The sequence below is a fragment of the Cupressus sempervirens genome, chromosome 7 (assembly GCF_028749045.1).
Source record: "Cupressus sempervirens isolate cs-2001-9-10 chromosome 7, ASM2874904v1, whole genome shotgun sequence".
In the NCBI taxonomy this organism is placed as follows: domain Eukaryota; kingdom Viridiplantae; phylum Streptophyta; class Pinopsida; order Cupressales; family Cupressaceae; genus Cupressus; species Cupressus sempervirens.
In genome coordinates this window covers 49595626-49667714 of record NC_143124.1, presented here as the reverse complement: position 1 = coordinate 49667714, position 72089 = coordinate 49595626, and the positions used below count along the sequence as shown (strand labels likewise).

The following is a 72089-nucleotide window of genomic DNA, read 5'->3' as shown; positions in this document are numbered from 1 at the left end:
ATTTTATGATGGATGGTTATCTTTTACAATGGTTGTTATATCTTTTATGATGGATAGATGTATCATGTATGGTGGATGGTTTCATTTACTTTATTGCACTTGTATCATGGATCCGAAGAGGATGATGTATTCTATGTTTACATATTCATATTCTTTTAAGCCTTTCATACCCTGTGACATGTACAGTTGATGATTGAGCATTTTGAATTTAATTTGCCAAGAGGCATTCAGAACAAATGTATATTATTTTAGGAACATTGGACTTTTCATTATTCTTTCATGTGGATGTGGTATTTGATGGACTTAGTTTTAATTAAATTTAAATGTGATTCAACGTCATGAGATCCTTAAGGAATGTAACCTGTTATGTATGCTTTTAGTTGATTGTATGTTATTGCTTCCGCTACTATGTGTTTGATGTGAATGGTTTATCTTTCATATTTCAAAAAAAATATGCTACCAAACTTAGTAAAACTTTAGGTTATTTCTTTTGGATCCATTGGCGGGGCGTTACAATTTGATTGGAATGTCTTCAAAACTCTTGAGCAATCTACCCCAAACATACTGTGAGCAAATGTTCTGATGAGTATCATAATTAAGATTCTTGGAAGACCCATTGTTCATTCACAATCATGTAGTGACATGAGTGTTTAATTAAGTAATGGGCTCAACTCATCTCTAACAACAATTTGGAACACATGATAGATATAATGTATAATGTGTGTGACAAAATGTTTCAAGGCGAGCGGCTGGCACACTCGAACCATTGACTAATGGTGGTTAGGAGTAGGTTGAGCCACTCTTAACCAATACCATGAGACCAATGAATAAATGTGGCCCCAAGCTATTGGCTAAGAGTGGTTGAGCCCACTCCTAGCCACTATTAGTCAATAGTTCTAGTGTGTCGATTAAGCCTTAAGTGTTTCAAGGCACTCACATGAGAAAGAACATAATAATAGTGCAATATCGGGTGGAGTTTATGAAGAAATTTTCATCCAAACGCAATTGGCTGTGATTGTGCCAAACTCTTCCATCTTGGCATCGAGTGTACAACAGGAAAAGTCAGCCGAAGCTCATTGGTGTTTTCTGAAACTCGTGGGAGTTCTTGAAGCAAAGCGAGGAGCACATCATCTTCTTTTGAAGCCGGCTAAGATGCCATCGCCACTCTTCCTGCCTCATCAGACTGTATATAAGATCGCCATCACACTGCAAAGACAATGAATGTGCGGTGCATGAAAACCCACGAACTGTTCGACAGAATGCTTCTTGATGCGCTATCATTGGAGTCGATATTCATGGTGCGAGTGTGGAAGAATAGATGGAGAAGTCCAAATGTCTTATAGAAAATGCGTTGCCAGGCCCATAGCAAAATCCAAGCCGGTGAGACAGAGAAAATATATATGTTTTGACAAAAGGGTTTGCTTCGATAGCTTCTACAATGAAAGATATAGTCATATGGAAGTGCCAAGCCAATGCACGCAGCCACATTGCTGGATTGCTCGAGCAAATGTCTTAATGGGAAATCGTGTGAACTTTATAAATTCAAGTTCTCACAAATTCCATGTGTGAAGAAGTGGTTTGAAGAGTTCATGGACAGTAGATTTGTCTCGTGTTTCATCAAATGTTGCTACTATTCGCCTTCACCTTCTATGTTTTCGTGTACGCCAAGAACCTTAAATGTGAATTGTAGATATGAGGGAACTTCAAATCAGTAGAGAATACACGGCATAAACTATGTCTTCCTTCAGGCCACGTGCAAGAAAAATCTATGAAGTTTGGAATTGTTTCCATGGTCCAAGCCACCTCAAGATATAGCATCTTGGAGAAGAAAACTCGCGACATGTGAATGATTGGTCTTGTTGGTAAACAGATTTGTCATAGTAGAATTTGCCCAACGGAGTGTATGTGCCAAATCGTTCACAACAGTTGGATAGGCCCTTGATATCCGGCCTTCCTCTGCGTTTAGAGGGGCAGCTCCCTCGTAAGATGAAATTTTAGATTTTTCAATAAAGATAAGAAGAACTTAGAAAATGAGAAAGAAAACTATTGACAGTGAATGCACCACACGCCTCCAACGTTTTCATAAAAATGATGTAAACTATTAATGAGAGCTATCAAGGACTACGCTTAAGAACTTTCACCAACACAATGCTAATTCAACCATCCACAAATACTCACATCATACCATGAAAGTAATCATAGATGAATCAACACTTTAACAATCCAGATTTCTTGGAGAGAGAATGCTAAATGTACTTCCTTTTATTTCTTGCACCAAGAAATAAAGAAATAACTGATTACACAAAAACAACAATTGTACACACTTTTCAAAAATTGCTTTATGACCAGAGCATTAGTGTTCCCTGTATCCAAGTCCAAAAAGTCCCTTATTACATTGATTTTCAAAAATTTATAGCCAATCCAGAATAACCAACTTTTCGGGTTCGTAACTACTCAAAAAGTTAGAGCTTGGAAGTTAGTAATGCTTTTTCAAAACTAACTCTAACTTTTTACAAATTTCAACTTTAAAACCTAACCTTAACCAAAGAAAAGTTAAGATTCTAACCAAAACCCAAACTAGTCCTAGAGTTGACACTTCAATTACAAGGAATAACTTAAGTCACTTTGCGATAAAAATATTTGAGGTTCATATCATCAAAATGAGAACAAGACTTCGCTGTCACTGATGCGATCTCTACACTCCTTTCTTGATCTACAAGTCATCTTTTCACAAGCACTGAACCTCTAAAATAATGCCTTATACTTTTCCCAAGTGTTTACAAAATCTCATCTCGTCCACTTTAGTCAACTCTAATTGTTCTTTGCAATGACATGTCTACATACCAATGAAACTCCTTGTGAATTCTTTTAACTTTCTCCAACATGTCTGAAATTGATTCTTCTAATGACTTGTTATTACCATCATCTAACTCTTTCCTCATTCTATTGAATCATGGTACTCAATAACACTTTATTGTGTTAGTAAACATCAGTGAACTCAACATTTTTCTCTCAGAGCATGATATATGATAAGTAGTGTATTCCTCTGTTTGTGACTTGTCTATGCTTCTATTAAATGTCGTGGCTAGAGGAATGAGAGAAAGAAGTTTTGTTGATAGTCCATGTGTTCCAATAAATATCTTTCCTCTGCTCCAAATCTTCCATACTTGTGACTTTCGATCAAATAGTTCTCTTGTCTTATGTGGATTCCTTGATTTTCTCACTGGAAGACAAAGACTTCTGGAGTTCATCTCTATTGGTGAATCTACCTCTTTTTGCTCAGTGACCATGTTCAAAGTGATCTACATGAAGGTTTGCAGAAAAGAAATTCCTTGGAATCATAGCTGTGAATGGATACCTTCTGGTGCGGCTCTAGCTACATGTCTAAATGCAAAAGAGTAGCCCATCTCTATGGCATTAATTCCTTCCCAACTTGCAAGCAGTTCAGATTGGTTTTCATAATTCCTCTTTCTCGGTTTGATTCTCTCACCCACCGTAAAGGAGAGGCCACAATTCTCAAATTTAAAACTAGGTTGGGGAAACTTAGAATTATTCCTGTTATTCAAACACAGAAATCTCATCCCTGCATAATTGCAGTGAGGACAAACTATTCTGTAATGTGCAAAGAGAGAAGTGATTGAATTCTTATCCTCCTTTGATAGCTTTCTAAATTCAACTTGCGAATTCACTTTGAGAGAATGTAATAAGCTAAAAGGATCCATTTGTTTCAGCTCATACACAACCTCCATCTACATACCATGAATGCATGAAAATTTGAAATGACTTGCTGGAGAAATTGATTTGGCGCAGGCTACGTAGGACTGAATTTCAATGGGATAGCGCACTATTTGACTATGCTTTGTTTTATTGTAGATACATGAGGGGAACCTTTAATCCAACAGTTCATATGCCTTTCTTCTCCCCAATGCTTTCAATGCATTGTTGCAAACGCTTAGCTATACTCTCCACCTGCGGCTTATTAACGTGCCTTGTTTTGTGCATTATGGAGTATCAATCAAACTTAATTCTCTGCCTGCTAATGCATCAACGTATTATGTCAAACCCTTGAAATACATAATCTTTTCCAAATTGTCTTCAAATGGTCTGCTCACGTGTTGGTCCAAGGCTTGTATTGGTGGCTTAGGAATAGCTGACTTAAGACAGGAATTTAATCAAACAATTGAATGGCAATGTCCATATTATTCTATGCTTCCATGAGCATATCGTTGTAGGGGGAACAAATCGTATTCCCAAACAAGCTACACACCTTGTGAATGGTCAGATTTCCCACATTTCTTTGCTTGTTATTACTTCACATAATCCCCATGTTCTCAATAGCTATGGTGAGTGGAGAAGTGGAAAGACAATTTGTCAAACAAATCATCTACTGGCTGACTACATCATCTCACAACCTTCCTTAATCAGGTTGTAATAATGCTTGACCATCTTTGCATGTGAGACTCTAAATAATGCATTATTCACCGCTGGAATGGAGCTGGGAGTATTATGGCCTTGGGTAATTGCGTATGATGGCTAGGGAAATGGAAAGGCAATTCCTAAACAATTCACGTGCTTTAGTCAATAACCAACCATCATTTTTGCTGCTGCATTTTGTCTAAAACCAGCTTTGAATGGAATGCACACCTGTATGAGTATGATATTAATTCAAACAACTCGCTTGCTTAGTCAACATTTTTGAAGCCGTCTACTTTTTCTTGCATGGGATAGATGAAAAATGTGCATTCCAAACAGCACGCCCATTATTGTATAAAAACTCCCATGTTTCTCACATTTACCATTTCTTCAAGCAACTCATGATGCTATTGGAGGAGTGGATATAGAGCAAAACATAGATAGAAAAATGATAAACTGAGCATGAAAGCAGATTCCAATAAAATCTATGAACTGTGAGCAGGCAATGTCACACTATGCAATAAAAATGGAGAAAATAGCTGGTACTTTGAGGAATTCTATCAAAAATTGGTGCCTTTGAAAACACAGTCTTCACTTTTAAATTCACCATGGCTGACTTGCGAGTGCCTTCTCTACAAATGAAACCAATCTTTCAAATTTTGTCAATGAATTTTTATTTATTTTTTTAGCTGGCAGTTGCTTTCAAGTTGAAGTTTGGGTTGGGAGGTTCGGGTTAGGATTAGGTTAAAAAGTTGGAGTACGGAGAGAGAGAGTATGGCTAGTACGTGGAGAGAGAAAAGTTGAGTGTGAAAACTCAAACCATGTACTTCTCTCTAAAAGGTTCTAGTACGTGGAGAGAGAAAAGTTGAGTGTGAAAACTCAAACCATGTACTTCTCTCTAAAAGGTTCTAGTACGTGGAGAGAGAAAAGTTGAGTGTGAAAACTCAAACCATGTACTTCTCTCTAAAAGGTTCTAGTACATGGAGAGAGAAAAGTATGTGGAGAGAGAAAAGTATGGGGAGAGAGAAAGTTTGATTTTTCAATAGGACTAATCTCTCTCTCTCTCTTACTGAATAATTAATATAATTAAACTGTCTGTAAAATGTTTGGGTAACAGGTCCATAACATTTTTTAAAGTTCCATAAGTGGATCAATGGTCGTGGGTTATGTGTGGAATCTGGATTGCCCAAAGGGGACTAAAATAATGCCATCTCTATATTGCGTGCACACTTATTGGTCTATGTTAATACAGGCATTGAATGTGTTAATCTCAAACAGTTGAGGGCATTCTAGTAGACTTGCTTGTAAAATGTGGAAACATAGACAAGGTGCGGCAATTGTTTGACAAAATTCTTTAAAGACATCTGAAGGATGGATTTCTTTAAATAAGTTTTTTTTTAAAACATTGAAGAAAATGCAATTGGCTAGTGAACACTTGATTGGGAATCTCACCGTCACCGTGCTTCATATATGGGCATCTCTCAAGGCACAATGAACATGGATTTTGTTGAAGAAAATAGCTCATAGTGATAGTAAAGAAAGGTAGGTGAAATGTTTAACAAAATGCTTCAAAGTAACGTGGTCTCATTATATGCAACATATAGAAACATTGATGTGGGCTTGATGAGAGAAGTGAATTCCAATACGTGGGTTGATACCTGCAAAAGGCTTAATGAAATCAAGTTAATGATCTATCACATATGCAATGAAGAAGCATAGAAAACTTAAGATTGGTTTGTCAAGATACTCCAAAGACATGTCAATCTCATGGTGTACACAATTTTACGAGAATAGGATTTTAGCGAGTGATTGTTTATAGATGTCAATATTCAAGATGTTAAACTACGGGGGGATCACTAGAAGACTCAGGTTCAAATGGTTTACCAAAATCAATGATTCAACCTTCTAAAGACAACTTCCAAGTCGCAGATTGGAAATCATGACGTCTATCATTTTGGGTTAATTTTGAGGAGGTTACTTAACCTCACTAGAAATACATAATTGGGAGGTAGTTATTAACCACAAAGGAGTAGTTTGTAACCTTGAGTCTATTTAAGGGATCATTTTGGCTTTGTAAGGGACTTTTTTGACTTTGGGGGAATTAGAGAAAACTTATTTTGAGTCTTGGTAGCAAGGCAATTTTTGGAAAGTGTATACAGATCTTGTCCCTATAATCATATTTTTCTCTTATGTTCTTGGTATAAGGAAATGAAAGGAAACACATTTTCGGTTCTCTTTCTACAAATCTGAATTGTTGAAGTGCTAATTCCTTTTGTAATGGGTGTTTTCATGGTATTATGCAAATGTCCAGTTATTTTTGAATTAGCATCGTGTTAATGATAGCCTTCAAGCATAACTCTTGATTGTTCTTATTAGTGGTTTAAGTTAATGTAGGAAAGCTTTGATGTTGTTTGGTGCATTCATCATCAGTAGCTTTCTATTTATCTTTTAAAGTTTGAATAGATCTTTATGTTGAAAAATCAAATAGACCCATCATACGAGGGAGCTGCCCCTCTCAAGCGCAGAGGAAGGTTATAATCTGATAGTGGTCAGTTGTAATGTCTCCAACTTTTGGCATATTTGTCAGTGTTCATAGGGCAAACAATGTCATTTCTAAAGGTAAATTTACAGTGGCAAATCTGTTTACCAAAAAAGTGGAAACATTAGTCTTTGCTTATATAGGTGGGGACTAATAACGTTATGAATCAAAAGCATGTAAGAGCATGCCACTTGTAATCTTGTTATTGTACTTGTCATAGGCTAGTATTATTGTATTCACTCTCAAAGATTAGTTACTTAGTTCAACATCTATCAACCAATTATAGTGAATTATTTTTTGGTTAATCAAATATTTATATATATTTTATATTAATTTATTAATCTAAATTACTATTTAAATTATTTATCTTAATGATTATTAGTTCATTTGATTTAGTGTTATAAGACCTCTTTTTTTAGAAGCTTCGTCATATTGATTTATTCTCAACTATATTTTTGGCTAACTATAATTTTTTATTAGTATTTCATACTTCTACACTTTTGATGAAATTATTTATAGATTTACTAATGATTACTTTTATTTTGTACAATTACTTTTATTTTGTACTATATAATTAACTACTTTCATATTAAAAATAGATTAGTTGATTCACTTAGTTAACAAGTTAGTAAAAACATATATCTACTAGTACATGCAACTTTGAAGGGTGGAAGTGTTACATCAATAATCTTGTATAATTTTGATAATTTGTTTGGATAATTTTTATTTTATTGCTAGTGCTAATTTAATTTTTTTATTTGAGCAAGATGACCCATAAAAAAATGTTGTTTGTATTGTTTTTCGCACTTAGAATAGTGATATTTTGTTTGAAGAGTCATATAATCTAGGGCCTCTTCCTTTTTCTATATAATTGTATATGGATTACTTTTCGTTTTGGAGTACCTTTCAAATGTGAAAGAAAGTCGAATGTAAAGCCCATCTATTAATTTTACTCTAGATCTAGTAGTGAAAGTAAGTCATTGTCTCTTAACTGCATTGATATCCATTGTTGCTTTTAGTAGTGCGAGCCCTTGATATTTTTGTATAGTGATAACCCTCGATATGGTGATTGGAAGTTGTTTTCAACTACCTAAAGTGACAAACACTATTGACACACATTTGAGATCCTCATGGTTCCATGGTGGTCCATTATAATTCTCAAAGGGTTTTACTAATAGTTTTATATATACTAAATGATGTCATTGTGTTGTTAAAGTTGAAACATTGGTCATAATCTCTATCTCTCTCCAATTTGTTAAATTTTTATAATGTTTTGAATAACATGAGAATAAAGGTTCTATGTAAAATAAAATATTTAAAAACAATATTAGGTCCAGTTGTATTACTTTAGTAAAGATGTTTGACATTAAAAACTTGATAGTGATAGAGGAAACCCCTCCTTTCATAGGGAGGAACTTTGAATGAATACTTTTTGGCTACGATTTATGGCTCAGACAAATATAACTCCTTTTATAAATGAGAAAAAGAATCTCACCTTAATTTTTTTCTTGAAGTGCAAAGTTGCAATTAAAATTGTGAAAGAAAGAAGATTGAACATGTCAATTTTGGAAAATTATAATGTGATGATCACTATTTATTTATCTTAACAAACTGCACATGGATTAACTATTGCCGGCATTAATTTGACAACCCCAATGATCATTGTTTAAATAGTTAGACATTGCTTTTGTGTTTACTCCCAACTTTTGAACTGAACCAAAAAAAGAACCAATTTAAATGTTAATCTGGCATCGCTAGTTACCTCATTTTTAACTCAGGTAACATTACATTGTGTCACTCTTAATTCATTGTTTACTTGTAAAATTGGGATTTGTCCAGTTTTGTCATTACTTTGGTTAATATGAAAATTAAATTACTTTATTTAGCAATGAAAATTTAAATTTAAATATTTCTTTTAATTCTAGCCATTTTCTTCAAAATAGCATATAATACATTATCATTTAAAATTAATTAATTAATTAATCTTCAATTAAATAATACTTAACATATTATATATTATATTTTCACACACACACACACACACACACACACACACACACACACACACACACACACACACACACACACACACACACACACACATTTAGCTGATAGGCTATTATAGGTGAGCATTTCATATAAACCTGCTCGACACATAAAACAACTAGTTGTTTTGTTTTTGAGTGGTTTGGATTTTTCATTAATGTTTTTTACTATTGTGATCTTATGCAACAAAGATCTTTTATCGTAGATCTTGCATTTAATGAGTGCGTTATAAAAGTGAGTGTTCAAAGTATATAAAGTCATAATTGTTAGAATGGTCCTCCTCGTATTTGATGTTAGCCTTGTATTTGGAGGCTGAATGTAATATATATATTTTTTACGTGAAGAATTTAATAATATTCTCCTTTAAAATGTTATGTATTTTGAAATTTTCCTTTTCTGATTTTATATGATATTTCAAGCCTCTAATCAGATCTTTAAGATCAAACAACAAATATTTCAAAGATCCACCAATTTCTCAATAAACCCCAAATCAGGTATGCCTGAAATAGTGCCAAAAACTTCACAGCTTCACATATTATTAATAAATCTGAAAGTGGACATTTTTATATAAATTTCAGCAGCATAACAGCCTACAAAATGACATTTTCAGATCTGTATAACATTTACACAACAGCTCCCAAACGGAGGATAAAAACAATGCTCATCGGGCTCCCAAAAATAACATAGAATAGCCCAAAAACACCACAAAAACACTAATAATCTATCACAGAAGTATAATCATGACCAAATACATATATTCAGCTCTATTTTAACATCTAAAAGTCTGAAATATGGCAGCAACCCAAACTGATATGAAATACTCAATCGGAAACACCAAACTCTTACAAAAAACACACCCGAAAAACCACAAATCTGCCCTGTTCAACACAAAGGCAAACTCTGTATGAGCATGCACATGGAATGGCTTCAAACTCCCATCCTTAGCCTTCTTGGAAACCTACAAACTCTCGTTCTTGGGTCTCCTTCTTCACAGGTTTGGCAGCCTCTGAAGAATAACAAAGAAATGAGCAAAAATCAAGTTTTGGAATCAGCCCAAAATGCCTCCAAACTCCTTAAAAGAGGGCATAACCCTAACTCACATCCAAGAGGGGTTAATAAAACATATTTTAATGATAATTTTCATTTATTAGTCCACTAGCTTCCAAAGATTATCCCCTTTTCCCGAAACTTCACCTTTTTGGGCCTGTTTGCCTTAGAAAAGATTATTATTTTTAATTATTTGAAAAGGGGACATGACAAGTCCTCCCCTTCCAAATATTTCTTGTCCTCAAGCAATGGCTGAACAATAAACCAATCAATCCACCTAGATCCCAAATGTAGTCATGAACTATACTATTGTCAATTAACACAGGCTCCTGCAATATCCTCTGCAATATAACCAAGAGGAATCCATAATCAAACTGACAATTACTGCTCAACCAAACTCCAAAGTCACAACTTCCACAGTCAGAAACCCATGAGACACAAACTCTTAGAACATCAAAACCCAAGTAAAGTGGACAAATCAAACTACCAACATAGTAAATACCATCAACGCATTCCACTAGCCTATACGGAATGTATAATCCAACTCTGCAACAATGGTGAATGCTCCCGAATGAAACTGAACCAAGTATGGAGAATCCACACACTGTAAAACTCCTACAGTCAACACAACTCTATAGATCACTGACCACTGTCTCATAACCATAACTCCCATGCACCCCTGATGGTGAAAAGCCATCACAAGATAAACAACAAGAATTGGAACCCAAACCAAATTTGCCTTCCATCAACTCCTCAACAAAAGGATCAAATGCTAACTGATGTACATACCTTGCAATATAATGTTGATAAAAAAAACTAACCTCAGTCAACAGCTCACCATGAACAAGTGATACAACCCACTGTGACTGATCACAAGCTAAGTCAGGAGATGTCATAGCCAAAGGAGTAGAATCAATAACAACACTCGCTGAAGCATCACTCCAAAACTCTTGCTCTAAGTCATGTATTATCAAGTTGTCACCTGTAGAACCTATTGCCATGTCATACCCATCACAACTCTCATCCCGAGGCATTAAACTATCCCATAACTGATGATAAGCACTAGGAACCAAAGTACATCTTTGTATCATCATCTCATCAACATGGTCATCAAAGGTAAATTGATGAGCATACCTCACAATGTAATGCTAATAGAATGCGCCAATCTTAGTCAGTGGCTCAGACTGCAATCTAGATGTAACTAACTGCAATCGATCACTAACCAAGTTGAAACTGACTACTAGCTCTAAAGACATCGCCAAGGGAGTAGTATTACTAGTAGGAACCATGCCAACTATTGGCTCACCAACATCACACATGGTCTTTGATACAACATCTCTAATTTTCTTGCCATTAGTACTAGAGGTCACCACCATGTCAGGCATACCACAACAATCTACTGCAACACCCAACTCAACTGAACCTGACTTTAGTGGGGATGAACCTGATATGCCAATGTTAGTATCAAGGATGGATGCATCCCCATCTCCATTGTCTTTGACAATCTCGCCATGGACATCCTCAAATCACCAGACACCACAGCTTGTGATTGTACAGAATCTGGTAAAGATTGTAGTTTTCTCTAACTCCATGGTCACCTTAGCCAAATGAAACTGTGACTCCTTGAAAGCCAACTGTGTACTCTCAAGAATCTCAGAAGTCACCTCAAGCTGCTCAGTAAGCTCACTCACCTCATCTTCCTTGGCCAATAATGCATCATATGATATACTGCCCCACTCCATAAGATAATCTCTATCGGCTACCAACTGCATATAATCCTATCTCAAAATTTGGATAGCCTCCCATAAAGAGTGGAACTCTATCAAGGAAAGATAACTGCCTCCTTGCTCATCACTAGTAGGAGAACCCCATCCATAAACTGCTAACAACTGACGAGCATCATCAAAATGCTGGCAAGCAATAGCAATGTCTTGCTCACTAACTCTCAATTGATTAGACACATGGTGGCACTGGCTAGACTGTCTCCTACAAACCTCCTCTGATGCACTGTCTAAAGGAGTATCCTCAAAGTTACTAGTCTCTAGAGTATTACCATCCATATCCTGTGAATCAACTCCAAAGCTCATATCAACATATGGAGTATCAAAAACTATAGCAGTAATGTCTAACTCCTCTGTACCAAAAGAAACTACCAAGGAAACTAAGTCTTCAAAACTACCCACTACATCCTCCTGGATGTTATCAATGCCAATATGATCCTGGGACTCATCTGTACACACTGCCAAATATGAAAGATCATCAACACATTCCAGCAAGTATGGTCGACTGGATATATGAACAAAGCCCAACACTGGTGTATAAAAACTAATACCAGCATTGGACAAGCTGTTGGCACAAGAAAAGACAACACCATGCAATCTGCTAATCAAATCCATGATAGCACCCAAATAAACACTGCTACCAAAAAGTGTTAAAGATCTCCAGTCAACTAAATCCCAAATGCCAATATAACAATCTCGAGTCCATATCTGTAAACTAGAATCAGCTGGTAACTCAAGAAAACTCCTCACCTGAGTAATATGACCAATACCAGCTAACTCCACATACCTGTCATGATGAGATAATGAAGTCACAATACTGTCTTTGTTCACTTTCAGCCAACTAGACAAATCATGTGAAGTACTACCAGCCTCAACCTCATGTGTCGAAGCATCTAATTGTGCCTGGTACTCTTTCTCAGCAAAGTCATGAATGCTCAATGTTTGCTCATCTCTACCAGGTATCTCATCATCATGCACAACAAAATCCTCATAATCATCATCTGAACCCACTACACTGTAGTCACTACCTGTTGTAACTATACCATCCTGAATACCTATGACATCACCCTTTGACGACCTGTATACAATTGTCTCAATTTGAGTATCAAGTTGACCATTACTATCAATCTATGTAATATCCTTTCTCACTACCTCCTGTGGCAAAGTAGAATCTGAGACCTTAGCCTGGCTATAAGCTAGTTTCTCAAACTCCTCATGCAAGTTCTTGGTAATTGTGTCATTTGCCCTGTGAGAAAATCTACCAAATAGAAATCCAGTCAACTTATCCACCTTAGCTGGGTCGGACAACATGTCATTCATTATACGGTGGTGCTCAACCAACTGTTCAGACATGTCATGGCTTATTTTCCTAAGTTTATCTCGAATGTCTAAATAACCATCCTTTCTACTGTTCTGACTCTGGATATCAATTGTCCAAGATCGTGTCCTCTGAGACTCTGTACTATACCTGTCCATTTTGGATAAAGTAGAGTGTAACCCCAATAGGTTATAACTTCTTCAAACACCAAGAACTAACATGCAATTGATTAGAAGTAACATGCAACCATAGATTTTGACATGCAGCTGATTAGAAGCAACATGCAACCACCAAATTCACCACGAACTAACATGAAAATGATTAGAAGTAGCATGCAACCATAGATTTTGACTTGCAGCTGATTAGAAGCAACATGCAACCATCAAATTCACCAAGAACTAACATGCAAATGATTAGAAGTAGCATGCAACCATAAATTTTGACATGCAAGATTTGGGTAGTTGTTAAAACTAACATGCAAACTTTTACAAACCCTTAGGCTGGCAAGATCATGGCTCTGATACCACTGAAATGTCCCTTTTCTGATTTTATATGATATTTCAAGCCTCTAATCAGATCTTTAAGATCAAACAACAAATCTCTCAAAGATCCACCAATTTCTCAATAAACCCCAAATCGGGTATGCTGAAAATAGTGCCAAAAACTTCACAGCTTCACATATTATTAATAAATCTGAAAGTAGACATTTTTATAGAAATTTCAACAGCATAACAGCCTACAAAATGACATTTTCAGATCTGTATAACATTTACACAACAGCTCCCAAACGGAGGATAAAAACAATGCTCATCGGGCTCCCGAAAAATAACATAGAATAGCACGAAAACACCACAAAAACACTAATAATCTATCACAGAAGTATAATCATGACCAAATACATATATTCAGCTCTATTTTAACATCTAAAAGTCTGAAATACAACAGCAACCCAAACTGATATGAAATACTCAACCGGAAACACCAAACTCTTAAAAAAACACACTCGAAAAACCACAAATCTGCATTGTTCAACACAAAGGCAAACTTTGTATGAGCATGCACATGGAATGGCTTCAAACTCCCATCCTTAGCCTTCCTGGAAACTTGCAAACTCCCATTCTTGGGTCTCCTTCTCCACAAGTTTGGCAGCCTTTAAAGAATAACAAAGAAATGAGCAAAAATCAAGTTCTGGAATCAGCCCAAAATGCCTCCAAACTCCTTAAAAGAGGGCATAACCCTAACTCACATCCAAGAGGGGTTAATAAAACATATTTTAATGATAACTTTCATTTATTAGTCCATTAGCTTCCAAAGATTATCCTCTTTTCCCAATGCCTTAGAAAAGATTATTATTTTTAATTATTTGAAAAGGGGACATGACATATTTATTTGATTGTTAAAGCATAAAATATCTTTATGGTTTAAAAATTAATAAAAACAATTCATATATATATATATATATATATATATATATATATATATATATATATATATATATATATATATATATATATATATATATATATATATATATATATATATGCAAGGAATTTAAGAAAATAATAATAATAAAACATATTAAAATGTGAAAATAAGCATGTCTTTTTAGATTTTAAGTGAGAAAAAACATTTTTATAATTGGGTGTTAGTCCACGAGTTAATAATATTCTCCTTATTTGGATGAAGAATTTAGGATATAAATTTTTTGACTAATTTATATAAATAAATAATAAGAAGTAAATTCAAAGATATATTTTTCATTTTGTAGATTTTTTTTGGATTTTTAGAAGTTTAAAATGTTATGTATTTATTTGATTATTAAAGATTAAAAAATAGAAAAAAGTATAAAATATCTTTATTTTTTTTAAATTAATAAAAATTATTCATATATATGTGTATGTGTGTGTGCGTGTGCGCGCGCATGCAAGGAATTCAAGAAATTAATTTAAAAAAAAACATATTAAAATGTGAAAATAAGCACATCTTTTTGGATTTTAAGTGAAAAAAAAAACATTTTTTTTAATTGGGTGTCAGTCCACAAGTTAATAATATTCTCCTTATTTAGGTGAAAAGTTTAGGATATAATTTTTTTAAGACTAATTTATATAAATAAAAAATATGAAGTAAATTCAAAGATATATTTTTCACTTTGTAGAATCTTTTTCTATTTTTTAAAATTTTAAAATTTCATGTATTTATTTGATTATTAAAGATTAAAAACTAGGAAAAGTATAAAATATCTTTCTTGTTTAAAAAAATTAATAAAAACAATTCATATATATGCAAGGAATTTAAGAAATTAATTTTAAAAAAAACATATTAAAATGTTAAACTAAGCATATCTTTTTAGATTTTAAGTGAGGAAAAATATTTCTTTAATTAGGTGTCAGTCCACAAGCTCATTCCAATTTAAATTATCTTTTGATATGATCCCCTACCATAAGTGCCCATATTGTTATAAATGTATTTTGTTTCCATCCCCAAAAACTACTCAATAATCCAACACATTATTGTGAACTAATAAACTACCAACAAATTAGTTCCAAACATAAATGACTTACAAAATTATTTTTACATGCCCAATTTAAGGCTAAATTTTACTGGTAATGTAAATCTTTCTTTAAGTATGTTTTATGTGATCATTACAAATTTAACTAGACGACAATATAAATAAACCATTAATGAATATTGTATTATTCATACATACATAAAGAAAATGAAAATTAATGACATCAAAGTAGATGTAAAAGTTATATAGTCAAAGACAATAACAAATCTTTATTCTTCAATACTAAAGCCATCCTTGACTTTTTATGAATTTGAAAAAATAGAAAAAAGCAAGTGAAACCATTTGAGAGTGAGATCCATGATCCTTCCCATGAAAAAGATAGTCATTTCATATGACACACCCAAGCAAACTTACAAGTACTAAATTTAAGAGCCTTCCATTTTATTGTATGTAATGGGCACACTGGAAATGCCCAAAAAATCGAATCAACTGCTGAAAGCAATTTTAATGTCTTTGCATAGGTTTCAATCCACACAACATGAGCAAGAAGGAATTTATGCAAATTGAAGGCTGCACCGCTACTGAAATAATATTAGTTCTCACAATGATAAAATCAAATACATAGTAATGTATTCCAAAGGCCAAACCCAAAGGGAATGATGTCTAGAATGTTACAAGAGAGGATGAATGTTCTCTAATGCCAAGACCAAATCTCTAACTCACACCTCCAAGCTTTTATCAAATGCAATTCACAATCATCCGATGCTCAACAATGACTCTCCCACCTCCATTTATACTTTTCCTACACCCTTCTAGAAAGAAATAAAATATTAATTAATTGCAAGTGCTAGAAGCTTCCCCCTTCCAATAATTAGTGCACTCTCTAGAAACTCCTCCCTTACAATACAATAATTAATTGTGCTTCGAGAAAATTAAATTACTAGAGGCTTCCTCCTTTCCAATAATTATTAGACACTCTAGAAGCTTCTCCCTTGTAATACAATAATTAATTAAATGTAAAGTCACCTTTTAATTTTTAATTTATTTAATGACTTTATAAGAAAATAATTTAATTGCTAAAGTGGGGACATTACAGTCCGCCCTCCTTGAAATTGCTTGTCCTTAAGCAATCCAACAACACAATGAACTTCAACCTCTACTTGGATCCCAATTGAAGTAGTATTTGACATCCCTATGGACATTAAACCAATTGTAAACAAGCATCATTAGGACCAACCACATGTCATGCAGCCTAGCACCCAAACTTGTGCTGATGATGTAGAAGTCAGAATGTTACCAGAAGGTGGCTCTATAGAAGATCTATGAAACCTCTTCTTCCTAATTTCTACAACACAAAACTGAATCTTTATAGATGGTGAAAACTGAGCCCAACTCCACTCAAGTGAGTGATCAACATCAACCTCAGACATCATATTGTCATAAGACAATGTTGCATCCATGTTGAACATAGTACTATCCCAGAAGTGAACATCAACACTTTGTTGATCGATAGTATAATATGACTTTGTCACTATATCACTCACCTCATTAGTAATAACAAGTGTAATATCATCAGAGCACACATCTACAATCGTATGCATACTGCTAAACTCCTCGTTGGATGGTTCAACTGACATAGAAGTGGTTGTTGATATGAAAATTCCCTTGCATTCTCCTAATCCCACTATTGTTACATCACCATCCCCTGATAAAGCCTTATATGTGGACTCCTGACTCTGCACACATGACTCAATGCTAGATTGCAAATCAATAATACTAGAGTGTAGACCCACATTGACAAACTCCATTGAAACACCCACATCACCAACATCATAGCTGGGTGGCTCTATACATGTCTCGATCCCACTTGAGGAATCAACTACCTCTTGCACTGGAGCAATATACAAATCTTCAATATTAATGCCCATCTTTCTAGCCATTAGCTGTAACATCATGTCCATTCACCTATTCTGCTCCTAAAATGTATCTAGTAACCTCAACATTACATTTTCTTGATTTGGATCGGTATTCCTATCATCTCAATCACCCGTATTGCTGTCTTGTTCAAAGAATATCTCCTCTGTATTTGTATGACTGGATTGTATGTCCCTCTGCATGGATGAACTACCCTGCTCATTCTGCAAGTTTGAACTCCTACTTTGTCTTGCTTTGGTATTATGAAAATTATAAAGCCTTTGTCGCATGCTCAAACATAGATGTTGAAGATCTTCACAAGATGGCAAGACTTATAGCTTTGATACCACTGAATGGGTACACTGGAAATGCCCAAAAAATTGAACTAACTACTGAAAGCGATTTTAATGTCTTTGCATAGGTTTCAATCCACACAACATGAGCAAGAAGGAATTTATGCAAATTGAAGATTGAACCATTGCTAAAATAATATTAGTTCTCACAATGATAAAATCAAATACATAGTAATGTATTCCAAAGGCAAAACCCCAAGGGAATGATGTCTAGAATGTTACAAGAGAGGATGAATGTCCTTTAATGCCAAGACCAAATCTCTAACTTGCACCTCCAAGCTTTTATTAAATGCAATTCACAATCATTTGATGCTCAAAAATGACTCTCCCACCTCTATTTATACTTTTTCTACACCCTTCTAGAAAGAAATAAAATATTAATTAATTGCAAGTACTAGAAGCTTCCCCCTTCCAATAATAAGCCTATCATTAAAAAAAAAGAAGGAAATAGTGTGATCCAAAATTTAGCATTCTTAGTGAAACCCCTTTCAATGTTACTTCTAATAAGAACTTTCCAAGGATCATCCCCATCTAAAGAGTGAAAGATCCATTTGGAGGCAAGAGCTAAGCCCCCAGTTTTAAGGTCCTTCAGCCCTAAACCCCCAAGGAGCTTGTCAATGTGACACCACTCCCATTTAACATCATGGAGCTTCTTGTTATCTTTTCCATCCGACCAGAGATAGTTCTTGATGGGCTTTTGAATTTCAAGGATTTGGTAGTTATTAAACATCAAGGCAGAGGCATAATATATTTTGTAAGAGGAGAGGATTTTTTTGCAAACTTGAACTCTACCAACCATGGATAAAGGTTTGTTGTACCATTTATTTAACTTTTTGGTGATTTTTTCCTTAACCCAAAGCCATGTATCTTTAAGAGAAGGTTCAATAGAGAAAGGGATACCAAAATATCTAACAATATTGTGAGGACCTCCTCATTGAAAATTATATTTTTTAAACTAGTCAAGCGGTCGATCCTCCCATCTAAGACATATGGATTTGGAGACGAGCCCCAGAGAAACTTGTACAACCTTGTGAAACTTGATGAACCAAGCCAAAACTTCCTAAAAAACTTAATTGAGGAAACTAAAAGGAATGTCAGTATGAAAGGTGTAAATTTTAGGCGATCTCTATGCAGTGACCACCATTCATTAGGATTTTTAATTAATATATTAAAAATAAATAAATTATTAAAATAAATCTAGTGAACATGCAAAGTTTCAATAAGCAATAAATGTTTTTCTTCTACATTTCTTATATGAATTTAAGAATATGAATGTGACTATCACGGATTTGATTGTTATTCATATCAAATTAAAAAAAAATAATTAATTTTTTGTTGTTTACATTCCTTTCATGTCATATTAGATATTGGCAAAAATATACATGAACAACTATCTTATATAGACTTCCACCTTTTGCCACTATCGACGTACCCCTTGCTCCTTTGGGTGCAAGTGCCAATTTTATTTAATATTTTTTTTTATTACAATAAACTCTAAGCCAAGCACATGCCACTAAGTAGCACTTGTTACATACAAATATCTAATCAAAAGAAGTTCAAATATATAATCTAAGTTATTCTAATGATATCAAATTATAAAACAGAATAGACTAGCAGTTACATGCTTTTGTACATGCAACGAGTGCGCCAATAGGAGATGAGATTTAAGAGAAAAATGTAGAATGAACATTAAATAATGTAAATATAAGATTTTTTAAAATAAATAAATAAATAAATAAATAAATAAATAAATAAGTTGAAGATTAAAACATAGATATAAAATTTATAATATTTAAAAAATTTAAATATTGCTTAAGAAATGTTTTCAACAATTTCAAGATTTTACAATTAAATACAATTTATCAAATATGAAAAAAAGTCATTTAAAAAAAAAACCCATGAAAAAATTTATGACAAAAAATTAATAAGAGAAATACAAAAAAAGAAAAGAAAAATAGTGACATCTCTAACAAATATTCTATTGAGTAAATAAATTATAGAAATGAAAAAATAATATTTAAAGAAAAAATAAACTAATTAATTATTTTTAATCTGTGTGCTGGATAAGGCGTGCTCTAGATGACAAAGATGATGTTCCTCAACAAAGTAAAGTAATTTAGAAACTAAAGCCTAAATCAATTTAAAAAATTAAAAGTTTAATAAATAAAGATCACAACATAATCTAATGTAGAGATCACAAGTAATTATTTTTTAAATAAGTAAGAAAAGAAAAACAATAGTTAAAAATGAATATTTAAAATATAATTTTATATGAACAAATTAGATTATTAATAATTTTAAATTTAAATAACATAATATTTACTAAAATCTTTTAAATAAATTAATAAATATTATTTATTTAAATTAAATTTATCAAATCTGAAAAAAATAATCATTTAAAAAAATCCATCCAAAAATCTAATATGAAAAATTAATAAGAGAAATACAAAAAATTAATATGTCTAACAAATATTTTATTGACTAAATAAATTAAAAAACACTAAAAAAATAATATTAAAAAAAAAAAAAACTAATTAAAAAAAGTAAAAAAATTTAAAAATTAAAATCTAAATCAATTTTAAAAATTAAAAGTTAAATGAATTGAGCTAATGTGGAGATACAACTAATAATAAATATAAAAACAAGAGTTAAAAGTAGAAGGAAAAAAAAATTTGCCGGTAAATAATTAAGATTTTCAATTTTTCAATTTTTCAATTTTTCATCAAACTGACAACTTTTACGCCCTACTTACAAATTTTCACTAAGAGTCAACAATTTAATTTCCAGAAACAAAATCCCACAAATAACTTATCGGCTAAATAGGGAACATATTGTGTAACATAAGATAAAATAAATTAATGGACACAGGTGTGCCATTTCTACCACTACAGCGACCCTCGTCCGAATAGCGTCCATTTCTTGCAGTGCTTTCAGAAGAATAGAAAGCTTCGGATTCTGCGCGGAGAGGGAAGTAATTAACAAGGCGCCGTCTTTGACTAAAATTTTGCTATCCATGTAAACTACGATTTTCTTATAAGATGCTACCTTCCAAAAGCATTTTCTCCCCCTTTCTTTCGGGTCTGAACCGTGACCTCAACCAGAAAATAGTCTGTAAAAGCTATGCTAATGGTGATCTTGTACTCTTGAATAAAGGGTTCCAAAAGAAAATAAATTACTGTTACAATTGTAGAGATTATATAATTCGTTTAATGTTTCCTCTGCTATGTGATGCCTTTGAAACTGAGACAAAATTCTGTTGCGGAAATTCAGATGGATTTACAAATTCAAAATGTTATCGTGTTAGTTGTTATCTGTCTGGCCTCTGCGGTAAAGTCTCAAGTCGTGTTAGGCTTCGTTGATTTAACGCCTACTTCTCTAATGACTGATGATATTGATGAGCCCTACAATGGGTTTGAAAAAGCAGAAAAGATTGGTCTGGGGCTGTTGCCAAGTCCAGAAGATTTAGCTTTTGACAGAGAAAAAAGGTCATTTTTTACTGGGTGTGGGGATGGCTGGATTAAGAGGGTTTGGATTGACGGGAGGGATGCAGAAGAACAGGTGGAGAACTGGACTTTTGTTGGGGGTCGACCTCTTGGGGTGGCTTTTGGTCCCAATCAGGAGGTTATTGTGTGTGAACTTACTAAAGTAAGTTATGTTTTGTGTAGTCATTCACATTGTATTCACCATTAGTTGGGTATTGATAGATAATTTTGAAGTTAGGTTTAGGTTTGTAAATGTGATGTTTTTCAATGATTATTTGTGTTCTCTGATTTACATCTTTCAAAGATTCTGGAATGAATTTATTCGGGGGATTCATTTGATTAGTTTTTACATTGATCATGTTTGACCATAAAATGGTTCACAAGAACCTCTCGAATCTCTCTTTCTGCAAATTACTTCACCTTTGTAATTTAATGTTCAATACAGAAAGCACACTTAATAAAAAGTGAACTTAATTTTCTTCATTATAAGAATTATGTTCATGTTAGGGCCTACTGAATGTGACGAAAGGCAAAGTGGAGGTCCTGTGCAGTGGTGCAGACAGGTTCAAATTTAGGTATGTAAATTAATTCAGTACCTTATTCTCTTTTCTCCTTTTTATGTGAAATTTCCATAAGATGTGGAGAATACTTTCATTTTAACTAGTGCAACTGAGAAAGATGTAATGATTCTGAGTTCATTTGGTCATGTTTTACTACTGGAAATTGTTTCTATAGAATAATTATATTTTTATTGAAGGTTCAATGTACAGTACTGAAACTTGTGAGTATAGGAATCGTGAGTGCTTGCTGGTATATTTATTTATGGTTATTTATTCATATTTATAAAGGTTGAAATATTATATACTAGCACTTGCAGTCATAGGAGGTGCAAGGGAAAATGCGATAGGCAAGTAGGGGTTAGCCATATTTGTGGTTGATTGCCTTTTTTAAATCAAACACCATTATATTTTTTAGCATGTCAAATATTAATCAGTTATTCAATATCAATGCATTTGATCTGGTCATTGGAAAATTGAAGCAAACATAATGATTTATAATCCTGAAAATATATTTGTTAATCCAATATTTTCTAGGTTGATGTAAGGCATAGCATTGAAAGTTATTGTCCACTATAAAGGAGCAAGTTGAAATAGTATGACTTGTAGATAGTATGAATTGAATTTGTTGTATTTGTTTTTGGGAATCCTGATAATTTCTTTACAATGGACTCTTTTAGCCAAAGGCTGAATGAGTTGAATTTTTCGAACCAGCTGACTATGGAAATCAACAAGAGTATTTCCTATGAACATGCAAAACCCCATCTATGGAGAGGAGTTTTTTCATTACGTTGTTTAGACGTTCGTTCCAAAAAAGGCGGGGCCTTTAAACACCTTATTTTTCCCCAAACTTAGTACCAAATCCTAAGTGTAATCTACAAGAGGGGGTTGTAAGACTTTAAGAAACATTAAAAATCTTAAGGATTGCTTTGAGAGCCAGACGAATGATGCACCAGTTTCAAATCATTCTAAGAGAGCCACTTTCCACTAAGGAACACATAAGAGAACTCTTATAATTCATTTAGATCATATGAAATTCTTACTGGTAATTACTGAAATAAATCCTGTATGCTTGCAAATCTGAAATATTGGTCCAGCATTACATATTTATTGCATACCACAAACGAGCATTTAATACAACATTCAATTTAATTGGCAGCTCAAATGATGGACAGGTGATCCTAACAAAACTATGGAAGTCCCAACTTAAACAAGGGTCCAAGTTTTTCAAGACAACGGTATGACAGGCATTGGGTATCTTGGTTTAAATTTGAAGAGGGGACATTACATGATTTATTGATATAAGACAAGCTCCTCCCTCAATATCTTAAGACTTCAGATCAACTGCAAACCAAGAGAATATGTCTTTCCCTACTGCAAAGTGCTTGGCAATCTCCAAATATTTCATGATCAACATTAGACAACAAAAATTGCAGGATCAATGCAACAGTAAATAAACAACAGATCAATAGGAAGAAATACCTTCAGTCATGTCTAATAAGAACAACCCAGAGTTTGTTACCCATAAATGATCTTACAATCCATTTAATTGCCAATGGCATCCCCTGAAATCTAATGCATTTGAGTCCAAAACCTTCCACTTTTCTAGGTTTGCAGCAAACTTTGCATTTAACGAAACTAACATACCTTTTTATATTTCCTTTAGCATCAAGATGCAAAAACATGTCTTTAATAGCATAATACTATGAATATTATTGCATATACAAACTCCTTTTGAAAAACCATGCTTCAAGTACATATGCAAAAATTATGGCTGCTGAAAGATTGGAGAACACACTTTCAAGAGGTGGTGTCACAAATATCTGTGGTGGGGGGTTTGAAATTGCCTAAGTACCTCTTGTGGAAAGTGACAGTTTTGCTCATGCTCAGAAATGTCTCATGACTTACAGTTTTGCCGTCTCTTCATTTCCATCAGTCATTACTGCTTATTTCTTTGCAGGTCATAATAAGCCCATCGTAACAAGATATCTTCATGCTCAAGCATTTTGGGAGCATCTCAACTAGCAAATTGTAATTATTTGAAGATCCTAACCGACAATTGCAAGTTCACTGATAAGGCAGTGGGTTGTGAGAGATCTTAGGGGTCGTTGGAGTTGAAACCAGAGTTGGTTCATGCTTGTATATGGAGCCCAAGAAGCTTTGACCATTGTAATTGGCAATTGCCCATTTGGATTATTTGTAAGTGAGATTATGCCCATATATGCTAGAATATTTACCCACAACTGGGTTTCTCCAGGGTTTGTTGGTGTTTTCTGTTGTGGTGATCTTGTTCTCTTCTTTCTGTTCGCTTTCAATTCAAGTTACATTTCTTGTTTGGTCCAAATTTGTCAATTGTGTTCTCTAAACTATTCTGTTTAGATGTGTATTCCTCTGCAGCAACATGAATATAATACGGGCTATGAAAGAAAACTTTATGACAGTCTTTAAATTACCCTTTCAAGGAAAGTGACTGTTGTTGCCATTAAGTGACTTCTGTTAATTTTCTCAAAGATTGAACTGCCAAATAGTTTTAGAGGAAGGCTTTAATGAAAAAGGAATATGAGCAATATGTAAGTTTTCTAAGTTCGTAGGTGACTGTTGCAAGTTCAGTATCTATTAGTGAGATGTCTTTGGGGTTGCATAAGGTGAAACCAGATTGGTTCAGGCCCAATATCTAGCCCAAGAGGCTTAGACTATTATAATTGCCATTCGGAGTATTTGTAAGTGGATTGTGCTCACTTTTGCTGGAGTTTTCACCCACAAGTGGATTTCTATAGGGCTAGTGTTTTCCACAATATAAGGCATGACTGAACAATTTGAAAAATGTAAAATAACTCTTTCCTTCGTCTGTCTTTGACATCTAGTTGTGTCAGCCAATGGTTCTATTTTTACAGTGCATTGCCTTTCATATGTTTTTATTTCAACCTTGGATTCTATATTGGATGGCAGTTTTGATTCTGCGCCCATTAATAGCTTCTTTTATATGGATTATGAATTATTTCGTATAATGTTTTGTAGCTTTGTTCTGATAAACTCTAGTGAAGATATATATATATATATATTATTTATCTATTAGAGAAAGAGATAATGTATAATTTGTATATATAATTATAATGCTTAATATTATGAAGATATCCTGAAGAGACATGTCTATTCTTAACTCTTTCTCTATATAAATATATTGATAGCTGCATTTGAAAAACACATACCAAATACAATGGCAGTACAATTACATTTGTAGCGGTCCTCAGGAATTTAACATGGTATTAGAGCAAGTTCGCTATCAGGCCTGTGAGACTTGAAAAATAGCATAAAATAAATTCTATAGATTGTATGAAAGTGGATGTGCACAGAATAAAAGAGTAAATAGAGAAGGTCATCGTTAAACATGGTGGACATGATATTTGTAGACTTCTACGATAATAATTGCCATATCAAATATGAGGCAAACATTTAGAGCTTGCATGGAATGGGCTCAAGGGAAATTTGATAGGGACAAATCTTTGATCCCAAGATAGGTCAGATGTGGGAGGAAAAAGCTTAGAAGATGTTTTTTGCACCAGAAATTGCATGTCTGTAGTTTTGTACGCACAAAAATAAAAATAAAACATCAACTCTTATCGATAATAAGGATTAGGTATATGATATTAAACACCCAATCGTTAACAGGGGTATCCTAACAGCACACTTTCATTGAAGATTGGACTATTTGAATAGTCATCGAGGATGCATTATACACGTCAAACAAACACAAATGTTACTTGAAAGGGATTGATGAATGGAAAGATGGTGTGGTCTCTGAAAAGGAGGCAAACAAACAAATACACCGCCAATATGCTGCTGTGCATATCTCCAAGCATATGAGATCACGCATTGAGAGAAGCTCTCCAACATGAAGTCTTAACTAAGAACTTACACAAAGTGATATTGGCTTAGATACGACTGATGAGAACACCATATAAGTGAAAAAAAAGACACGCCATTGTGGAGAGTTTTGTAGACATTGAAGGATTGAAGATATAAACCAAACCCAAAGTAAAAGGTCAAGTTCCGTGGATGCTTATAATTTATACTTTGACTTGGATTGGTTCATGAGAATCAAGAAAGGTGACCATCCTATCGGCTCAATCGTAGGAGTAGAGGATATCGTGAGCCCAAAGAAAAAAATAAAATGATAGACCACGTAGGCGGAGGATTGTAGTGATGCACGTAGTCTAATAAGGGGAGATTGCACACCATATTGGTGGAGGTTAAGAACCCAATAGAGCTTAAAGGCACACTCAACACCAAAACTTGTTAAACATGTCATATGTCTGGAATATTGAACTTTGTGTGGAGGGAATAAAGATTCTGGAGGAGTTGATAAAATCCAACTCCATAGCTTGCCAAGATCACCTGCATGCAAATAGCTTGCCGAAGAGAAATCGAAGGAGCAAGAGCTTGAGAGAGACTGCTTATAAATATTTCACAATGCAAGAGAAAATATTTCACAATAGGAAAATAAAATTGCTATGTGAACAGATGAATTTACAATGAGAGAGAGACCGCTTATAAAGGCCTTAAGGAAGCTTGTAGAACAAGCTGGAAGGGGGCAGAAGATAAGGTTGACAACTAAGCATCCACAAAAAGGTGGAACATGCTAGAAGGGAACAAACTCTCGTGTTGTCAACAACTCATCACTACAAGTATTAACTACTAAATATTAAATAAATGCATTAACCTAAGTAAGCTTAAGTAATAGGATAAATAATTAATTTTTTACTCTAACACCCCCCCTTAAGTGCAACTTAGGGGAATACCTTAAGCTCACAAAACTAAAAGAAAATGCAGGATGGATCCCGACAACAAGGCCATGTTAGGTACACATGTACAATGTAAAGAAATGCAACCTCTGAAAACGGAGAAAGAGGGAAAACATCATGGGAAAAACCCTCCCCCAAAAAGAGGTAAAAAACATGCTGAAAAAATGAAGGAAGGCCTCAACAAGACCCCCCAAGGACAACTTCCACCGGAAATGTTTCAAGAGGCTCTCTCAAAACCATAAATACAACTAGGCCCCCCACCCCATGAGAATAGACACCAAAGCCCCCCCCCCCCCCCCCCCCCCCACCAAAAAAAAAATGATGGAGCTTCTGTAGAAATGATCGAACCAATGAAACTCCAATGCGGAAGGAACAAGGGCACATAATAAGGGAACCCCTGAATGAGAGGGGAATTTGGAAGACCTAGCTGATGCCCAAAGGAAAAAGTATGAGGATCTAGAAATGGAATCCCCAAGGCAGGTGTGATGACACTGTCATGAATGTCCGCTGTAGTATCTGCAACAAGTGCTCCTGGAGTCTCAATGAATGAAGCTGGAGGATCAAGTAGAGCGGAAGAAGAATCTTGCAGAGGAGAAAAGACCTCAATTGGATGTGGTGTGGCAGTCAAAATAGGGATCTCAGGAACAATACAAAGGTTCAAGTATCATGACTGCACCACATGATGCTCCTGCAAAAGAGAAGTAGTGTGCTCCAACAACGGAGGTGGTGGACCAAAGTGCGAGAAGGTGTAGAGACGAGTGGAAGGATCAACTGCCCTTGTAGCAATAAGACCTCCTTTTACACGATCTCGAATGAAGACTGAATCAGCAATGAACTCAACTGTCTTCCTTGATCCACTGCGTGTAATCTGAGAAATCGAGAGAAAGCTGGTAGACAAAGATGGAACATACAATACATCATTGAATATACCATCCTGGATGTGAACTAGACCTTTCCCGCAAACTGGTAGGGCAGTGTTATTCCCCATGAGAATATGAGGAATAGGAGAAGCATCAAGAGTAGAGAAGACACCTTGAGAAGATGTCATATGGTGAGAAGTACCTGAATCCAGTATCCAAGGAACCTGTGAAGGAGATGCAATGGAAGCCTGTAATGCATGACCCTTTCCAAGATCCGATGTAGATGGTGAAGATGTGGAAGAAGATTGACAGGCAGACCCCTGTGAGGTAGAAGAGGATGGAGAAGAAACAATGTTCTTCTGAAGAAGAGCTTGCAAATCTGCAATTTGTTTCTCATAGCCATCAAATCTCTTTTGAAAACAATGTGCCTCATCATGAGATCCTTTCCGACGATAGAAATAGGTAGGAGTCTCAGTCTTCTTTTTCTACTTCTTAGAAGATGATGAACCAGTAGAAGAGGGATCTAATATCTGCTTCGACTTCTGCTCTTGTGTATCCTTGACAAGCAATGCCTGCGACTGTGAACCTAAAAGTGAATCCATTTGATTGGTCTTGGATTGTTCACGAGTTAACCAATCACAAAATATCTCAAATGAAGGCATCCTGTGTCTGTCACCCAAGGCATCCATAGTGGAGTAGAAAGTAGAAGAGAAGATCTGATACTGTCCTCTTAACTTTGAGAGTATAAAAAAGATACACTCATCATCTGTCTTGGTTTTCTCACATCCCTGCAAAAGTGTACACAAAGATTTGAATTTCATTAAGAAGTCCTCAATGGTGGGAAAGCTGTCAGGTGTCAAAGAAGTCAACTCTGCATCAAGTTGAAGTGCCTGGAACTTATTCATTGTGCCAAACAAAGTTTGAAATTTGAGCCAATAGGCCCGTGGAGTGGTCAAATCATCCAAGTGAAATAGTAGACTGTCAGAAATATTCAGTGCAATCAATCCCATGGCCTCATCCATTTTGTTCCCATGCCGGAGAACCTCAAAAGGGCGTGTATGAACAGGTTGATTCTCATCCAGACATGACCATAAACCCATTGACATGAGAAGCCTAGTCATTTGTGCCTTTCAGGTGTGATAGTTGTGTGGCGTGAGACAGGTCACAGATGGATCTGCCATTGAGAGAGAAGAAGACGGAAGTAGAAGGATCTTATTCTGAATTAAATTACAGAAAAGAAAATCCCCCCCCAACAACTGATAATGAAATCCCTTAAATACCACAAAAACAACTATGGAAAGCAATAAAAACTGAAAAAGAACCTGGATTTCGGATGCAGAGGAGGAGGAAACAAAAGCCTCTACTTTGACGCCAAAAAGGGGAGCTCAAATGAACTCAGAATGTGATGAAATTAGCATCATTGTCTCCGTCTCTGAGTCAACTTTTTAGCGCTTCTTTCGATCCGGAAAAATACCTCCACATGCCCAAATTATGGCCAAAAAACCAACTGTTGCTACAAAAGACCACCTTGATGGAAAATTATAGTCACTGCATTTAAATTGACGCTTGTACGATTGTCACTTGTCTGTCGCCGGAAAAATATTCTGGTCACTGAAAAATGACGTCACTTGGTAGAGGTGGCTAGGCGGGTTCTACTCGGCAGCGATGGCCGAACAGGACGACGCTACTGAGTCGCAGAGTGAAAAATAGGTTGTGCAGGCGCAGTACAGTGATAGAGGCTGCTGGGGCAGCGAAAGTTGTTGTTGGAGAGGCCATGGCAACAATATGGTGCCATCTGATGGCGTCTGTGAAAAATCAGAAAAAATTTTGGGGCCAAAATTGGTGCCATTCTAGAAAACAGGCAGGTAAATTTACACTTTTTTGGAATTTTGTTTTTGTTAAAAACATACATATGAAAAAATATATATTTTTACAAGATTTTCACAAAAAAAGTGTAAATACAAAACTTTTTTTTGATTTTGAAAAAATTTCCCTGAAAAAGTGCACTTCCTCCCGATTGAAGAAAAAAACACAAACAAACTATGGTTTGTGTCTTCGAATCGTGGCTTCAAAAATCCTTCAGCCAAGAAGCAGCAGGGAGGCTATGATACCATGTAGAAGTTGATAAAATCCAACTCCATAGCTCGCCAAGATCACCTGCATGCAAATAGCTTGCTGAAGAGAAACCGAAGAAGCAAGAGCTTGAGAGAGAGATCGCTTATAAATATTTCACAATGCAAGAGAAAATATTTCACAATACGAAAATGAAATTGCTATGTGAATGGATGAATTAACAATGAGAGAGAGACCGCTTATAAAGGCCTCAAGGAAGCTTGTAGAACAAGTTGGAAGGAGGTAGAAGATAAGGTTGACAACTAAGCATCCACAAAAAGGTGGAACATGCTAGAAGGGAACAAACTCCCGTGTTGTCAACAACTCATCACTACAACTACTAACTACTAAATATTAAATAAATGCATTAACCTAAGTAAGCTTAAGCAATAGAATAAATAATTAATAAATAAATAATTAATTATTTACTCTAACAGATTCCACCAAACAAAGTAAAGCTTGTCAGTGCCAAAGTTTAATAGGAGGAAGATCCATTAGAGACATGGGTCCCCAATTCCATCAAGGTAAGTTGGTGGTAATTTCTCCTTGATATATGTTTTATGTTGGGTTCCTCTATATTATTATTGTATTGAATATTGAGAATATATGTGACAAGTATATGATTGTTAGGATACCCTCGTTAAGCATTTGATGACATTGAATAAATTGATATAATGCTTGTAAGATCTAATATAGGAGTATGAAAGATTATGTGTTCTTAGTAATAGACACAAGTCAATTTACTAATAGCCTAATTAACATTCTTATTTGATTTAAGATTATATTTAATTTGATTATGTTAATGAAATATAAAGAGATTCATTATGTGAGTATATTATATTTCAATCAAACATTTATCTATATTATTCTTATTTTGTTTGTTTATAAGAGCTACGTACCTTGATCTTTTCCTCCGATAATGTTATTGTAGGAAAAAGAGGGAGACTAATATTTCATTAGAGGCAACCTTGAAAAAGAGGGAACAAATAGAGAATATGATTCAGTCAACCTTCAGTGATCATGATCATATTGATTCAGAGGGAGTAAACCATGTTGTGATGGATTCTCGAGTGATCAATTAATTATATCAGTCAAGAGGACTATGATTCATGAATATACCTCGTGATAATGTGATTTTAATGGGTCTACCTCCTGTGTGCATCATGAGGAAGTGATGTCTTCCAAATCATGTCACTTGTATTTGCAAGAGTTACATTAAGGTGATGATCTTACAATAACTTGTATTATGATGAATGTCTTGCATCTCAACATTTTGGGAGGCTATTACTCAGAGAGTATTTAGTGAATATCATTGATATTCTAGGAGGCCACTACTCTTGATACCAGATGTGATATCAAAACCTTTTTGAGTAATTGGTGAATATCATTAATATTTTGGGAGGCCAATACTCTTGATATCAGATGTGATATCAAAACCTTTTGAGTACTTGGTGATTATCATTGATTTTCTGGGAGGCCAATACTCTTGATATCAGATTTGATATCAAACCTTATTTGAGTACTTGGTGAATATCATGTGTTGATATTCTGGAAGACCAATACTAGCGATATCGAATGCAATATCAAATGATGGAAATCTTTTGAGATATCAAATGAGATATCCTTAAAATTTGTCATTCCTAATATTACCAATGGTGTAATTGTTAGAAAGGTCAGGGTTGTCGTTGCACCAAAAGATTGACCTATCAATGCTTGATACAACCAATCGTCTTATAGAAGCACAGGAGGCAGTTAAGCCATGTCGCTAATCCTGCGAGGGATGTTGACCCACTACCAACAATAATATCTATCTTGTGTTTATCCTCCCTAGCTAAGAGGGAGTGTTATTGGTCTGTAGCTTCGTCTTGATAAACTCTAGTGAAAAAAAAAAAAAAAATATAAAAAAAAAAATATATATATATATATATATATATGGTGTACATAAATATAAATATATATACATATATATTTTATTATTATTTATCTATTAGAGAAAGATATAATATTCAATTTGTATATATAATTATAATGCTTAATATTATGAATAGACATGTCTATTCATAATTCTTTCTCCATATAAATATATTGATAGCTGCATTAGAAAAACACATACCAGATACAATGGCAGTGCAATTACATTTTCAGCGGTCCTCAGGAATTTAACAATTTCTACAAAGCTTTCTTTCAATTTTGTAAATGGAACCCTTGTGTGATTCTTAAAAATCTTGATGAACTAAAGAAGAAAATCTGCTTTCACCTTATCTCTAGGCTGTTGATTGGAGCTATAAATTAAAGAGTTCTTACCTAGGACAACCAATGGGGATATAGGCTCACACCAACCTGTGATTTGTAGACAGTACCATAGATGGAAAACTTTCACTTGGAAAGAACTTACCAAGCCCAAAGAAAAAACTCGGGAAACACTAAGGCATTTAAAAAAAAATCGGGGAATAAACTCGGGAACCTAAAAAACAACTTAAAATTTAATTAAAAATACATTTTTTTTTGTAAAATTCAATGAGAGAAGATACATCCAATGAGAACACAAAAGAAATAAGCAGAGTTTAGATATATATAAATGCAAAGTGGATACAAAATTGCATTCTCACGTGGAATGCTGATGGCGGGAAGCAAAATTGTAAATAATTTCTATAAAACTAGAATTATATACGCCATTGTAGTTAGTTTCTATAAAACTAAAAGTAAATATATCATAGTGAATAGTTTCTATAAAACTAGAAGTAAATACATCATAGCAAAATAGTCCGAGAGTGAGTTTGAGCAATTTTAACATGTTGGAAAATAATGCTCGTCTTGGGTGTGAGCAAGTGGTTGAGCTAAGTTTGTGAGGACTTAGGAATATAGAATTGAAACCAAGTCTTTTGTGAGAAAATGGATTAGAATCATTAAGATAATCCTTGTTCTAGCTTCAATTTGACCTCAAATAATGAGGACAGGTTGTGGGAGATAACACTGTTGAAAGTATGCTGAATCTTGAAATTTGGCTAAGCTTGATTGTTTTTGAAAACCCTCAAAATCTAGAATCTGCATTGTAACTCCTATGAAGCTGAAACCTATCTCAAACATCCTGACAATATTTATACAAATATAATTTATAGTATGAGAAATACTTAAATTTTATATTTTTATAAATCCTCCTGCCCCTAAGCTGAAAAAATGATGTTTTTTTGCTTTTAGACGCTGAAAGAGACGCTAGTGAGAATTTCTACTAAAAACTTGCCCTCCTCAACCTGAGTTTTTCTCTGAAAATTTTTCTGAGCTGAAAAACTCGACAAGTAGTCTATGATTTTTTCCATCTATGGACAGTACCATTCAATTGTATTTCCAATTACAAATCTTTTGACATTGTAAACATCAGAAATTTTAAAATTGTTGTATCAGAATCAAAGTAACGAGAATCGGAATCGTATCGGAATCGGCACGGCCGAATCGAATCGTGAATCAGGGGTGAATCGTTGGTGAATCGGTAAATTTGAAAAGACCCTTTAAATGTAGAGATTTTAACAATTTAAGACTTATTTCATGCACCCTTTATTGAATATAACTTAAACACACTATAACATGATCAAATAGAAGTTAAAACTTAACATACATAAACATGAAAGATAAAATTCATCACATACGTAACTATGCTATCATTATGTACTAAAATGTAAATTGTAGGCTAGCTGAAGTAAATAAAAATCAAATGATCATAATGACTCAAATCATAGAATGTATGTAAGATGAAATCATGAAGATCTATAAGACATCATATCATAAATGTATGTATAAATCTAAGATGAAGATCCATGAAAGTTTGAAACGTATGTCTATCAGTGATTCAGTATCACTATTAATATCTATACAGTGTAAACAAAATATAAAAACAAGGCTCCAACTCAAGCCTCTTCTTCTCTCTCACTTTTCCTCTCTTCTACTCATGCTTAACAAATAGAAGGCCCTTTAGGGTTATAACAAATAGAATAGGTCAAAAAGAAAGTTCAAAAAAGTTATTTTTTTAAAATTTACAACTCCATACTTTTCTGGCCACGGGCGATTTCTTGCCGATTTTTTCATCCAATTCATGCGATTTTTTTGATGAATTGCCGATACCGGCGATTCATGCGATTCATCCAAAAAAATCGGGTATGGCAATTCTCGACTCCAAAAAAATCGCCCACCTTCGCCGATTCACGCGATTCTCGTTACTATGATCAGAATCACCTAACAAATCTGTCTTTAAATACAGCCCCCAAACACCTCTCTTGAATACAAATTGCACAAGACATCACATTTATTCCATACAAAATTATTTGTTCTTTAAACATGGAATTGGATTTTTTCGTTTGAATTGCAGTTTCCCACAAGTTTACACTCCATGAGACAAATCTCACATAGAAACCCTTGAAGTAGCTGATAATTACAAAATATCAACTTGAAAACTTCTGTTCGACCAAATTTAGATGCAAAATAGGCAAAATCCACAAGGCAAGGAGTGGTTATTCTAATTGATCCAAAATGAAAAATTCATTATTACATATTATTATGTAAAGAGCTGAATTGGTTCCAACTAAATGATTGGTGAACAAATTATTGTTTTTGTAATATTTTTAAGTTTTTTCAATTCTTTGATATTTTCCCCATATAAACCAAGTTATCCACTTCAAGGAATTTGAAATGATAATATAAAGACAGATAAGAACAAATTAATCCTTGTACTTTATTTGAAAAAACCATAAAATACAAACACTTATTGAAATGGCACCTGGTTTGTATTTGCTATGTGTCAAACTGTGTTATGAAATACCCCTCTGTTGTTCACATGTGCCTCTTTACTGGCAATACTCAGCCACAAAATTAAACCGTCCACTGGCCGTTGATGTCTAATGCTGAGAATAGGTGACATGCAAGGGCTGATGCCGACTTGTGGTCTCCAACACACCCACATGACTGCTAGGGAAATCATAGTCTCAACAATGGTTAACGTGGGCCTTCCAACAGACGTTTCAACTCCAACATAAGGTTGTAATATGATATGCAGCTAAACTGATGTTGCCGTCCCACCTATATTTGCAGTCAGATTCTGTTTCCATCCATGGCGATCAGTATGCAAGCTGCTCAACACTAATTTGTCCACCTCTAGAATAACGTGGACTTCCAGCCACAGATTGTATCTATGACAATTTAAAATGTAGACTCCTAGCAAGAGAATGTAATCTCCACAAAATAGTAATTGATCACTAACAAAATCTCCAAGCCACAATAGACATAGTAGGAGATTTCGATAATTGTTTACCTCAACACAATTATCAGAGACGATCTCAGAAATTCTTCAAACCCTCAGCCAGATGAAATAAACAAGAAAATATATAATTCAAGATGTGTTTTTTCTCACCAAGAAGCCATATTTATAACACCATTTGAGCCATTCAGCGTCACTCTTGCACCTTTGGCTTAAAAAGCAACTTTATAATATAAAGTCATAACACTTTATGATATAAAGTACTATGATTATTAAATGAGAATTAAATAATCATTAAGCCAACAAGCTCACCGATAAATATGACTTTAATAAGGAAAACCCAATGAGAGACCAAATATCCAAAACCAGATGATCATCCTACTTGAACTGCTCAATCCAAAAATAGCAATTGGCCATGAGTGACTTACTAAAAATAGTAAGTCCAACAATCTCTTGACAAGGACCCCCAAATCCAGACATCAGCTCACGAGGGTCACAATGACGAGTCGACAAAACCAAACTCTAGAGACCTGCTAAATCGGGGACATTACAGTCCTCCCTTCTCAAGATTGCTTGTCCTCAAGCAATCGCAATCCGAATGCTGTAGAATATCCTCAGGCTCCGACGTAGCATCCTCATTTGGTAGATTCTGCCATTTAACCAAAAACTCACGAATGGTCCTTTGTCGCAACTGCCTCTCTCTAGTACTAAGAATCACTTCCAGAATCAACTCCAATCTCCCTTCATCATCCAATGGCGATAATACAGGAGAAGGTATCACATGGCAACCCAAAGCCCCCCTGAGGCGTGAAACATGAAATACATTATGAACCTTGCTAGCATCAGGCAGATGCAACTCATATGCCACCTCACCAACCCGCAACACAATACGAAAGGGACCATAATAATGCGTCTTAGGTTTCTCATCACCACTTCTTTTGATCAAAGACTACTAGTATGGCTGCAACATCAAATAAACCATGTCACCCACTTGAAATGTCCAAACTATTCTCCGCTGATCAGCATACTGCTTTTGCTGATTTTGAGCTCTCTGTATGTTATCTCTCAATGACCTTACTACATCCTGGCTATCCTGCAACATATCTCCTACACTCGGCACTCTACTATCACCACATAACAAATTCATGAAACTAGGTGGATCGTACCCATACAAAACCCTGAAAGGCGACATCTGTGTAGCCATGTGATGAGTGGAATTGTAGCAATACTGACATAAGTGAATCTACTTTACCCACGCCTTCTGCTGAGAAGAGACATAATTCCACAGATAACCTTCAACCCACTTGTTTACTATTTTTGTTTGTCCATTAGTTTACGGATGGTAGCTGGTGCTAGGGGTCAACTTAGTCCCACATAATCTAAAAATCTCTTGCCAAAAATGACTCATAAATTTGCTGTCATGATGGTTTTAGGTAAACCATGCAACCTGAACATCTCTTTGGAAAATAGTTCAACCAACTGCACAACTGAATAGGTAGTGGTAATAGGGAACAAATGAGCATACTTCGTGAGCCTATCTACCACCACATATATACAATCCCATCCTTGAGCTTTAGGCAAGCCCACAATGAAGTCCATGGAAATGCCCTCCCACTTCAGGATAGGAGATGGCTGTAATAAACGAGCAGGATACGTGTGTTCATGTTTTTTCTGCCGACAAACCAAACACTCTTTGACATAGCGATGAACATCGACCTTCAATCCCTTTCATGTGAATCTTTCTCACACTTGCCGGTAAGTCTTAAAAAACCCTGGGCGACCAGTCATAGCAGAATCATGAAATGCTCGCAAGATAATCCTTCACACATCCGACTCTGGAATCAAATATATCCTTCCCTTATAAATAATCAATTATTCTGAAAGCGAATATCTATCATCTTGAATACTACCATCCACAATACTGGTCTCCCACTGATCCCTGGCATATTCGGCTATAATTAAATGTCTCCAATCCTCTGAAATATTGGAAACTATACAAAGATGAGGTCCTCTCAAAAGAGCATCTGCAACTACATTTTGAGTCCCCTTGATATAAGAGATATCAAAATCGTAAGACTGTAGCTCGCTGGCCCACTTTTGCTGCCTCTCATTCAAATCCCTCTGCCTCAGGAAATGTCTCAGGCTATTATAATCAGTCTTAATGCAAAACTTGCTGCCCACTAAATATTGCTTGAATTTAGCCAAAACATGCATGATAGCAAACATCTCTTTATCATAAACACCGAATGTTGTCTTGGGACCCCACAATTTCCTGCTCTCAAAAACTATGGGATGTTGATCCTGGGATAAAATGACACCAATATCCTCTCCGGAAACGTCACAATGCCAATCGAAAGGCCTAGAAAAATCAGGCAAAGCCAATATTGGACATGAAGTCATAATAGTCTTAAACTTCTCAAAACATTCTTGCGCCTGGGCCAACCACTGGAAAGCACCTTTACGAGTCAAATCTATAAGGGGGCAATGTGTCATGAGAAACCGACCACAAATCTATGGTAAAAGGCACAAAGGCCAATAAACCCTCTCAATTGTGTCAGGTTCTCAGGTGTAGGCCACTCCACAATGGCATAGATCTTATCTGGGTCCATGCGAACTCCATCAGCACCAATAATATGCCCCAAATAAAGTAACTTTGTCATACCAAGAGCACACTTGGACTCCTTGGCATACAAGGAAGCCCGATCCATTATAGCCAGAATAGTATCCAAATGAACAACATGATCATCCCAAGTCTTGCTATAAACCAGAATGTCATCAAAGAAAACCAGCACAAACCTGTAGAGCTGACTGTGGAATGCCCTGTTCATAGTAGATTGAAAAATAGTAGGAGCATTGGTAAGTCCAAAAGGCATGACCAAAAACTCAAAATGCCCACAATGATACCTGAATGTTGTCTTCTCTATATCTTGCTCTTTAACCCATATTTGATGATAGCCGAACCTTAAGGCAATTTTCGAAAAATACTCTGCTTGATGCAATTCATGAGCGAGCTCATCAATCCATGGAATAGGATACCAGTTTTTAATGGTCTTCTTATTCAGCATCTGGTAATCAGTGCACATTCGGAGGGTGCCATCCTTCTTCACCAGAACAACTGAAGAAGCGAATGGGGACTTACTTGGCCTAATATGCCCCTGATCCCTTGTATGGTCTTCTCAATCTCATCTTTGAGCCTCTTTGGATGGTGATAGGGCATGATCATAATGGGCTCAGTGCCCTCCTCCAACTCAATGATATGCTCAATCCCACGATCCGGTGGCCTACTAGTGGGTAAATCATTAAACACTTTAGAGTGTTTAATTCTCAATTGCTGGATATCTGGATGATAATCTACCTCCTTAATATCCTTTTGAGTAGGCATAATCCTGCACTCCACTACCCAATCGATAATATCCTCATGACGAACCAAATGCTGTATGCGTCGAAGAGAGATCTGTCTCAGCTCATCATTACGAATTGCTTTAAGAACCTCTGGCTGCCTGTCCTTGATAAATCTCATCTCCATCCTCTTTGTACTCAAGTAGACATCCTTAAGTGTGTATAACCAAGCCATACCATGAACTATATCTATCCCCCCATGTCTACCACATAAAAATCTGTAGTAAAAGCATATGTATTAAGTTTCATAGGAAGATCTAAAATCATCTTGTTACACTTCAAGGTGTAACCATCAGTTACCTGTACCTGTAGGCCGTTAAAATTGTCAATCTCCATAGCTCTCCTGGTAACCAAATGTGCATCAATAAAATTTTGAGTAGCTCCATTATCAAATAAAGCAACAATACCTTGTCCAGCTATGAGTCCACGCATCTTAAAAGCTCCCTCCTTCCTCCTACTGGATAAGTAAGCTACCTTGAGGTTAGAGTCATCCACCTCCTCAACATCATCACTCCTATGCTGATCCTGATCATCATCCCTAGACTGCTCCTGAAACTCAGCACTGCCATCATCATCGTAGAACCACTCCATCATCCTATTTTTGCCCATAGGCTTCATAGGACAGTCATGGTCAACATAATAGGGACTCTTGCAGTAGAACACAACTTCCTCCTATTCAAATCATTAATTGTTTCCTGGTCCAAAGGTGTTGCAGCAGGACACTTACCCTCAGATTTCTCCTCTCCCCGGGGAGGTGTCCTATCATAGGAGGATGCAACAGGCTTTGAGGCAAACTTGCCTCTAGGTGTAGAGACCTCTAAATTACTGGCCTTTTTCATTGCCTCCTGCAATGAAGGGGGATCTAATGACTTAACCCACCCTCCGAGTGGCTTAGTAAGACCCTCAATGAAAAACATAACCCTCCTCTTAGATATGTCATATACCATCACTGAGGACCTCTAGAACTCACTGATAAATGCATCCAAACTAGTTGTCTGTCGTAACTGAGCCAACTCCCTAAAATAAATCTTAGGATTCTTCTTATCAAAATGTTCTATCAACCTATCAACAAACTCTTGGTATGATATGATTTGATCATGATAGAGAGATACTAAGCCATGGTACCACCAATCGTGCGCAACTTCATCAAGGTGCAACACAAGAAACTTGATGGCATCCTCTTCAGTCATAGGACGCAAAGCGAGGTAGATGTTGAGCTTGTGGACCAAGCTCTAGCAGTCACTCGACTACTCCCATCGAAATGAGCCAATGTCATTTTACCAGTTGCCTGCTGAAGCTCAGTGTCAAAACTCAAGTTATCCTTTAATGCCTGAGGAAGAGCATCCCATACATGAAAAATGAGTCAGAACATCGTCAACAAATGGGGCAGCCTTAGAGGTATTGCTAATTGCATCTAATTCCGATCTTAGGAAAGTGGGTCTCTGTGGCTTGTCCTGAGCACCAATATAGCCTGTCCTATCCACCCTATCATCCATCCTGACATGATCCTTGACCCTATGCTTGTCGTTAGCCTTGTTGATGTCAGTTTTTGTACCACTACATAACATATTAGCAGTTAAATACTTGGTACGAAGTATTAAACACACAATTTCTCTCTTGAAAAGTTATACTTATGAAGACATAAGCAATAACTTCAATGTTCCTTACACCTGTGGATACTAACTCAGTATATCGATGTGATTTGCTGATAATCATGTAGGCAGGCTTACATTATTCATTTGAAGATAACTTGGTCCTTGGTGGAATGATGGTGATTGTGATTCAGTGTGAATGTCAGATGATAATGATGGAGAAGGTGATGGTGATGGAGGTTAAATGTTCTTACGACTTACGCCTTTCCAACTTTCCTCTTCAAAACTCCGACTCCTAACTACTTGCTATTCTACTCCTACTCCTATGAATGGAAAGATTAGCAAATGAACGGGGATTGAATCTAATGAAAGTTAACTAGCGGCTCCACCTCCATAGATGCAATGATTCAAAGGAAAATAAACTAGTTTACCACACAAGGCTTCCCAACAAGCCGCTAGGATGCTAGTGGCCTAGTTATTGATCCCTATCAAACATCCACTAATGCTACCATGCAACTATCCATCTACTCTTAATCTTACTTAGCAACTTGAAATGAAATCTATTTTAGCAACTTCAAAATGAAAATCTTATTCTAACTAGTGGAAGTAGAAACCATGCAACAATACCAAATGTTTTTAATCACCATGCAAGTCACAACAATGATAAAGAAAGGCAATTTTGGCATTATCTTATGCAACAATTTTCTCCGACCATTACAAATGAGAGCAAATGGCCTTATATAGAGGCTCCAAATTACAATGAATGACCGAGATTAAGAGGCAAAATCAAGGGCCAAGATTATATCTTACAAACCCTAATTAGGGTTATCATTATTCAACCAATTACATGAGGGCACCAACTTTGTGGGCCAATGAGAAAATTACAATAATTTGTCAACCAATGAGAACATAGGACACTTGGCATGATTTGATTGCATGCACATGAAAGTGCCACCTCATCGACCTTATCTTATAAATCTATTCAATCCTTGAGATAAGGTGAAGACTTGGATGCTTGAGCTTGTCCTTAGAAATTTTCTCATCACCACTCGAACTTGCTTGTACTTGATGTCCTGACCTTGAAAGGATGAGGTCTTCATGCACTTGGGGTAATTTTGTCTTGGCTTCAGTGGCTTCCCTGGATGTGAACTTCTTTGCAACTTGAGAGCCTTGCTCTTGGCCACTACCTTAAAATCGAACTTAACCTCCCCCATTATCCTTGCCTTTCTTAACCTTCCTGGTCTTCCAACCTTCCCATACAAATCCAACCAAGCTAGCTTGCACGAATAGCCAAGCCTTGCCCAACCTCAAATATTTTCAAATCTTTTCTACTAATCTGCTCTTGTTTGAAATTGCGGGGCTTCTTGAATCTCAATCTTCAATCAAATTCGCCCTTCACCCGATTTCATTCTTCACCAAAGCTCGCACTTCAACCTTTGCCGGCTTGCAATCAAATAGAAGGGCTAGGACCCCATGTGGAATTGCTTCTAGTTTTGCATTACCCTAAGTTGTAATTCTAGATTTTTACTTATAATTCTATCCCAATCAAATTTGCCCTTTCCATTTGCAATTTCGTCAATAAAGAAGTACATCTAGTTTTCGGATTGCATACCTTGAGCTAGGCCCATGATCCGATCCGGCTGAGAAGCACTATGAGATCGCCATATTCTAATTTGAAGTCTGCCATTGTGAGCCTCGATGATCTGCTGACTCCTTTTTTTCCTTCATGCAGCCAATTTTGCTTTTGTAGATCTTTGCCATGGGGAATTGTCCTTCCGTTAGTCTGTCCTTTACCTGTATCATATGCAAATTTGCCCTTTGCCAAAAATCGTCCAAGGAGGAAGAGCTGCCCCTAGCATGGAAGAGGAAGATGGAAGAATGAGGAGACAAGTGGAAGGAGATCCTTCTTATACCCAATTCACTTGCCTTCCCTAGTTGGCCGATTTGCACCTAGGAGAGGAAAAAAACAAAAAACATTAATTAGTACACAATCCGGTCCCAATTAAATAATAAGTCAAATATTGATTTTGCCATAATAAGATTTGCATTATTAAATTGCCAGTTAGATGAAAATTGCAAAAATAAAATTAATAAAGCCTTGGAGATGCTAAATGTTCCATTTAATGACGATTTAGTAATTAATATATCATTAAAAATCGGGTTTGGTAAGCCAAAAACAAATTTTTCAATTTTAAATTACTAATTTCTTTAAATATTTTAAAATATTCAAGGGAAATTTAATCCATTTAACATCAATTTTTGCAATTTAATCCAATATCAATTTTGCCATGCAATTTTAATTTTTTAACAAAAATAAAATAATTTCTCTAGAGTCTAAAATCGATTTTTCTATTTGATTTCACCATCACAAAATTAATTCAAGATTTTCCAAAAAACCCAAATCTAACAAAAATTTCACTTTTTGAAAATTACTCAAGTTTATACAATTATATCCAAATTTTCAAAAAAATTGTCTAAGTACAAATTCACAATTTTATCTTGCCAAGTGTTGTTCTTTGAAACTTGTTCGGCCTAAGGATAAAATTAGTCTTTCGAGAAAATCAAGCTTAAAATCGGGTGAAAAATAAATTTAACCTCCCTCTTGACCCGAAGGCATCCAAGAAGTAAAATTTTATAAGACCGAAATTTTTTGGACAACTTCAAAAATTATTGCTAAGGCGATCAAGAAAAGGGGGTCCCCAAAAATTTTGGGGTGATGATGTGAAAACTTCACAACAAGCCCTAAGCCCCGCATCCACAAGTGACCTATGGGAACCAACAGAAATATCTCGAGCTCTCTCTCTACGCCGATCCCAAGGCAAAGCCAATTGCTGCAAGGTGTTAGACAACTGTGGAGAACACCTATCATCTACTGTTGCCTGATTGCGATATTCCTAAATGCCTACAGGGCATCTCTATCAACCTCAACATTTGGAACCCATCGTCCAATGCCACCAAAACCACTCGGGCTATCGACTGTACCAAACTGAATCTCAAGTTCTCCTTCTCTGGGAGGTGAATTTTGTTCCCTCCGGGTGTAGTGCATACTTGACACAAATCTCCTATTGTCTGCCATGATAGGAAATGATAGATCAATTATTGACCACTTAATGACTGATTCCGAGCCCAATTCCTACAGGCTGGCAAGAAATTGCTCTGATACCATTGTAAAGAATTGAACTGGTTTCGACTAAATGATTGGTGCACAAATTATTGTTTTTGCAATATTTTTAAGTTTTTTCAATTTTTTGATATTTTCCCCATACAAACCAAGTTATCTACTTCGAGGAATTTGAAATGATAATATAAAGACAGATAAGAACAGATTAATCCTTGCACTTTATTTGAAAAAACCATACAATACAAACACTTATTGAAATGTCACCTGGTTTGTATTTGCTATGTGTCAAACTGTGTAATGAAATACCCCTCTGTTGTTCACATGTGCCTCTTTGCTGCCAATACTCAGCCACAGAATTAAACTGTCCACTGGCCGTTGATGTCTAATGCTGAGAACAAGTGACATGCAAGGTTTGATGCCGACTTGTGGTCTCCAACACACCCACATGACTGCTAGGGAAATCACAGTCTCAGCAATGCATTTCATCTCCAACATAAGGTTGTAATATGATATGCAACTAAAATGATGTTGCCATCCCACCTATATTTGCAGTTAGATTCCATTTCCATCCATGGTGGCCAGTATGCAAGTTGCTCAACACTAATTCGTCCACCTCTAGAATAATGTGGACTTCCAGCCAGAGATTGTATCCATTAGAATTCAAAATGTAGACTCCCAGCATGAGAATGTAATCTCCACAAATCAGTAATTGATCACTAACAGAATCTCCAAGCCACAATAGACACAGCAGGAGAATTCAATAATTGTTTACCTCAGCACAATTATCAGAGATGATCTCATGAATTCTTCAAACTCTCAGCCAGATGAAATGAACAAGAAAATATATAATTCAAGATGTGTTTCTTCTCACCAAAAGCCATATCTATAACACCATTTCAGCCATTCAGCTGCACTCTCACACCTTTCGCTTAAAAAACAACTTTATAATATAAAGTCATAACACTTTATAATATGAAGTACTATGAATATTAAATGAGAATTAAATAATCATTAAGCCAACAAGCTCACCAATAAATATGACTTCAATAAGGAAAATCCAACAAGAGACCAAATATCCAAAACCAGAGAATCATCCTGCCTGAACTGCTCAATCCAAAAATAGCAACTGGCCATGAGCAACTTACTAAAAATAGTAAGTCCAAAAACAGCAATCTCTCGACAAAGACCCTCAAATCTAGACATCAGCTGATCAGCTCATGAGGGTCACGACGATGAGTTGACAAAACCAAACTCCAGAGACTTGCTAAATTGGGGACATTACATATTAATTTCTCCATTCAAAACAAAATAACAAACAAATCAAAAAATCACACAACTTTAACAAAATGTTAGGATTGTCAATAGGAAATTGTTGAGTTTATGAATCAGAAATATAAGATTGCATTATCAAAACAATTAGAGAATACTAGAAATTATCTTGGGAAAAACCTGCCTCACTGAGGGAAACAATCCAGCCCACCGAAAGATAATCTTTAATTAGAATATAAAACTAATTACAAGATTTCAGTCCCTTTGAAGCCTTCAATGCTCAATGATCTCTCAATGATCAGAGCTTACATAATTAACAGAGATCACTGCTAAGCATCCACGATACACAAATTTACAACTCTCAGAGCGTAATACTGCTGAACATGCATGGGGCTTAGAATATAACACAATACTGCTCATACACGGAACAAAACCATTCACAATATATATATATATATATATATATATATATATATATATATATATATATATAAAATCTGCTAACTAGAGACAAGGTCTCTGCTTCACATGTCACTGAATACACAACACAGTAGACCAAATTCTCACTTCAGAATTAGGTTGATTACACTTACATCTCTGTAATAGTAAAAGGACGGAAAATTTAAATTCTTGCGATGTACTAATTACAGACAACAAAAGCTAATGATCAACCACTATGGCTAATATGGAGCATAATACAATAATATCTGCAGAATTCTCAATACAAGATTTTTTTTTTCTCTGAAATCACACCCAGCACATTTATTGCTAGTGCTTGCATATAACTCCAGAAAAACAAATCTCTGATAGATCGGGGTAGAGAGTGAACACCATGAATGATCACTTAAAGCTGTTGATGTGTTGCCCAGAAATAAAGATTAACAACATTAAAGAAAAAATAGAATAAAAAATAGACACAATAAAACACAAGAATTTATCCTAGGAATTAGTTAGAAGGGAAAAAAACCCAGCCACACCAGAAAAGTCTCTTTTATTGATATAAAAAATGTTCAAGTACAATGCTTTCTACTTGATACAATATAGATATAGATATAGATATATATATAATTGAGAGACTCTTCATATCACAATTGAAGGTCTCTTCAATTTCCAAAATCAAGTCTTCATATTTCCAAACGCATGCCTTTTTGCATGACACGTCCCGTCATATAATGTCATCTCAAATATTATCATAAATATCTTCTCCAGCTGTTTACATGATATAGAGGCAGTATCTCTATTTCAACATGTAGCAAAATCAAAGATAAAGATCTCTATTACGGCTACAATCTTTAACAAAAGCCAACAAATATACCAAGAAATCCTTTGCATGAGAAAGACGGCAGTTACAAAAACTATAGCTCCAGGAATAAGAAACAACGCATCCAAATAAATGTTACTATGAATGGCAACACACCCGATGATGACGAGGAGAGCTAAAAAAATTTCAAAGCAATATAATATTATAAACTGCCAATGTAGGAAAACACCTAAAGTAAACACATCAGCAGCAAGGATTCCACAAAGGTAAGGTAAGATGAAAAGAAGCAGCAAAATAGTAAAGATGCCAATATAAATGAAGGCGGTGATGAAACCATGAGAATGTAGATGACAAACATTCAGAACAACAAAAAATAATATGAAGTTCTTTAAAACTGTGAATTCAAAGGGAGGAGAAGAGATGAATAGGAGGCATTGCAGGATGCCTTAGCAACAACCAATAGGAACTGAATCAGGCAGAGATGATCATCATAGGTAAAGATCTATCTTGAAGCTACTATTTCAACACTTCCTCTTAGCAAGACAGAGATTTTCAGTTTGTCATCTCATGAAAAGTTTACACTGCTGCAACAAAATCTCATCACAGATTTTATCAGCATAACAATATTCACCATAACTATTTCTAGAGGGTGAATCAGAAAAGAACAGTAAAATAATGTCACAGAGTGCCACACAAAATTTCCACCGTGGCTACTCCTAGAGGGTGGACATGCATAGTCATGGAATTTCTTCCATGACATCCACCATACCTACTCACAGAGGGTGGATTCATCATGTCTACTTGCAGAGGATGGAAAAGGTCTCATACTTAAAACTTCTCTCGGAGAAGAGTGCATTACCACCTTGCCTACTTACAAAGGGTGGACAATGAGGTCTTGCACCTCAAACTTCTCCCAGATGTAACATGCTAATTTCTCAACCATAATTTAACTATTTAATATAAATGAAAAATATGCTACTTTCCATAATTTATATGCATGAAAGATAGTTATAACAACTACTTTACATAATCAAGTGAAAGGGATTAACAGTTGCAATAGAAATCAAGTGTATTCTAGTTAACTACTCATATCATTGGAATGAAAGACAACTTAATTCAATTAGTTAATTATACTATTTGCAAATACGAAATAGGATTATAATAATAACTAACTAGTCATAACTTCAACTAAACTTTGAAAATATATACAAAAGTAAAATACTTGGTAAAAGATGGTGACATAAATGCAGATCTTTTTGTGTTGAGCAAGTCCTGACATTAGGTGGAGTGGAAGCATTGTCAGAGGCTTAACCTCCCTTCCGTGGACCCTAAGTATCCCCACACAATCTCTACTAAGAAAGGCCATCTTTGCGCAAGATTAGGCATGGGACACCCCTATCCTGCCACCGAGCATCCTGGTTTTAGAGTGTCAGCTCACAACCGGCTAGGTTGTGAATACCTTTCATCCACCCATCCATTCGATTTTCAAGCTATCCTGACCACCAGTGATCATAGCAGCATATTAAGCCACCAAACCTACCCTGGCCAGGGATTTACATGGACACTGTGTTCTTGATCACCTACTGCTTGACAAGATCATACCCCTTTGAGCATCATGAGCTAACTTGGTTTAGTTTATTTGCTTACATTCATTTGTTGTTTAGTTTAGTACTTATTATTCACCTTTTGACTTGCAGGTTGTTTCACATTATCATTTGGTATCAGCCTAAACTCTTCATCTCAACCTTGCTGGTGACCCTTGATGAATGTCGGTGTGGCTGTTCATAACTCTCAATTAAACTTTGTTCACTACAAACAAGATTTCCTTGCCCAACTTGGGCTTATAACAAATTTATAAAGAATGGTTCATTGGTATTTTATGAACAATATCCATAACTTTCTGATGGTGCCTTTTCTTATCTCAAAGGCATATGGATTATACTCCTGTATAAGATTGCAAAGATTTGGTTATTCCCTTCCACTTATTAAATGAAAAAGCATGAAATAAACAACAGGTAGTACAAGCTGATTTCATATATATAAAAGCATTCGCTACTGGATGACTGTAAATTATATATAACCATTCATTTTGGCACTGTCTCATCATACACAAATGAACATTCATACCACACACTCAATCTCAGAGCTTCCATTTAGAAAATAATGAAAGAAAGAGGAAGAACCGAAGGATGCTTCAGAGGGAATGTCACCCTTGATGTTGGTAAAAACTTTGCAGATGCCTGGCATGACTCCTTATATAAATCCGATCTCTGATTTTAGATGAGGTGCAAAAATGCTTAAGAAATTCGAGTTGCTAGGAAACTAGATTGTAGACAGAGAATAGTGGAGAGCTGGATAGTATGGCTGTTTGTAAAGGAATTTAGATTGCAAATAGGTCTATTACTAGAAATGAGAGTAATCACAGGTATTAGAAAGATGGCTCGCTGTGTCTCACCCATGCTTGGTTTTCAAACTATATTCTTCCCCAGTGAGTTATAGACAAGAAGTCTAGAAGGGTGGCGATCACCAGTTGCATTCTTGATTTGCATAATCAAAAGTCATAAATAAAAAGGTTGATAAAACCAAAAGGCTGATGGAAATTAATATCAACGACTGATGGAGAAATAATATTAAAACATTGATATAAGATGGAATTATTAGTATCCTTATTCTTCATATTTTACTAGAATGGTGCCTATTATAGTTGCATATATTCATATGTGTATGTACACACACACACATATATACACGTAATATTCTACATATACGTATTTTGTGTATATGTTATATTTTAAGTCTACATATACATACATGCATGTTATATTTGAATATATACATACATCTATATACATGTATGTACATCTACAAATGTAAGTACCACGAGTATCATTATACTAGAATGTGTTTGATATAGCAAGGAGGACTAGCCTGTTTCTTAAATGTAACAAATTGTTCTTAGTTTGATCTATACTCATGAAAATACTTTTGTCTTTTATTACATGTGTTGATCGGGTTAGCTCATTGTGGTCACATGGTATACCCTTGCTTGCCTAGTTCAGTTTTCCTTGACCATGGTGGTTTAGGACTCATACATGACTAACTCGATGGCAGGTGGTGCCCTCATGCCCATCTCTCTCACTGACAATAATACCCTCCCCCGTCGTGTTCTTGCAAAAGAATTTTAGCCAATTCATTAAATGGTTTAGCTAAATAATCATTTAGCTAAACTACATTCCATTTATATAACATCTTAACGAATAACTAACATTTCATTTCCACATGAAACTATAACGAATAACTAACACTTCATTTTCACATGAAAGCATAATGAATAACAATTTAACTAATCAACTCATCTTACCATGAAGTCTCAACGTCTATAAAGAATATTTTATAATTATACAAAAAATAGGGATGTGACACCAGAGAAGAATGCATTACTACTTTGCCTACTAGAAAAGGGTACTTTTGAACCTGTTGTTTTGCACCTCAAACTTCTCATAGTGGAGCATTTCCAAATGTTTTGCATTCTTACTAGGGTTTGCTATGTTGTTTTGAACCTGTTGTGGACGGGCTAAAACCCTATAATAATAAAAGTAGAGCTGCATAGGCGATCAAGCTCTACACCAGCAGCTGAAATTGTCCTTGGTAAGCACCCACTAGAGTTGAAAGTGGCTATTCATCATATTTGACTGCAATAACTAGAAATGAAAACCACAATTACACATCTATTGTTTGATGTTTACGATCTCCTATAATTTGTAATGCTTGATTTTGTTTTACCAAGTGACTGTTTAGATTTATTGTTCAAGATGGACGGATCCATCTTAGGTTCAGATCTTTCTTCTCTTTTTTGAATTCAAAATCCTAATAATGAGGCAACCCATCTAAGGGAAAGTTCAATTTTTAGCAATTAATATGATTTTTAGTGGGCTTTTCGTGGTGATTTTTAGCAATTAAAATAAGTTTTCAGCTGTAGTAATCCATGTTGTGTGCTACTATTTTTTAATTTATATATTTGTTTCCTTGCTTCCCTTCAATTTTTTTTTGTCAAACTATTGGCAATGGCATACGGTTTAAAATGTTTTATCCTCTAACTCGAAGTACTAATCAGCAATGCATAATTAAATGTGAAAATCACAATAAAATTTATCATTGAAAATGTTCTTTTAAGTATTCACAATATTACAAAATCCTTAAATGATCTACAATATGGCAGCATACTAAAACAATTATTAAATAGTAATTAAAAATATGCCAACATGCCAAAATAATTGTTAAGTAGTACTTGAAAATTATGTCATTCATTGCATCACAAGGACATAAACAATAATGGAAAATGTTGTTCAATCATGAATTTCACCTGCTTGTCTATACTCTATTTGCAAAGCTCCCATTGCCAACGCAGATGTGAGGATGCTGGTGTAGTTTGTAGAATTTGGTTTAATGCCTGTTGTTTTAATTGCTTGATAGTTTCTAAAGCTGATAAAAAAATCTATTTTCTGTATGATCTGCAAATAGGGTATCCTCTGAGACCACATTCCTTTGATAGATTTTTCAAATAGATTAAACACCTTGTCTGTGTGTTCACATGCCTGATCTATGCTTTCCACTTTGCACATAGACTTGCGAGGCATTTAAAATGCAAAATCACTATCCTTTGTGTTTTGATGATTGTCCATCCCTATGCCAAAATATCCATATTAGTACACACAGGAAGGCTGCAGACACAAAGGACATTGGCCAAGGCGTTGGTTCTATGTGATGAAAATGATGGCAAAAGTTGTCAATTAGATCTTTACACCTTCCTATTGCATTTGTGTTGTATAATTTCACCTAATCGTTTTTCATTTTTAGCATTCATCATTCATATGCAAGGAGAAAGTTGGTGGAATTTGTTTTATATCTTACTTTACATAATGCATTTTCTATGCAATTTATAAAACATTTCATTCAATGCATTCTCTGAAGCCACTGCATCTCATATCTGAGACATTGTGCCATATTGTAAACTTCCTGTGCAAACAAATTAGGGAAAAGACTGCTTTGGGTGGCTCGCCCAACCAGAATAGTTCATGCATTGTGATGTTGAGCTCTTGGGTGCATTGATGGCTTGACATTTGGTTTCTCTTCAATATTAACTCAGGGAATTGCTGAGTTCATTTCAGACCTTTACGAGCCACCAATTGAATTAATCCCCTACTGACTAGGCAACTTTGTTCACTCATGTGCCAAAGTGTCTCCCACACTACTTTACGTTGCCAATGATGTTGCAAGTTTGACAGACTCCTCAACAGTGAGAAGTCAACAACCACATACTTCTCAACAAGGAGAAATCTATTGGGCATCACTCAACAATACACACATTTTCTTCTACTCTCCTATCTTAGGCAGGGACACTAGCTGTGTGCAACTCTTGTTAACTTAATGCTTTAGTCTATGGGGAGAATAAATAATAGTCTAATATTAGCCTTCCTTCATTTATTAATGTGTTAGGCAAAAAGGGACGTGACATATTGGAATTCAAGTAAGTTATTGTACTGTTCAATTAGAGGTTTAATTTTTTAAGTTCATAATGAAAATAGTACGGTGTAGCTAAGACATTGTTGTAGTTTCATAAGATAGCATTGCAAGAGATAGAGGATATACTCAAGAATTGGGGTGAAATCAGAATTTGCTAACAAATCAATAAGAAGCATAATGCGACTTTGTTGAATTCCTTTACTGATCTAATAAAAGAGTGGAAAGAAGAAACTGTAGATCTCCCCATCTCCCTAGCGTTTGCATTAATTTTGTTGATAAATAAATTAATCTTACACACTTTTTGTTTAATTTTATTGAATTAAAAAAATTGAAATACATGATTAGGTTTTATGAGTTGTGTAAATATTTTGTAGAAAAGGTTCTCATAATTTTTTTAATAAATTGATTGAACCATTATCATTTATTGACATCTCTCTTCCATCTCCTTCTTTCTATTATATTAATATATTTTAAGAAATTCAATAGCCCTTTGATTGCTGTCTCCAAAATGAGTCTCTGTAGCAGCGTGGAACATAGTTTACTGGTTAGCAAAAGCCGATGTGAATGACATCATTACAGCAAGTTAAATTGAAATTTTTACTGAACTAATATTTTAAAACCAAGCTTTAAACAAAAATACGAGTAGCCTATGCTATTGTATCCATCCTGGTAAAATAACCATAATCCAGATTTGGTGGAAGATAGGCTTGAGAAGGTTTCTAACAAGTATCTTATTTGCTCACAAACTTCCCTTTATATGAATTTTGAAATTGAATATATTTCTTATATTCTGGCCATATTTGCAAAATGCTTGAGGGTTGCCAATCATTCACTTTGCTTGTTAAAGATCTATTAAACCAAAGTTCTATTAAACTTGCAACTATTAATTACTCAACTAACTCTAAAGGCTGTAAAACATGTAAAAGTCAAAAAAATCGTTGACAAAGAACAATGCAGGTCATGTTTGCATCATTGGATATTTATAAATTGAAAAACAATTAATGATTTTGGATGAAAAATATTATTTTACCATCATATTAAAAATGATTTGTTTCTTATTCTATCACAGAGGAATGGATGGAGTGGATGTTTCAAAAGATGGTATGATTTACTTCACTGATGCCACGTTGGGCTTGCTCATTAAATACAATCCCAGCAACAAAAGCTCCACTGTTTTGCTCACCGACCTTGATTACCCTAATGGAGTGGCCATCTCTGCTCAAGAAGATTTCCTTATATTCTGTGAAACTTACTCTCAAAAGTGTCCCAAATATTGGCTGAAGGGAAACAAATCAGGCCAAGTTGAACCGTTTGTAGAAAGTTTACCGGCATATCCAGATAATGTCAGAGTGGATGATGATGGCACATTTTGGATTGGACTCCTGGGGGTAAATATAATGTTCTTACATTCTTTTTTTTTTAAAAATTCCAAATTTTTCCTTTATATCAAAGTCAAGGAGCCAGAAAATCTCTTATTCTCTTTCTCTGGAGAGCGGGTGAGTGAAGAATGTTTTCAATGCTTTAAGATATTTTTTGGAAAGAACTATGTATGTCATTTGTGGCATTTTTTTCAACTTGTTTTGACAAACTTGAATTCTAAAATCTGATTACTAATCACATCAAACTATATTTAGCTTTGAATCCCTCTTTTGCTCACAACATTTCGTTCGCAGTGCATCCAGGCTATGCATTAATAAATCTACTTATCAAATTATATATTTATTTTCTTACTTGATTCTATAGTGGTGTGTTCTATTTTATGAACATTGAAAATTTGATTTCATTTTTTGTGTACAAGATGTATAACTTGACCTTTTCAATGTCTTTTTGATAGACAACAACAGAGGATGAAGATCCCAAATTGAAATATCTGAAACTGAAACCACCTTTGAAGAGGATTTGGGGTATCATAAATCCCCATCGACTGAAGATAAGACCTATTGTTGGACCAGCAGGTATTTTGGGTGTGAAGGAAAACGGGGACGCCATTGCTTTTATTTCTGATCCACAAAGGACACTGATTAGTGGTGGTGTAAAAGTGGGTAATAGTCTGTATGTTGCGAGTCTCAGTGAAAATTTCATTAACCGTCTTGATCTCCTATGATTTTTCAATGTTATAGGAGATTGGCCAACATCAGTTGGAATAATATTGCAATGGAAAGTATTTCGTTAATGATTATATCACCCATTTTCATCAATAAGATCTGAAATTTAGGGGTCAATGTGAGCCAAGCACCTTTGTGTTCCTAATTCAAAATTGTTGTTAGTTAACAATTGGAGATTTAAGTTAGTTGGCAGTGATAAGCAAGGGAAGTTGGAGAGAAGTAATTTGGAATTGATTGTAAGATAAGGATTTTCAGATATTAACTTTTAAGAAATTCAAATCAGGTTAATGTGAGAGATTATAAGTGGTATGGAAGGTGGAGAATCGAAGTGATTTGGTGTAATGAGATAATATATAAATATTGTATCCTAAATAAGAATAGGAAGAAATCTTGTAAGGGTAAACTTCTACAATTCGATGATAAATAAGACTTGGTAGGGTTTTAGTGAGGGGCTTTCTATGAGTCAGATGAGAGTTCTTAGGAATATTTTAAAACTGATGGTCTCATAGAATTTTATATATAGCCTTGAAATTAAAGGAAGCTGGAAATACAAATAAAATCATTCTTAGCATTAGAATTTTGATGGTAACATTTATGAACATTTGAATATTTACTAATTGTAAATTGAAGATTTTCAGATTTTATATATCTCAAGTAAGAAGAAAAATGGTCGCAAAATATAAGTAAATGGAAGAAACCATTGTAAAATTTATCTATTGAAAATTTAATTTAATTTATGAGACAATAATATAAGTGAAATTGAAATATATTATTGAATAAAATCACAATATTAAAATTTAATAAATAAAATAAAATTTAAAATTGTTTGGACTAAGATTTTTTTTTTTCTATATGTAGGAATTTAAATTAAGTTTTTTTTTCTTTAAGTAGGCATTTAAATTTTGAGATGTTGGACAAATGACAAATAAAATTTCTAAGTAGTCTCGGTGCTTCACCTCTGTGAGCATCACCTAGGTCCAATGAGTGCTAAGTGTTTGATGGATTCATGTTGAATCACTATTCATGAAATATGGGTTAATTAGTTTGACTAAAAAACTACATAGTTAAATCTTGATAGCAATTTCACAAATTGACTTTAACTGATAGCAATATTATAATTTGACTTGCTGTTGAAATTATCTCCTACTTATCAATTGATGAGCTTAAGGGGCTTTCTAATGATTGGTTCATAAGGCAAAACACGTGGTGAAGGTTTTGCAAATGGGGTTGCAAGCATAGTGGGTTTAACCATGGAGGGAACTCCATGTTGATGTTAGTTTGTACCATTACATAACATATAGCAATTGAACACTTGATATGGGATATCAAACACTCAATTCCTCTCTTGAAAAGTTAATACTCATGAAGACATGAGAAAAACACTAATATTCCTTACACTTTTGGATACTAACTTAGTTATATCGATGTGATTTGCTGGTAATTACGTAGGTGGCCTTACATTGTTCATTCAAGGATGACTTGGGTTTTGGGATAATGGCGATGATTTTGTATGAATGCCAAGCGATCTTGATGGCGGCGGTGACGGTGGAGGGTGTAGCGCCAGATAATGTTGATTGCGCGAGGAGGCAATAATGCTTCTAATGACTTTTACCTTCCTAACTTTATTAGAATGAAATCCGACTACTAAACTACTTACTATTCTACTCCTCCTATGAATGGAAAGATTAGGAAATGGACGAGGATTGAATTTGATGAAAGCTAATCAGTGGCTCTACCTCCATAGATGTAATGATTCAAGGAAAAATAACTAGATTACTACGCAATGCTTCCTCACCAGCCACTAGGATGCTAGTGGCCTAGTTTATAGATCCCTATCAAACATCCACTAATATCACCATGCAATTATCCATCTACTCTTACTCTTACTAACTTTCTTGAAATGAAATCTACTTTAACAACTTCAAAGGAAATCTAATTTTAACTATTGGAAGTAGAAATCATGCAATAACACCAAATGTTCTTAATCACCATGCAAGTCACAACAATGATAAAGAGAGGCAATTTTGGTATTATCTTAGCAACAATTTTCTCCAACCGTTTACAATTGAGAGCAAATGACCTTATATAGAGGCCAAAATTACGACCGACGGTAGAGATAAAGAGGCAAAACCAATGATCCAGATTGGATCCTAGAAACCCTCATTAGGTTTACCACTCCATCGGCCAATGAGAAGATGCCACCTCATCAATGGATTAATGAAAAAAAAGGAAAAGTGGCAACTAATGAGGAGGCACCAAAATGGTAGCCAATCAAAATCAGACACCTATCCTACCCAAGAAGGAGGAGAATTTGCCACTTGGGCTTACATCAAATGATCTTCTAATATAGTGCTACCCCTTTCTTTCATCTTTTTAGCCAAAGTGATGAACTTGGCTAGCCTGTCGTTGACTTCCTTCACGGGGGGGCAAGGTGTATGTTTCATCTTGAGCTCAGTTGAATTTATCATGTTGTTTGCTGCTTGCAGTGTTTTCTCATGATCCTTCTCATATTCTTTCGCGTATCCGATAAAGCCATTGAGGGAGGCAAGGTTGCCCAAATGTTTCTTCTTGATGGCAACCTTCCCCAACTCATCCAATCTCGGTCCAAATTCTGTCTCATTGATGTTCTCCTCTTTGATATCTTCAAAATCAAGCGCAACTCCAACATCACTCATCATGGTTGAAATGTAAGTGTCAATGCCTGGATTGTGTTGTGCGATCTCATTCTATACCTCTTCAAGTATTCTCAATTTGATAGTCAAGGTTACAAACCAAGACTCCACCGTACTCAATCTCCTTCATCTACCAACTTGTCTCTTTCCAAATATTTCTCTGGTAGCTCAATGAATGCCTGTAGCCTGGGAATGGCTCAGTCCTCGATTGGAAGGAAATCCTTCCATTCACCTTCAAATATTCCAAATTTGTCTTTAATAGCCACTAATGACCTGAATGTCGAGACAAAGGAAGGCGAGAAATTTCGCACATCTTGGATTGTATTATGGATCCAATCCTTGACTTCACGCAGCTGAGCCGATATCTCTTTTGTGTTGCTCCCACTGTCTTGAGGAAGGGCTTCCTTGTGCAACTGTTGGATAGGCTAGCAATCTCTCCAATATTTGTTCTCGGCTTCCAACTGTACAATCTTTTCGTTTGCCTTCCTCAACCTTTCTTTGATTGAAACCATGCCTTCCTTGATTTCCTCACATTCCATGTCATCTGTGATTCTTCCTAAGTTATGTTCAACTATCTCATATTCCTGAGCTACAATCTCATCCAATGCCTTGCTAACTTTTGGTATAGCAATTTGAACTTTTCAGTAACCATCATTGTTGCTCTTGATTACCTTTGCCACCGTTTTTGCAATTTTTTTTTGGTTCTCGCTATCACCCTTTTCCATTAATCCTTGGATGTCTTCAACTGTTCGGACAATCACCACCTTGCCTCTTGGCATAAGCATTTGCCTCAACCATAGTGGTGTAGTGCATCTCCCCAAATCTGGATTCGGTTCGACTAGCAAAACATCACTAACGGCCTCGAGTGCCTGCCTTATTTCCTCAATATCAATTGGCCTATCCTCTTCTTCACTAGTGACTGTCACATCTCCATGTTGGTTCTCCGAGAGAGGAAAGTACTCGGTGCTGTCGCAATAACCACTTGATTATGAATCAGAGCTCACCTCCACCGTGACCCTTTGTCCACTTGTATTATCTTCTTAGCATCTAGCCTTAATTATGCTCTCTCTTGATGGCGTTGAATTTTATCTCTTTGCTGAAGGTTCCTAATGTTCTTTTCTTTTCTCGACCTCCAAACTTCTCTTCCTGTTCTTAACTGTTCTTTGTTGCTGGCTACTGTCCTCACCTTTCTATCCAATTGATTATGTTGGACCTTCCTTTGGTTTCATCTTCTCATAAGTAAGGTGCAACCTCTAACTTTGTAATTTTCTTAACTTCTCATTATACCATGACTCAGTGTGTAGATCCACTGTCCTTGTAACTGCCTCCAAGGAAGGCTCTTGATGATCATCCCAAGCTATTGGATTCAACTTCGTTCCATCCACTGTATCATAATCTTCTCTTAGCACATTTTTATCATCTTCTAGTTGATCGGGAATATCAAGGCTTCTCCATCTAATTGCCCTCATCATGTTCATCGACAATCTTGAGAAAGCTAGATTTCTCACATGAAAGTCATACTGGGCATTGGCTCAAAAATCTTCTATAGTAGGAACACATTTAAATGTATTTCCATGAGATGCCTTGATAAGACCATTAGGATCAAATCCCCCTTGCTCTGTACCATGCCAGATGATACCATTCTAATTCTTTCTCTGCAGCTGCAAAGGCGATAGGATTGGGACAACTATCATTGCCAATTCCAAATGAAAAGGTAATCCCTGTCTCACCTTTAAGTTTCATCATTTTGTCATAATGCTTGAGTTGCCTAGCCAATTCCATCAAAACTACCTTGTCGGATGGGTACCTTGGAAGTCTTTTGGGACAAATTGTACTTTCTGCTATTCTAATATAAGTGAATTGCATAAATTGGATGAACCAACTCCCATACTTCTTGCATGAAACCTAGAAAACTTGTTCAGATCTATAGCTAAAAATTAGTTACATTTTAGAAAACATTAACATACTAAACCTATGTACTTTATCATGTAGTCAAAAATTAGGTAGAAAGTTAACTTAATTTTCAAATTAGTTTTTCATCACACATACATGTGCATATTTTTTGTTCACAAAAATGAGCTATACATCAAGTTGATATATATATATATATATATATATATATATATAACATGTGTGTTAAATAAAATAATCTGTATTTTTTAGTTGTTCAACTTCGTACATATATATATACATACGTGTTTTAAATTAAATTAAATTTTTAGTTTTATATACTTACACAGCTTAGCTCTGCATTTATAGACATCTTCTTTTCATATTACACATTATGGCATCTAGTACTAGTGGTGTACCTACATCCTTAGGGAGGCTAGGACTTTTGCTTCTGCTTCTGATGAGTCTCTTAGCAGGTGTCAATTGTAATATCCTTACCATTTTCATGGCAAAGGCATCACAAAACATCTTATAATATTTCGTGTTGTGCAAATGAAGTTGTGGATAACACTCATGCACCAAACATTGCCCCAACCCATTGCCAGTTACTCCTAAGGCCTTAATTTCAGGATATTCATATAATCTTTCAATCAAATAGAGAAGATTGGACCCCATATAGAATTGCTTTTGATTTTGCATGGTCCTAAGTTGCAATTCTAAATTTTCGCTTATGATCCTAGCCCAATCAAATCTTCTTTTTTCCATTTTCATTTTCATCAATAAAATAATACATCCAGTTCTTGAATTGCATACCTTGAGCTAAGCCCATGATCCGGCTGAGAAGCACAATGAGATTGCCATACTCTGATTTGAAATCCAACTTGGTGAGCTTTGATGACCTGTTAACTCCCTTCTTGCCTTCGTGTAACCAATTTTTCTTTAGATGAATGAAGTAAGCCTCCTGATTATCTTGAAATAACCTAGCCGCTTGATCCATCATTACCACTATCATGCTTTTATACTAGAGAATATTAAATGCTTCTTTGACCACTTGTTCACCGATGTTGGCGAACACTCTCTTCCTTTCATCAAAAATGATGGATTTGGTAACAATATCAAATTGGGATGCATACTCCATTACCAATTTTGGACAAGGCAAGGTAGGAGGGAAGGCCGCCGCGTGTACAATTTCGCTTTTGTAGATTTTCTTTGCCATAGGAGATTTTTCTTCCTTCAATTTGTCCTTTAATTGGATCATGTTCACTGTACCAATATTGGTGTCACTTATTTGCCTCACTTTTGATAAGAAGGTGGTCTTAGGCATGATGTCTTCCTTGTCTTTTTTGGTGTTCATTCCCTTTGGGTTCTTGCTTGCACTAACATCTACCATCTTAAACACTTATTTCTGCCGCTTCATTCTAAGTGAAAATGACTACCTTATCGATCTCCAACCTTCTTTCTATCAATGTAATTTAGTTTATTTTTGCCTCGCCAAGTCCTATCTCTACACTCATCAATCTCTAACCTTCAACCTAGGGGTGAGACTACCACTTATTTTTGCCTCTTCGTTACCTTAGGATGGACTACACTTATATCTCCCAACTTCGACCTAGGGTGGTCTAGCTTATTTATGCCTCACCAAGTGTCCTATCATGAAATCTACACTTATCTCTCCAAACTTCAACCTATCAATGAGATGATGAAGTGGTGGATGATGAGTGCAAGAAGAACAAGGGAAACGAAACCAAACAAGAACAAGGAGTGGAATCCGTTTTTAAACCAATCTTCACCTTTAAAATGAGTAGAATTTTACCTTAAATTTGTCTTTTACCAATAATTGGGTCCTCTTCAAGTTTGGATCAGACTTCGAAAATGTCAAGCCTCCTTGCAAATAATGATGCCCTAGCAAAAATCAGAGCTTTGACCTCTTTGAAATTGCCCACATTTGCCAAAATTAAACCCTTGGATCACATGGCCTTCACCAACAAAATTGCCCAAATCTAGGGCAGAAATTCACGGGCTTTGGAAAGAAAATCAGACCTCAACAAAATCACCCAAGATAGAGAAAATTCAGATCTGCCCTCAAAAAATAGGTTAAGGGAGAAATTTTCCCAAGATGGAAGAAGAAAAATGCCACCAAGCAAGGAAAAATCTACCGAAAAAATCACTTAAATCTGCAAGCTACCCTTCTAGAGAAAAATCACTCAACACATGAGGAGGAAGATGAAATGAGGAAATGAGAGAGGGGGGAACCCCCTCTTATACCAAAATTTCCATGTCCCTCCAAGCTGGCTGACTTGCCTTGGAGGAAAGCAAAAATTAAATTAGCTCTTTATTAATGGCCTAGATTTAAATGCCATGCTAAAATTACTTAGCTCAAAGTGAAATTAACTCATTTAATTGTCAGTTGTGTTTAAAAATTGCAAAAATAAAACAAGGAAAGCTTAGGAGATGCCAAAATTTTCATTTGACATTGTTTTGGCAATTAAAATATCATTAAAATCGAATTTAGCAAGCTAAAATCAATTTTCAATTCCAATTTACCAATCTCTTTCAACATTTAAAAATCTTCTAGGCAATATTTCAACCAATTTAATGAGCTTTTGCAATTTAATCCACTTTCAATTTTGCAATGCAATTTTAATTTTTAACCAAAATAAATCATTTTTCTAACATCCAAAATTGATTTTCCAATTTTAATTTCACTATCCAAAAATTTCTCTTTCACCGAAAAATTCAAGATTTTCCAAAACAATTAAATCTAAAAAATTCATTTTGAAAATGTTTAAGTCTATACAATTGTTTCCAATTTCTAAAATCTATCTAAATCCAAATTTTTCCATTTTATCCTGCCAAATATGGTTCTAACCATCGAAAAAATAGGTTGTCTTTGAAATTTGCTTGGCCTAAGGATGAAATTACAAGTTCCGAAAAATCAAGTTAAGACTGGGTGAAGAAAGAAATCTAACCATATCCCTCTTGGCCTGAAGGTGTCCAAAGTGTAAAATTTTCAAATCGAAAACTTTTGGACAACTTTGAAAAAAATTGCCCATGCAATCGAAGAAATTCCAAAAATCCGCAAAAATTGTCAAGGCTTGTCCAGAAAAGGGGGTCCCCAAAAGTTTTTGGGGCGATGGTGTGAAAACCTCACAACATCTACCATCAACCCAAAGAAATGTTCTTGAACATTTCAAGAAATAACTAACTTAGAATAGAGAATCTTAGGATGACCTATCCGAAAATCTACTTAAGGACAAGCACTCAACAAGGGAAAGAACTCTCGAGCTGAACTTAAGCACCCTGACCATGAGTTACTCACGTGTGTGCAAATGATTTATTCCCCACTCGACAAAAACTTGATAATCTCTTAGATCCATTAAACATATCTATTATAAATATCCTTACTTCAAAAGCAGCTTGGATAGAGCCTTGCTGCCAGTCAAGCATCTATAGCACCGACAAAGTTATCGCTGTGGCACTAAAATCATGGTTCTACTTTTAGTGATTATTTTTATAGCACTAGTAGAGATGATTGCACACCCTTGAACTAAATTTCATCTTTATTTTCACTTTGATACCACCTTTTCTTATGCATAAATTCTCTTGTTTCTTTACTCATGATTTTTTTTTTCCAATCTTTTGTTTGGCTTGTAGGAAATGAAGCTTGCGGAGGGTTTGGAAGACCACAGTAACACTGAAGTAGGTGTATGATTTTAATAAGTCCAACTTTACTTCAAAACATCAAGAACTCAGAGCAATTAAGTGTGAGTAGAATGTTGTAACCATGTCAAAGATAACTCAAGAACCTTTATCGAGTTCGTCCCAAATTTAGTACAAGTCCTATCATATACTAACAACTAAGCACATCATTTAACCTTTGAAATTTTCCAAATGCATTCGAGAAATGAACAAGATGGACTTTGTTTTGTCACCAAAACGTAAAATCTACACACCTTGCCCACGAGTGATAATATGGACCCCCTTTGCAATTGCAAAGGCCCAAAACCAACTGCTCTTCAACTAAGGGAAGCTAAAATATCTAAAGTCAAATGACTTGATGCAAATCAAATCGAGCTCCCTCACAACACCTAAACTAAACAACTGAAAGAAAACTACTCTAACCAACTGAAAGGGAAACTACTCTAACCTTTGGGCCAAATGGTCCAAAACAAACTCTAAAGAACAGAAAGAAAACTAAATTACACTCTTAAACCAAATGGTCCAAGAAAAACCTACCCTAACTATGTACAAGACCCTAAAGGGACAACACTAACTAATCTAATATATACACTGGATCTAACATGGTTTCTCAGGATGTTCAAAAGTAACAAGGTTTGAGTGATAGTTCTCAATTTCGCAAACTCATCCTTATACTCTGAAAAAAATTTGGTCACCTCAAACTCAACCTCAAGAAAAATATCATGCAAGATAAATAATTGAAGAAATTCATTAGGACATTGATCCAACTACAAACAAGTTTTCTCTCCAAAATTTCCATAATCAAAATGACAACTTTTACAACTTTGAACATTAAGAGCTAGGAAAGAAACAACATGGCATGGCTCAAATTAATAAGGAACCTGCAAATTCTCCATGACCTTAGGAGGTCAAAGTTGGTGGTGGACCATCCTAATAGTATCAACACCAAACCCGTGAGTGATCGAGGCAGGGTCAGTCATGAAGTTAAGGCCTTGAAACATTCTTCTAGGGGGTTTGTCCTTGTGAAACATGAACCATGCATCCTTGTGAATCTCCTCAAGTGTATCCTCAAAAATCAAGGATTCCTTGATATTCTCCCCATCAAAAACCTCTCCAAATTGCTCGAACACAATATCCAACTATAGCATCAACCCAAATTGTTCTTTGTTTTCCCTTTCTATGGGAGCAACTTGATCACCACTTAAACAATCCTTGCATATTCTCACCAGTAGGAGCTTCATCATCTAGCATGTAATTTCCATTTGAACTTTCTTTAGGAACATCTTGCGATTCTTTATATAAGCTCTCACCAAACATAGAACCTTCAATACTAATAGAACCATTATACATCTTTGTGAGTTTCCTATCAACTTCCATTTCAAGTGGCAAAATTTCTGCGGGGCAAAGTTGAAGGTGAATCATGCCACTTGCAACAACTTGATCACCATGAAATGCTTTGGGCAATGACTCCTTTTATATTTCTTCCATAGGATCTTCAAGCACCCCCCCAAAGAATGTAGTGGAGATAGTGCCTTGTATTTTTTCCTCATATTTGAACTCTCTTGTGATATATTGTAATTCACTGTTCAACTCACCCACTTGATTATCTTCCTCTTTAAGGATATTTGAAACTTCTTGCAACCCATCCTCAAGAGTGACCCCTTGAATTATGCATGAAGGATCACCAAAGATTTCCTTTTCATCCACCTTTCGATGTTTCATTTGTAGTTCTTCGTGTGCCCTCACAATGTTGATGTTTGCCTACCATCCTTTCTCTCTTGGATAAATTCAATTATTTTCTTGATTTTCTTGCCAACCTCTCCACCTTGTGATATAGTGTGTGAAGGTTCATCCACTTGGTTATCTTGAACATTAGAATCAACCATATCATCTTGATATATCTTACCCTCTTCATTCTTTGGTGTCCAACTTAAAAGCTGAAAGAAATCTTTACCACCCCCCATTGATACTTCCTCATATCAACCCAATTGAAACTTGACCAAGTCAATGGTGTCTTGGCAAGATGCGTAAGTAGATTCTGAATGTGAGAGACTGTGTACACTACACCAAGAACTTCTTTCACATATTTTTTTTGATTCCCTATTGATATCTTCTTTGAAAACAAAAAAATCTTCCTCCGAATTGACAAGGACCGTAGGCTCATGTATTTGTGAAAAAGAAAAATTTCCTCTTAATGCCAAGTCCACTCTCAAGAGAAACACCAAACAATCTAGCTCCTCATGATCTGTACAACCATGTATCCTACACTTCCCTGATGCTGCAAGTTGAGACAAATCCCATGGAGGTAACCTTTTGTTCAAATCAAACCAAATGGGAAGAACATCCACTCGCCTATCCATTGAGAAACCTTTTTCTTTTTGAATTTCTTCTTGAATTTTTTAATTTTTTGATTTTCACTTTAAAAGAGATATTTCATCTCAAATCTAACTTTAAAAGATCATTCCTCATCAATCTCTACTCTGAATTTCCAAGTTGATCCAAGAATGAAAGTCATTCAACCCTCCTAGCACCAGATAATGTTGATGTCAATTTTGTACCACTACATGACATATAGCAATTGAACACTTGATATGGGATATCAAACACTCAATTTCTCTCTTGAAAAGTTAATACTCATGAAGACATGATAAAAAATCCAATGTTCCTTACACATGTGGATACTAACTCAGTTATATCGATGTAATTTTCTAGTAATCATGTAGGTAGCCTTACGTTGTTCATTCAAGAATGACTTGGGTTTTGAGATGATGGCGATGATTTTGTATGAATGCCAGACAATGTTGATGGTGGTGCTGATGGTGGAGGGTATAGCACCAAATAATGTTGATTGCGCGAGGAGGAGATAATAATGCTTCTAATGACTTTTACCTTCCTAACTTTCTTAGAATGAAATCTGACTACTCAACTACTTGCTATTCTACTCCCACTCCTATGAATGGAAAGATTAGCAAATTGATGGGGATTGAATTTGATGAAAGCTAACTAGTGGCTCTACCTCTATAGATGCAATGATTCAAGGCAAAATGACTAGATTACCATGCAAGGCTTCCTAACCAGCCGCTAGGATGCTAGTGGCCTAGTTTATAGATCCCTATCAAACATCCACTAATATCACCATGAAATTATCCATCTACTCTTACTCTTACTAACTTTCTTGAAATGAAATCTACTTTAACAACTTCAAAGGAAATCTAATTCTAACTATTGGAAGTAGAAACCATGCAGCAACACCAAATGTTCTTAATCACCATGCAAGTCACAACAATGATAAAGAGAGGCAATTTTGGTATTATCTTAGCAACAATTTTCTCTGACCCTTTACAAATGAGAGAAAATGGCCTTATTTAGAGGCCAAAGTTATGATCAATGGTAGAGATAAAGAGGCAAAACCAATGATCTAGATTGGATCCTAGAAACCCTAATTAGAGATGCCACCCCATCGGCCAATGAGAAGACACCACCTCAAAGTGGCAACCAATGAGAAGGCATCAAAATGGTAGCCAATCAAAATAAGACACCTATCCTACCAGAGAAGAAGGAGAATTTTCCACTTGGGCTTACATCAAATGATCTTCTAATATAGTTCTACCCCTTTCTTTCATCTTTTTAGCCAAAGTGATGAACTTGGCTAGCTTGTTGTTGACTTCCTTCATGAGGGGGGCAAGGTGTATGTTTCATCTTGAGATCAATTTAATTTATCATGTTGTTTGCTGCTTGCAGTGTTTTCTCATGATCCTTCTTTATTCTTTCACGTATTTGATAAAGGCATTGAGGGAGGCAAGGGTGCACAAATGTTTCTTCTTGATGGAAACCTTCCCCAACTCATCCAATATTGATCCAAATTTTGTCTCATTGATGTTATCCTCTTTGATATCTTCAAAATCAAGCACAACCTCAACATCACTCATCATGGTTGAAATGGAAGTATCAACGCTGGGGTTGTGCTATGCGATCTCATTCTATACCTCTTCAAGTATTCTCAATGTAATAGTTAAGGTAACAAACCAAGACTCCATCATACTCAATCCTCCTTCATCTATCAACTTGGCTCTTTCCAAATATTTCTCCGGTAGCTCAATGAATGCATGTAGCCTGGGAATGGCTGAGTCCTTGACTGGAAGGAAATCTTTCCATTCACCTTCAAATATTCTGAATTTGTCTCTAATAGCCACTAATGACCTGAATGTCGAGACAAAGGAAGGCAAGAAATTTCGCACATCTTGGATTGTATTGTGGATCAAATCCTTCACTTTATGCAGCTGAGCCAATATCTCTTTTGTGTTGCTCCCACTATCTTGAGGAAGGGCTACCTGGTGCAACTATTGGATAGGCTGACAATCTCTCCAATTTTTTTTTCTCGGCTTCCAACTTTACAATCTTTTCATTTGCCTTCCTCAACCTTTCTCTGATTGAAACCATGCCTTCCTGGATCTCCTCGCATTCCATGTCATCTCTGATTCTTCCCAAGTTATGTTCAACTATCTCATATTCCTGAGCTACACTCTCATCCAATGCCTTGTTAACTGTTGGTATAGCAATCTGAACTTTTTGGTGACCATCATTATCACTCCTGATTACCTTTGCCACTGTTTTTGCAATTTTTTTTGGTTCTCACTATTACCCTTTTCCATTAATCCTTGGATTTCTTCAACTGTTCGGACAGTCACCACCTTGCCTCTTGGCATAAGCATTTGCCTCAACCATAGTGGTGCAGTGCATCTCTCCAAATCTAGATTCGGTTCAAGTAGCAAAGCATCATCAATGGCCTCGAGTGCCTAGTTTATTTCCTCAATATCAATTGGCCTATCTTCTTCTTCACTGTTGACTGTCACATCTTCTCCATGTTGGTTCTCCGAGAGAGGAAAGTACTTGGTGCTGCCATTGTAACCACTTGATTCTTAATTAGAGCTCACCTCTGCTGTGATCCTTTGTCTACTTGTATTATCTTCTTGGCATCTGGCCTCAATTACACTCTCTCTTGATGGCGCTGCATTCTATCTCTTTGCTAAAGGTTCCTGATGTTCTTTACTTTTCTCAACCTCTAAACTTCTCTTCGTATTCTTAACTATTCTTTGCTACTGGCTACTGCCCTCACCTTTCTATTTGACTGATTCTGCTAGATCTTCCTTTGGTTTCATCTTCTCATAAGTAAGTTGTACCCTCTGACTTTGTAATTTCCTTAACTTCTCATTATACCATGAATCAGTGTGTAAATCCACTGTCCTTGTAGCTGCCTCCAAGGAAGGATCCTGATGCTCATCCCAATCTACTAGATTCAACTCCGTTCCATCCACCGTATCATAATCTTCTCTTAGCACATTTTCATCATCATCTAGTTGATTGAGAATATCAAGACTTCTCCATCTGATTGTCCTCATCATGTTCACCAAAAATCTTGAGAAAGCTAGCTTTCTCACATGAAAGTCATCCTGGACATTGCCCAAAAATCTTCTATAGTAGGAACAAGTTTAAATGTATTTCCATGAGATGCCTTGATAAGACCATTAGGATCAAATCCTTGCCTTTCTCTATACCATGCCAGATGATACCATTCTAATTCTTTCTCTGCAGTTGTAAAGGCAATATGATTGGGACAACTATCATTGCCAATTCCAAATGAGAAGGTAATCCCTGTCTCACTTTTAAGTTTCATAATTTTTTCATAATGCTCCAGTTGCCTAGCGAATTCCATCAAAACTACCTTGTTGGGTGGGTACCTTGGAAGTCTCTTGGGACAAACTGTACTTCTTGCTACTCTAATATAAGTAAATTTCAGAAATTGGATGAACCAATTCCCATACTTCTTGAATTTTGCTTCTGTTTATGATGAGAGTCTCTTAGCAGGTGTCAATTGTAATATCCTTACCATTTTCATGGCAAAGGCATCACAAAACATCTTATAATATTTGGTTTTGTGCAAATGAAGATGTGGATAATAGTCATGCACTAAACATTGCCCCAACCCATTGCCAATTACTCCTAAGGCCTTAAGTCTAGGATTTTCATATAATCTTGCAATCAGATAGAAAAGATAGGACCCCATATAGAATTGCTTTTGATTTTGCACGGTCCTAAGTTGCAATTCTAATTTTTTTTTTTATGATCCTAGACCAATCAAATCTTATTTTTCTATTTTCAATTTCATCAATAAAATAATACATCCAGTTCTTGATTTGCATACCTTGAGCTAAGCCCATGATCCGACTGAGAAGCACAATGAGATCACCATACTCTAATTTAAAATCTAACTTGGTGAGCTTTGATGACTTGGTAACTCCTTTCTTGCCTTTGTGTAACCAATTTTGCTTTAGACGAACAAAGTAAGCCTGCTGATTATCTTAAAGTAACTTAGCCGCCTAATCCACAATTACCACTATCATGCTTTAATACTGGGGAATATTAAATGCTTCTTTGACCACTTGTCCGCCAATGTTGGCTAATTCTAGACAAGGCAAGGTAGGAGGGAGGGCTGCCACATGTACAATTCCACTTTTGTAGATTTTTTTTGCCATGGGGGATTGTCCTTCCTTCAATCTGTCCTTTAAGTGGATCATGTTCATTGTACCGATATTGGTGTCACTTATTCGCCTCACTTTCACGAAGAAGGTGGTCTTAGGCATCATGTCTTCCTTGTCTTTTTTGGTGTTCGTTCCCTTTGGGTTCTTGCTTGCACTAACATCTACCATCCTAAACACTTATTTCTGCCCCTTCATTCTAAGTGATATGGACTACCCTTATCGATCTCCAACCTTCTTTCTATCAATGGAATCTAGCTTATTTTTGCCTCGCCAAGTCCTATCTCTACACTTATCAATCTCCAACCTTCAACCTAGGGGTGAGACTACCACTTATTTCTGCCTCTTCATTACCTTAGGATGGATACACTTATATCTCCCAACTTCTACCTAGGGTGGTCTAGCTTATTTCTACCTTGCCAAGTGTCCTTTCATGAAATCTACACATATTTCTCCAAATTTCAACCTATCAATGGGATGATGAATGCAAGAAGAACATAAGGAAAACAAAAACAAGCAAGAACAAGGAGTGGAATCTACCTTTAAACCAATCTTCACCTCTAAAATGAGTAGAATTTTACCTTAATTTTGTCTTTTGCCAATAATTGGGTCCTCTTCAAGTTCGGATCAAACTTTGGAAATGTCAAGCCTCCTTGCAAATAATGATGCCCTAGTAAAAATTAGAACTTTAACGTCTTTGAAAGTGCCCACATTTGCCAAATCAAACCCTTGGATCACATGGCCTTCACTAACAAAATTGCCCAAATCTAGGGTAGAAATTTGCAACCTTTGGAAAGAAAATCAGACCTCAACAAAATCGCCCAAGATAGAGAAAATTCAGATCTGCCCTCAAAAAATTGACTAAGAGAGAAATTCACCTGAGATGGAAGAAGAAAAATGTCACCAAGCTAGGAAAAATCTACCGAAAAAATTGCTTAAATTTGCAAGTTGCCCTTCTATAGAAAAATTGCTCAATACATGAGGAGGAGGAAGATGGAATGAGGAAATGAGAGAAGGGGGAGCCCCCTTTTATACCAAAATTTTCATGTCCCTCCAAGCTAGCCGACTTGCCCTGGAGGAAAGCAAAAATTAAATTAGCTCTTTATTAATGGCCCTAATTTAAATGCCATGCTAAAATTACTTAGCTCAAAGTGAAATTAACCCATTTAATTGCCGGTTGTGATAAAAAATTGCAAAAATAAATCAAGGAAAGCCTAGGAGATGCCAAAATTTTCATTTAACACCGTTTTGGCGATTAAAATATCATTAAAATTGAATTTAGCAAGCTAAAATCATTTTTCAATTCCAATTTACTAGTCTCTTTCAATATTTAAAAATCTTCTAGGTAATATTTTAACCAATTTAATGAGATTTTGCAATTTAATCCAGTTTCAGTTTTGCAACACAATTTTATTTTTTAACCAAAATAAATCATTTTTCTAAAATCCAAAATTGATTTTCCAATTTTAATTTCACTATCAAAAAATTTCTCTTTCATTGAAAAATTCAAGATTTTCCAAAACAATTAAATCTAAAAAATTTCATTTTGAAAATGTTCAAGTATATACAATTGTTTCCAATTTCCAAAATTCATCTAAGTCCAAAATTTGTCATTTTATCCTGTCGAATATGGTTCTAACCATCGAAAAAATATGTTGCCTTTGAAATTTTCTTGGCTTAAGGATAAAATTACAAGTTCCAAAAAATCAAGTTAAGACTGGGTGAAGAAAGAAATCGAACCACATCCCTCCTAGCCTGAAGGTGTCCAAAGTGTAAAATTTTCAAATCGAAAACTTTTGGATAACTCAAAAAATTTGCCTACGTAATCGAAGAAATTCTAAAAATCCATAAAAATTGTGCCCGAAAAAAGGGGTCCCCAAATTTTTTTGGTGATGGTGTGGAAAACTCACAAAAATTTATAGTTAAGTGCACTCAAGATGGAGTAGTACTAGGATGGGTAACCTCCCAGGAAGTCTCGACACTTCACCTCTGTGAGCATCACCTAGATCTAATGAGTGCCAAGCGTTCCATTTATTCTCATGAGAGATGGATTCATTGAATCACTACTCATGAAATATGGGTCAATGAGTTTGACTCAAAAACTACATAGTTAAATCTTGGTAGCAATATCAGAATTTGACTTGCTATGGAAATTACTTATCAATTGATGAGCTTAAGGGGCTTTCTAATGAATGGTTCATAAGGCACAACACTTGGTGAAGGTTTTTCAAATGGGGTTGCAAGCATAGTGGGTTTAACCAAGGAGTGAACTCCATAGTTAAGTGCGCTCAAGCTGGAGTAGTACTAGGGTGGGTGACCTCCCGAGAAGTCCTAGTGCTTCACCTCTATGAGCATCACCTAGATCCAATGAGTGCTAAGTGTTCCACTTATTCTCATGAGAGATGGATTCATGTTGAATCACTACTCATAAAATATGGGTAAATGAGTTTGACGAAAAAACTACACAGTTAAATCCTAATAGCAATATCACAATTTCTAAGTATGTTGAGAAAATCTCAAATATTTAGCTTTGAAGTATAGGGGCTTCTATTTGTTTGAAGAAGATTTCAAACAATGTACAACTTGTATTATTTTTCATGAGACCTTTTGTTCCTTGAAAATAGAAGTGTAAGCACTTCCATTGGACTCTACTTTTACATCCTCTTTTATATATTTATGCCTAAAATATTACCTGTCAAATAAGATTTCCTATCTCATACATGTAGCATATTTTTTGTGTATATTACCTAAGTTGACTTAGATAACATCATATAATTTGTATGCCAATTTAAATAACTAAATAATAATAAAAGTTAAAACAATGATACTAAGACTTAATTAATGCTCAAGTGGCCATAAGCTTACTACTTGTTATTACACATAGTTAAGAGTTAAGGATGTAGCATGTTCCCCCTCTTCAAAGATGCACTAGTTTTAATGCTAATCAAGTGTAAAAACCTTTGAATGAGCTTTCCAACCTATCATGTGGCATCGTTAATTGGTAAATTAATATGGCTATAAATCAATTATTAATGAAGATTTTTCCATCCTCTCATGCTGACTTCTTGTGCATGTTTGAAGAATTAAATTTTGATTCAATATGATTCTTCCTTCTTAATCTATCTTTGATATATTGTTGTGTATGAATATTATGCCTAATCACTTTCTTCCAATAGAAAACATAAAAAATATGATATATCTTTGTTGTTGGAAGAAAGTTAAGGTTATATGCAACACCACCTATATATTTCCTAATACAACTTGTCTATTTTTTTTTTCCTTCTTTAAGCTTACAAGATTTTATTATCTAGAAAATGTAGTGCCTAAGTTCAAAACTTCTTCATCTAAGCATAAGAGCTCAAATCCCATAGCTTATTACTTAATTCCCCCTTTAGATACATTGAGTTACATTAAATATATAGACACGACAATACACAAGTCATTTTAGAAGATTCACATTTCCCAATGTTTAGGAAAATGTGTTACAACAAATAGGCTAGGTTTAAAACAAAGATCACTAGTTGAGAAAACAAGTATGTAAGGATGCATGATCTAAGATATAAGAACACACGAGATCCAAGGATCCACATCACAAGTCCCAAGCATTGAAAATCACAAACTACCAATCACACGATGGGATTTCACCAATAGGTCAAGGTGTAAATGAAGAACACATTCTCGAATAGAAAAAGATCTAGAACTCCTAAAAGAGAAATCCAAATGATGTATGTGATCGTAGGAGAATGATCCAAGGTAGGTCTTGAAAAAAATACCAAAATCATGGACAGTGGAAAGATCTCACGATGAACCACATACATGATCTCAATACTTGGAAACACGATATAGAAAGGACAAAGCTAATTTCGTTGATGCAAAATTACCATGAATCCATAATGCTCCTACATCAAAAACTTGAGGTTATTAAGAACCAATGCTCCTCCTTAGATCCTCTACACTATATGAGAAGAGCCAAGATTACCCAACTCAGACTAGGAAATCTAAGCATTGTCTTCAATAGTCCTATTCTTGAACTTAACCAAATAT

At 35.4% G+C, this 72089-nt stretch overlaps 1 protein-coding gene across 1 annotated transcript; it reads left to right on the top strand.

The window, feature by feature from the left end:
- Positions 1-20711: 20711 nt before the first annotated feature.
- LOC149545424 (protein STRICTOSIDINE SYNTHASE-LIKE 7-like) lies at positions 20712-53365 on the top strand. Its single transcript, XM_089790646.1, has 4 exons — positions 20712-21565; positions 21910-21977; positions 52213-52531; positions 52978-53365. The coding sequence occupies exons 1-4, from the start codon at positions 21149-21151 to the stop codon at positions 53245-53247; spliced, it is 1074 nt and encodes a 357-aa protein (XP_089646772.1). The 5' UTR covers positions 20712-21148; the 3' UTR covers positions 53248-53365.
- The last annotated feature ends 18724 nt before the right edge of the window (positions 53366-72089 follow it).

Coding starts and splice junctions, on each gene's coding strand:
- LOC149545424 (XM_089790646.1), top strand. CDS start 21,149: ATGCCTTTGAAACTGAGACAAAATTCTGTTGCGGAAATTCAGATGGAT. Junction 21,566..21,909: donor TTGTGTGTGAACTTACTAAA/GTAAGTTATGTT, acceptor TGTTCATGTTAG/GGCCTACTGAATGTGACGAA. Junction 21,978..52,212: donor GCAGACAGGTTCAAATTTAG/GTATGTAAATTA, acceptor ATTCTATCACAG/AGGAATGGATGGAGTGGATG.